This window comes from Gordionus sp. m RMFG-2023, chromosome 1 (assembly GCF_954871325.1).
Source record: "Gordionus sp. m RMFG-2023 chromosome 1, tfGorSpeb1-WG-v2, whole genome shotgun sequence".
NCBI classification, from domain to species: domain Eukaryota; kingdom Metazoa; phylum Nematomorpha; class Gordioida; order Chordodea; family Parachordodidae; genus Gordionus; species Gordionus sp. m RMFG-2023.
Window position 1 is genome coordinate 15529188 of NC_088775.1, and position 72089 is coordinate 15601276.

A 72089-nucleotide genomic window follows, 5' to 3' on the forward strand; every position below is an offset into this window, starting at 1 on the left:
TTGATATAATAAAGCTATATTTACACAAAGCTATGGGTAAAGAACGACTTATTCATTGGTTTGATTAATATTTGAGTTCAGTATTGCAAATAAAATACGTGATGTTGACAAAATTTTATTAAATGGCACAACAATATATTTTATATATGAATTTTAATAAAGTATCATTCACGACTATGTGAAGTGGGCTAGTGCCGTCATTGACTAGATAAGTAATTGCAACCAGTTTTTTTAAAATATATAATATTAATTTAAAAAGTAAGATGCAAGTTGTATTAAAGAAAATAACCTGGATAAAGGTCCAAACCTTTCTGCCCTATTTAAGCCAAATCTCCAGGCTTACATAATATTATTTTGGTTAAATCTTAATCGAACCGCTTTTAAAAATTGATCCAAATCGGGTTGTTTAACAACCCAGGGAGGGTGAATTGCGTCAAAACTTTTCAAAATATCCAAAAATTAACAATAAAAAGAGAAGGTAATCTAAATTTATTTAAAATGAACCAAAGAAAAGATTTCTTTTTAAATTTAGTGAAAATAAAAATTCAAGGAATTTGAACCTACCTGTGCCCTGCTCCCTACACGGCGTTACTATTACAATCGCAATTTCTTAATATACCATTAAACATTTTTTAAAAAATTTGTCTTGCTTATTATATTACAATGCTAGTTACTCCCAACTCAACATATAGCAATTTTCTAAACAAAAGCCTAATTTGCTAAATAACGACCAATTATTTTTTATGATACGATAAGATCCATTTTATATATATATCCTGCAGAGGTACCATTTGCATGACCCGGCCCGGATTTTTAAAAAATATATAATATATATTTTTTTAATTTTTATAGCTAATAATGGTGATTTAAAATATTTGGTTTTAAAATATACTAAAAATTGTCAGGCACAGCTACCAGCCCGAGTATTTAATAAAAAAAATTTAGGCCCGGCCCCTCTGATATCTATAATAACCCGGGCGCTCCCGATCTATCATACTATGTAAGATGGAATTCTCTAACTGGCTTTAGAAAAAACAATAGATCCTTACTGGATTCAAACCCACACCCATCGGATTAGTGATCTACGTACTTACCGACTAGGTAATAGAACCTTTTCAAAAACGACAATTTTTTTGAATATACATTATAACCATATGTGGAAGTAGATCCAAAAAATATATAAAATACCGATACTTTCAAGACTGCCTTCCGTATAACTAACAACAACCCTTTTTTATAAGAGTAAATACAAATTCTTAACTTAATAATTTGTTTTCATTTCTTCATTTATAAAAAATAATGAAATATCCAATTTATTTTCTTCTTTTATGATCATTACAACAATTATTTACCTGCATAAAATGAATTTTTATTATTTTTTTTGAAGGCCATTTATAAAAAATAAAAATATAAAGAAAAAATAAAAAAAAAATTTTTTTAATCGATCTATTCTCCTTTTTTCAAAATTTATAAATTTTGTAAATCATAATTTTTACAGGTAATAAATAACCCTTATATATATATTTATTTAAAAAAATTTCAAAAGTTTAAATTTAATTTCAAGATTATATTTTTTTACCCAAAAATCATCCGGTTTGGCCAAAGGAAGGAAGAAAGGAAGGAAAAGGAACTTGTCGTAATTAGGTATGAATTAGAAAATCAGGGCTGAATTCAATTATAATAATTAGCCAGTTATTAAATGAAGGGATGATTTAGCAAACATTATCTTCTCGAATCATGGATTTCCATGGAAACCATTTACAAAATACTGATTAGATTATAAATTACTATTTTGAAAACCCGGGCAAGGTCCAAAAAAATATTATAATATCTGGGCCCAGCTTGAAAGCCAGGCATGGCCTAAAAATACTGAGTGGGGGAAGAGCAATGGTGGAAAAAGCAAACCCCTCCCCCCCCCCCCTTTTCAAGAAAATATTATAGTAAAAAGTGTGTGTTTTTTTTATTAACACTTTTATATTGACATCCAAGACAAAAATTGATTTTTATTTTTAAATGGAAAAAAACTCCTTCAAATTATTTCTTTTTATTTTTATATAAAATGAACTTTAATTATATTATTTAGAAAAAATAATTCCACCTTTTTTTAAGAAATGAGACGCTTCCCAAATGCGCTATAATAGGGTGGAATGTCCCCGTAATTGCATGTATGAGATGGAGTTGACATTCTATAGAAACTATGTCACTGGGGGGAGCAGGGGCCCGAGTTCCCTGAAGATTTGAAAGGCCCCTTAAAATTTTAAAATTTTTTCCCCCAAAAAAAGATCATTAATTAAAAAAAATATTTTGAGCCCTCTGAGATTAAAGGCTTGTGACACCCCTTCTGTCAATTATTCGTTTTGCCTAACTAAACAATCCTCAGCCCTATAAGGTATTTTATAAAAAATATGTTATATTTACTTCTATTTAAATCATATATAATTAAATTGTTTTCAAAAAAAACGTTTTCATGTTTGAATATCACATTCACATCCATAGATAACGCGAGTTTAGTATTTAACTATATAGATACAAAAAGACGCGCTTCTATATCATTGGATCTCATATGTTAACATCCATAAAAATTTATTTATCCATTTAATGTTGCAAAATACAATGCCAATACATTTATTATGTTGTAAATAGTTACAAAAAACTATAATTAAATTTTAAGTAATTCAGATCAAAAAAATAAGAAATGTTTTCACTAAATTATTTATAATTGTTTTAATGCTTCTATGTTTTTTCCATTTTTCACGATACCAATTTCATTTTCTTATTTTGCTAAATTTTCTTCTTTATTCTATCAACCAGGATTGATTTACTAAACTAAAATGCATTAATTAATCAACTATTTATCGAGAGGATTATGGAAAAATATACTGGATTAAATGTAATAATGCTCGAATAAGTGCTTTTCATTCTATTTTTAATCATAAAGTTTGGCAAAAATTTTGTTTATTGCTCATAATTTTTTTTTGTATGGTGGCTAAACTGATAAAGCACTCATGGATACTAATAAAATCTAAATTTAGACTTAAATCTTAAAATTAGTGCGCCAAATTGTTGTCAATTTTAGAAAGCTGATAGACAAAGATCCATATAAATTTACACTATGAGTCAAACCAGGCCTAGGGCCGGACAAAAAAGGGAGATGGAGTAAAGCACCTCACAAAATATTGTACCCTGTAAAAAATTTTAAGTACGCCACTCACAGTATATGACTAAAAACTTCATAAACACATACATCCGCCTTATTTGTACGCCTAACCTTATCTAGTCATTATTTATTATACATACCAATTTAAAATAATAAATTATTTATGCTTTTTTTTACTCATCAAATTATCTCATATTATTTTTTTGATAATTTGTTACAACTGAAAAAAATATTATTTTTTTATTTTCTTTAAATTATTTATTATAAATGACCTTTATTAATATTATGACATTTAAATATTTTCTTTCTTTCTTTCTTTCTTTCTTTCTTTCTTTCTTTCTTTCTTTCTTTCTTTCTTTCTTTCTTTTAGACCAATAATTCAAAAAGAAAGAGTGAAAAAAAGATAAAAAGAAAAAGAAAGGAAAGAAAGGAAAAAAAGAAAGAAAGACCGCAAAGGAGTTTTATAAAGGAAAATAAATTAGTAAATTAAAATCAAATCAAAAAAAGAAGAATTTTTAGGGGGTGGGGTAACCTTTAATCTTTCCAAATAAGCCATTAGACTAAATATGAAAGATCTCCCAGCTGTTTCTAAAGCAGGGGGGGGGGATAAGATTTTAATATCCGGGACAGGTCTTCAAAAAATTTACTAACCTAGATCTGAACCGAATAAGATACCTATGAAGGTCCTTTTTTTTTAAAATGAAATTTTTTCAATAAATGTCCAGGCCCACCCCATAATTATAGGCGGCGATAAATTAATTTATTTTTCAAATCTCGGGCGTGTTTTCCTCAACTTTAAAGCATTTAATGTCTGCGTTTTTCAAAATATTACATATTTTTTTTTCTAAAATATTATCAGTGGTTAATATTAATCTAAACTCAAGGAATAAATGTTTATTTTCAAGTAAATGATATATACCAACCAGATCCGATTTTTCACTTTAAAAAAACGCGGCAATTAAAGATTATTTTTAAACAAAACCTTCTAAACGTTGCTGTAGAAAACAGGGTGATTGGTGCTAATATTACCCTCATGCTTTTTATTTTACCAAAAAAAAACAAGAATTTTATCTTATTCAATCATTTTTTATTATTATAAAATTCTATCAACTAATTAAATTAGTATATCCGATCTTGTTTCATTCAGGGTTCTTTATAAACATACTTTTAAAAATCGATAATTTTTTGGCAATAATACCTTTTCAACGATTTTGATTAAATGATATTATTAATAGGTCAATTTACTTTTCATATAAAATAAAAATTCAATTAATAATTTTTAATCGTAAAGGATGTTATATTTTTTATAGAAGGGGATCATGAAGGGTGAGGAGAATTGATAATGTTGATAATTAATAATACAAAATATTATACAGTATATAATATCTGCTCTTATCAAGTTATAATTGAATTCATTGATTATAATCTTTATTCAAATTTTGGTAAATATTTATCATGGGCTATTAAAGAAAAATATAAGGTGTAAAATTCATTATACATATTATATTTTTAAACTTGACATTGAAATATTTATCACAATATGTATAGTAGAAATATTAATAATGAATATAAAACAATACCAAGCATTTAATTAATTTTTATATAACGTTTTCTTAGTCATGGAAAGATCGTCAGCATCTATCATTGCCTCTCAAAATAAAAATAACGATCCCTCAAATTAGTTGGATGAAATGTCATGTGCAAATTTTTCGCGATAGAAATGAATGCCCATATTTAAATTGATAGATTTAAAAAAATAAATTGTTAATTTAAATAATTAATTAAATTTATATTTAAAATAAACTATGTGTTCTCTATCATGAATTCTATTACGTCGAATCAAAATTTTCTTATCGCCACTACGGAAAATAATATCTTCAATCATGACAATCCCTATACTATATACGCCCTAAATTGTGATAAAGCTGTTGAGAAAACTCACGAAATTGATGAGAACAAAGCTCAAAATGTCTCAAATAATATAATAATTGCCGCAGAAAATGGTTGTAAGAATATTCTGAAGCCAAATTGTGGTGAGGATACCTTATTTATCGAAAATACTAATATCAAGTCAGTTAACAACGAGAAGGGTCTTGACAACAATAATAACGTAACATATCAAAATGGTAACTCCTGCGGAAGTCACGATGAAGTAAATTGTCTAATAAATTGTGTATGCATGATAGAATAATTATATAAATTTTAAGAATATGGTGTATTCAACCCTATTAAAAAAGATTGAGAACCTATTAAATGTACAGTTTTCAAATCGAAATACCCAGTCACAGATTTAAATTATTTTCACAGAATTTTAAATCGATAAAATCTAACATAATTTAAAAAATAATTTTATTTGAAACTGTAAAAACACGAATTAAAAACTGAACAAATTGATTTAAAACCTGTGAAAATAATTATTATTAAACTGTAGTCTTGTCAAATGGCTAAATTTGAGCCAATTTTTAAAAACGGCTAAATTAATATTTTGTCCAGAAAATTATTACGCAAACCTGAAAATTTTGCTCATAAATGGCACAAAGGTTTGGACATCGATTAGCCAAATCCGTGTTTTAAAAATCGTCTCAAATCGAATCGTTTAACAACTAGTAAACTGTGAAAATATGAATTAACTGAACAAATTAATTTAAAATTGTGAAACTAATTATTTAAAACTGTGAATTACGTTTATTCCCTATTAAGTTAGCCTGATTAATATTTCTATTTTGGCACCTATTTTTTTTAGTTTTTAGGTTTCGTATATTTCTCGGAAAGGCGTAAATTTAATTTATTATATTAAATAAATTTTGCAATTTTGTTAGATTTTGTATTACTGGCTCGCGGGCCTGACTGGGCGAAAAATTATAACAGGCTGGACAATTTATACATTTTAATGGGTCGGGCAATTTATAGATAAAATTCAAATGGAAAACGTTAATAGGCCAGTAAGGGCATTAAAATATTTTTTTTAATTATTTTCAAGCTAATATTTTGATTTTAATTAATAATATTTAAAAATAAATTGAAATGTTCTTATTTTTTTCGTATTTTAAGAGCCACCTAATTAAAACACTCACTACATCTCTAAATAATATAGTAGATTCACAAAAAATTAAAAAGTTATTTGGATATGAACTAATTAAAAATGCACAATTCAGATATTAAACTCAATTATAGATGACCATGGAAGACATTGCGTAAAAATTTAGATATTAAAAATGTGTTAACAGGAAATTTCGCACAAAAATATTTACCGGGCCGAGGTGGACATAAATATTGATATGTCGGGTCGGACCTAATTTTGAAATTTTAACAGGCGGAGAGCAACTTATGCAAAAATTCTTAACAGGCCGCCGCTAACAAACCTCTGATATTTGAGCTCATATATTAAAAAATAATTGATTATTTAAATTTGTTAAATTCTTTGAATTTAAATATCTCATCTATATATTAAAAATTAATTTTAGACAATATTAATAGAGATTTATATACTAGATAAAATACATACAGTATAAAACTCCGACTTATCCAATATTCTTGATTTAAACGTTTCTCCACATTTAACGTTTAAATCTCTGATCCCCTGAGTAACTCTAAATCGGGGGTTTCCTGTAATTAAAATTTTATATTAATTTTCTATTTTTTTTTTTTAAAAAAACGCAAATTAGAAAAGCAAAATGCTAAAATAAAATAATTGATAAATTTTTATTTGATAATTAAGAATTATATGTATGATCAAGATCAAAATAACCGGTGTAAATATATTTAAAAAAAATAAAACTCCCCACTAATACGTGATATATTTATATAAATTGTAAGTATTATAAATTTAACCTGCATGAATAAAAGTATATAAATAGTTAAAACTAAGGTACTTTGGAGATTTATACTATAGCGGATATAAATTTACTAGTAAATTTTATTCACATTTAAATGTAAATTTAAAAATCTTTGCAATTATATTATTTCCTTATTACCATTTATTATTATTTTTTAATAATAAATTTTCTAAATTCTCAGTATAAATTATGAATAAATTAAGCTATGAACGAAATTGAGACGTTTTTAATATCTTTAAAAGAGAGTATATGATTTTTAATAATATTATGTCAATTGACAACATAATATAAATTTATTAAAATTTTGATTTTATATTTAAGGTTCGAACATTATTCGTTAGTGGCATACCAATGGACGCAAAACCCAGAGAATTATATTTGTTATTTAGGAATTTTAAAGTTAGATATATTGAATTATTTTGATAGATGATATATTTCAGTAGCGTCACTAGGGAGGGGGGCGCAAGGAATCGAGCATCCTGAAAAATTTGAAGAGCCCCTCAAAATATTTAAAAAAAGGTAATTTAGGATAGTATTAGCTACAAAAAGGTATTTTGGATAATGTTAGCTAAAAAAAATTTTTAAATTTGAGTCGAGATTGAAAAGGCTAGTGATGTCCCTGATATATTTCACAGTATATAATGTGGTAAGTTAATCTGAAATAAGGACTAATCCGAAATTCTTACTTGTAGAATCTCTAAAATATATATCTTTAAAATATTCTGATTTTACCCTAAATAAATTCCAGCATGCATAAATTTTTATAAAATTGTCCTAAAAACTTTTGATTTTATCATAATTTTTATATTACATACCTTTCATATGAATTAAAATACATAATATAAATATTATATGGTAAAATTATCTAAAATTAATAAGCATAGATAGAGGAGACTGGTGTAAAACAATAGGTAATTTGAATTTTTACCATAAAATTTTAAACATAATTGAACTAGAACATATTAGAAATCAAATGTAGCCCTATTCCTCAGCTACAAAATAAAAGAAGGTGTTCTACCTATAATACTTTAGAAGAGTAGCGTCACTGGGGGGGGGCGCAGGGCCTCGAGTCCCCTGAAAAATTTGAATAGCCCCTAGAAGCAAATTTTTTTTTTAGTGGCTCCCTAATATCCCCCCTAAACTTCAAAGAAATTTTTTGATAACCCCCTGAACGATTTGATTTTATTAAAATTAATAAGACTCTCTAAATTTTTACTAAATGAATTTATGTCAGCTTGCAATCTTTGTGTTATAAATGGAATATCAATATAACTCATAATGTCTAAATAAGTTGGAGCTTAATTGATTTCTATTATTTAAATTATTTTATAACCCTAATTAAATTAAAATAATCATCTATTAATTGAAAATTAACAAATTTAATATTGTAATTAACCGAGTTCAAAACCACTAATCAACTTTATTATTCATTTTTAAATTTAATTACCATCCCTCTTCCCAAAAATATTTCCAAGGTCCAAACAAGTATAAAAAATTTGTTTATAAAAAGTGAGTAGACATGTTTATAATACTCTATTATATAGAATTGATTATAAAATATCAGATAAAATGCCACTTTTATAGACATATGTGACAGTAATAGAATATATTATACGCTTAATATTTTGATCTTTACTAATCAATACTTTTGATAATAAATATAAGTAACAATTTGCTTTCAATTTTTTAATGCCATCTAACATCTTATTATTCATCTTAAAATGAATGTAATCCTTATTAAAGATCTGTTTTTCCTTCTCTTTTTATACGTGTTTTTAGGGAAATTTTTTCTTCATTGAAAAACAGTTTTGAGTTAAATTTTTAATACATTATATTTTTGATATTATTACAAACTACTATTATTTTAAGACATAGTATTCCAACTAGCAGTGGTGCGACAATAAAATCTTAATTGCTTTCATCATATCACTCTGGTCCTTATTTTCTAGTTACAAATGGATTCATTTCTAATATGGCATCCTTACTGTGTAAATAACTCAAGGCTTCAATATATTTGTATAATTATTTCTTCTAAAGATTTTTACTGTTTTGGTACTATCAATTTATTTAACATAATAAATTCTGATATGAGTTTACTTTGTGTGTCATGGCTATGACTGCAAATTAATCATCATCCATTATTTGTGTGGCTATGTAATTTAAGATTATTACTCATGCTGTCGAGAGCATTTGATTGAATAATTTAGATATGCAATAATGATCAACTGTCTAGTCGTTTATATATCATTAAAAATGGAAGATAATCTTTTAGAAATTTAATATCTCATAATAATTTTCTCTATTACTTATCTAGCTTGCATCATTTCATCTAAGAGGAAGCTCTAGTCATCTAAGAGGAAGCTCTAACCACCATATAGTTTTATGATTTGTAGTCGTTTATATTCTCTTCTTCAAGAATTATTGATTTAGTTAGGCCTACAAATTTTTCCTTATTATTCAATTCTATAAAACATTGTCTAAAATGTTAATACAATGTTATATTAGTTTAATGATCTTTTGTCAATGTAGATTGATAAGAATTATATTGCTTTGTGTGGTTTTTAAAAACCATTATCAATTGAGGTTAACTTTTTTAATCACTTGTAATTCTTTAGACAAATATTTTTTTATATCCGTAATCGAAAATTTAATATTGTAATAAATGGATAAATATTGAATTAATAAATTATCTTTAGAAATGTCTTGTATTGTTTTACTTACATTTTTGTAAGCATAATAAATGACAAAATATGAAAATCAGAATAATTGTTCAGAGTTTGCAAATTTCAATTAAAAAAGTATAATATATTAATATAAAACCCGGCATAAGGCCTAACAAAAGATTCCCCGAAGGCCTGAAAAGTAGGGAGTATAGGGGTTTAGCCCCCCATAAATTTTTTTAGTTGCGCCCCCAGAAATTGTAAAGGCTATTGACACCCCTGCTTTAAGAGCTATAGTTAATTATGTGAAATATACCATTTTCATCATTTTACCCCGTACCCAGGGTAAAATAGCTGAGCACCAAGGTAAAGCGGAGATTGAACACAACTTTATATCTTTATTGAACAAAATGTTAGTAATTTTGACATATATTTGTTATTTTTAATTATAAATTAATCAATATAATAAATGAATGTAAAGAAATTTTCAAAATTAGCACATTTTGAGTGTGCCCATTTTAGGCATATGGTAGATTTCAATTATTCCTGATCTTTGCGACTATTTTTAAAATTTTTATTCTAATAAACATTCAAACTATTTTTTAATGTTCCCTATTGCCCAAATTTTATATATATTTTAGGTAAGAAATTATATTTTAAAATATAATCTCACACCAAATTAGGCCTTTCTTTGTGTTTAAGGGTTTTATCATACTAGCATTGTTTCCCCGTCAATCGCTTTACGATCGTCATCTTAAATTTTTGATTGACCTGTCCGCCCAAACATGCTGATGCTGGACTGCATCTCTGTTCAATCAGAATTTTTTCTAATTTAAAAATCGCCCTGAAAATTCCGAATTATATGTATAAAATAGTAAATTTCGCAACAAAAATTTTTAAATTTTAATCTTATATTATTAGGGATACGAGAATTCATTGCTCAAAGTCACCAATAAATTAGGCAAAAATCTTTCGGTATATTGATTTGATTTATATTTTATTTTTATATAAAAATATTAATCAAGAAATTAATTTAACATAAACTTGGATAAAATATAGTCTTAAATTCCAGTTTACTTCCAATTAAAATTTTTTTTTTGTCGGTCACCTTAAATGATGAATGCACCATATTATTTATTATGTGGTTAAAAGTCAATACCGGGAAACTTTTATAGCGAATAGAATTATCACCAATGCGCTAAGCGTAAAATTAATACCACGTATGCATTTTCATAATTAGAGCAAAAATATTATCGTGAATGCATGACTACTAATGTATATCCGTAAATCATTACTCCAAATATATTACAACCAATATATTAGCGCGAATACCTTGAAAGTATTAATTACATTTTGGCAAATGCAATGCCGCGAAAACATTATCGTAAATGCATTTTTGGGAATGCGTTCTGGGGAAAATATTATGGCAAATGCATCATCTCAATATATTACCGCGAATACATTATCGTAAATTTGGGTTGGTTAGACTTTTAGCGGATCTGTCCTAATCCAAAGTTCTTTAAAGATGTTTGAGCTTGCTTGATGAGAATATAACAATAGACTATTTAAAGAAGAAAGGCAGGTTAGGTAGTAAGATATGGGACCGGCAATCCCAACAATTAAATAATATTTTTAATCTACGAAATATCTCAAAAATAAAAATATATAAATTGACTAACTGCATATACTGTAAAATCGAAATTTACAAGTAGCAAAGAATATTAGTACCAATTTGTCAAATATAAATAAATTTCTAAATAGATCACAATATTCCAGTAGCAACATTATTTACACGTTATTGCATTCGCTGTAATGCATCCGCGATAATGTTCATACGGTAATGCATTCATAGTAAAATTTTAGCGGCAATACATCCACAATAAGGTTTTTGCTATAGTACATTGGCTATAATGTTAGCGGTTTTGTTTTTACGATTGTGAAGTTTTTTACTATATTGAATTCGCTGTAATGTCCGAGGTAATACATTCGATGTAATTGTTTCTGATATAATATATTTACTGTAATGCATTCGCGATAATACTTTTTCGCTGTGTTGAATTGACATGATACTATTTAATGTAAACAAAATTATCATTATTTTACATAATATATTTGATTTAGTACAAAGTATAACCTTAATTTAAAAAAATTTAATGTTGGAAAAATGTTTTGTAATACAATATAAAAATGCCCAAAACGATATCTATTTAATATTATATTTTAATAATTCCCTAATACATCATTTCATTTTATATATTTTTCATTAAATATTTATAAATTATAAATTTTTCATATGCGTGTGCGTGTAAATACGCCACTTCTTTTTTTTATTATTGAATTTTTAAAAAATTGATGAGAGTTTTAAGTCAATATAGCTTGTAATTTTAGGAAATTTTCTTTTTAAGCGATTTAGAATATTACCCAAATATTTCACAACTTTATAAATTTTATTCAAAAATGTGTACACCCTATTTCATATGCATGGCCTGGATTTTACTAAGGGCGAAAGAGGGTGGGAAGCAATATTTGGTGGAATTTTCCCCATAAGTTTCATTGAAGGTTTTTAGGTCCACTTATTGTATGTATTTGGCTATATTATATCTTTTTAAAAATATATTTTTTTCTAAAAATTTTGAATTATAGATTTTAAAAAGTTATTAACTTTTATTAATTTTTCTTTGAAATTCTTCTTTATAATGATATATTGTATAAATTTTTAGGAAAGAGATAATGGGGGGAGGGGGTGTAGGGGGAAATATTTTATTGGCTTAAAATGATATTTACGAGAAGACGTAATTTTGAAGCAATTGAGAATTGCTATCAATAATCCTCATTATCTCCATCTAATCATTCAAATATTTATAATTTAAGGAACAATTTAAAAAATAAATGATGAAACAGTAAATTAAACATGAATCGTTAAAAACAACACTTGATTAATAAATCTATTTATTCTTTTTTACAAAAGCCCGTTGGTTTTATAACTTTTAAAACAAGAATAGATGCCGAAAACGCCAAAATGCAACTACAGGTTTAAAATAAATAATCCAATTTTGCATAATATAGTAGAGGCGTTTTGTTATTTGATAAATTTATTATAATATCTTATAAGATTATGATAGATAAAAAATTTTAAATTTGTTTTAAAATATTTTTCAAAAAATATATATTTAACTTAGAATATCAACTGATTTAAAATAATGTATTTAAAAAAAATACTCATATAATAGGGAATCAAGTTTGATCCCGAATCATGTCAAACATTGAGACTTGAATTTGCCAAAACAAACACGAAAGTAGCCAAACCTAAATCCAATAACAATATCATAAATATGAATAATGGCATTTCAAATTTAATCAATGGCAATTACAATAATTTACATATTGATAACACCTTAAGCAAATTACCGAACAATATAGTGCAAACTAATAACGCTTACCCCAAAATATATTTGAATCCAAACACTAACTCCTTATTGCGTCAACTGAATAACGATATAAATATAAACAATATTCATCAAATTAAACCTTCAAACCTACAGTTAAATATGCCTCAGGTACTTAATTGTCAACCAGGCTATCTACGATCTATTAACTCAAGTATAATGCCTTTTTAAATATTAGTTTTCTTTAATTCATCAAATTATTCTCAAAAAAATTACAACATTTTTTCAATTTTACACAAATAGATTATTTAATAATAAATGACATCTCTTATAAACCAAATAGTTTAAAGCAAATTTATTCTTATAGGTAGGATTTTGTCTCATAATTGATTATAGGTCTTATTACAAGTTCTGTTATTTAAATTCTCAATAATTATTTAATAATTATACTTATTATTGTATTATCCTATTTGAGCATATATCTTATTCTTTCAATTAATATTAACTCTTTGTGAATACTAGAACATCTGTTTCAGATTTTAATTAAAATTCGCATAGGATATACGTATCTTTTTCCTTAACATATGAGCAGTAAAGTGATACTTTTGTTATATATACTTTTTAAATGTTTTGGAACCTTTTGGACAATTTTTCCCAGGTTATATTTTGTGACTCCGTCTTCAAGTTCGGGTCTTTCCCAAAATATGGGTCATTTTTTTAACACGACCTAAAGGTTTAGATCGCTTTTTTTCACCCTAACCCAAGGTCTAAAATATAATAATAAATAATATTAATTTTTTTAGACGTAAAATTAAAATTTTAATTATAGATATCGTCTGCTGAATATTATAATGTTCTATATCTATTTTTTAACTTTTCAGGAGGGCATTTGAAGAAAAATGCTTCTTGATTTTAAATAGGAGATAATAACTAATGTTGTTAAACGGCTCGATTTGAGGCGATTTTTAAAAGGCTATATTATTATTTTAGCCAGATATAGAAATTTCTCTAATATATGTTCAAACCTTTCGCCATTTGCAAAATCTTCAAGCTTTGCTTGATATTTTCCTGGATAAAATTTTGAGTTTGTCGTTTTTAAAAATCGACTAAAATAGAGCAGTTTAACAGTATTAACGGTAACAATGCAAATAAAGGATTATTCTAAATTATATTTTAATATTTTTACTGTTGATTTGTAAGAATATACTAGTTGAAGAAATTGATTAATCGAGAAAAGAATGTATTTTGCAAAAATGAGGATAACACTATAATACTCCGCCGATGATATGTATGTGTGGTAAATTTATCCAGAATATGGAATAATCCGGGAGAATCCTATTGCGAGGATTTGAAATATTTCATTTTAAATTATTAACTGTTGATTTTGAACCCTGATTTTACCGGAAATTAATTCCAGAATGTATAAAGTAAATCACGAATCCGATAGACCTTGTTTCAAATCCAGCAAGGGTCATATATTTTTTCTGAAGCTAACTTAGTGGTTCAATACTTGGGGAAATGATATATAGTAGATCGGATACCACCATGTGATGTTAATATATATTAAAAAATTAATGTCTTATTACATTTTGACAAAATTCGATCTTTGTTTAGCAAATGTTTTGACTTTTATTATGATTAGCTTTCATAGAGTCTAATTTTTCAAGATCGGCTTGAACAAAACTTCTTTAATTTTCAAAAAGCCCAACTTAAAATAAAATTATTTGACCCCTTCCCGGCCTGGCCCGAATTAAATATTTATTTTTTCAATATATTTTTAAATTGAGCAAAATCAAGTTTTAATGATATGCTTGGTTCATTTCCGGAAGGAGTATTTCTTACTAAATTTAAAAACAGATGTTGAAAATTGTTATTTTTAATCAGTGTGGGAGGATTCCGGAAGTCTTTATCCTAGATAAACTTACCCTATATGATGTACTGAGAAAGTTTCTGTATTTCTGATCTATTATATTATATCAAAAAAATTGACTATTGTAACATCTTTAATAATGAAATGAAGATGAGCTGAGTTCAACATTGGTAGCAACTCCTAACGAAGGACTCATACATCACTTTTATGCTGACTTTGGTTCTAATAACGCTTCTCCGCAATGTTCAATGCAACATTCGCCATCTCTTCCCGTATTTAAAATGAATTCATATTTAAATTATATTACAATGACTTCTATCTTAAAATCGATATTTTAGACAATTTATTATTTTCATTGACTTGTTTTTTTATTTGACATGATAGACATACATACCTCTCATATCGGGAGACTATTTATTAACTCATCCTAAGTCCATCATCCAAGTTCCTCTTGGGTCAAGTATGATGGACTATAAAAACCAGACATATTTTGCCAGTATCAATGGGATGGAAAATAACACTATTCATTATTTAAACGGCGATGATAATGTTTCTAATAATAATCACGAATGCAACAACATTAACTCGAATCTGTATTACGATATTGTTAACAACAATCAATTATCTTTGTTCAAAAACAGAGCTTATTCCCAAGAAGAAAGCGATTCAATTAACGAGACAGATCAGACAAATGATTGTGATTTGCCACAAAATATGCGTATTACAGATGTTTTAGATGTTGATCAAAAAGAAAATCTCAACCCTCAATATAAAAGTATTAAACATGTTATGACTACGAACTCTACAAATAATCAAAATGAATCCATGTCTAAAACTGAATCAGAAAATGCAACATCCCAACCAAATATTATCGGTACAAACACGACTAATGTATTAAATAAGAACGATAACTCCGACTTAATTCTAGAAAATGTTAATAATAATAACTTGCCAAATAATGAGATCATTGTCACAGATATTTCTAAAGACAAAACAAAACAAGAATTAGAAAAATATTTTGAAATGTAATTAATCTATATACTAATAATTACTATACAATTTAAAAAAATATATATATTATAAGAATAAAACTCTAATGTAAAATTAATTTCCATTGTAAGATTCATAATAATTATAATATATATTTATAATTTAATTTAAGATTTCCAGGGTTCGCTACTCTAAACTTCAAAGCAGAACGAAATGAAACGCAAACGGCGTTTATAAATTTTGAGGATTACGATAAAGCTACGCAGGCCTTGAACTATTTAAATAATTTTAACGAAGAAAAGTCTAATAACAATATTAACTTACTTATAGGTAATAAAATTTCCTTTAATGTCATAAAGAAAGACTTGTTCAATGAAATACCTAATTATACCATAAACAACAAGATTGGAAAAGTAATGTATTTTACGTTTGATTACACATGTTATTTGAGTATAATATTTTTTGATAATTTAGTATGGGCTGTTAGTTACACTACACTTAGCTTTCATCATAAATAAATAAAGGATATGTTATAGTTAATTCGTATCGTTTGTAAATATCTCAATACTTAAGATTCGTCGCTACTTAATGACTGCCTCACTTCGTAAAGCGATTGTCTATTATCACAAAAAGATATTTTCGCAAATGCATTACCATCAAAATATTACTAAAAAAATTACAAGTGAATGCAATTTCCTATTCTTTGTAGGCATAGTCAGGTAAGGTGGGTGGGAACATTCCCCTCAGAAATTTGCCTGTTTTAGTAAATATAATTAAGTGAATAAAAAATTAGACTACTCTTTCCTTCCCCACCCCTCTCGTCAAAAATTGTCTATTCCCCTCACCCCTAACAAAGCCATGGATTAAAAGGCCTAATATAAACTAAGGTTAATGGCATATATAATGTGATGGCTAGAGTTGAAAATAACTATTAATATGTGAATGATATCACGGAGCTATCTTCATACTTATAAAAAAAAATTTAATTAAAAAACTTTCAATATATTCATTAACATAATTAAATAAAAATTTGAAAAATAACTCTTTTTAAATTAAATTCATGTTAATTTTACAAATACAAATCAGTTATGTTGGGATTAATTTGAAACCAATAATTTTATTGAATAATTAAGTTAATTTAATGAATTTAAACATTTCAATATTGATAAAATAAGCAATTTTATATAAAAAATACTAAAGTCAAAAGGGTTATATATATTTTTAGATGTTTATTTTCCCGAATTGGGTGCTAACTCAATTTATTTTCTGGGATATATATTAATATAGATATGAATATTATTTTTTTGCTTGATTTTACTTAAGCTAAAATGTTAAGGCTAGTGTTATTAAACGGCTTGTTTTGAGCCGATTTTTAAAAATGGCTAACTCAATTTTTTAGCAAGAATCGAGATTTTGCTAATAGATGTCCAAACCTTTGTTCCTTCTATAAGCAAAATCTTCAGGCTTGCGTAATATTATTCTGGATGAAATATTGAGTTAGTCGTTTTTAAAAATAGGCTCAAAACGAGCGGTTTAATAACACTATTAAGGCTATAAAGATTGATGGCCTAGTGTTAAGATTTATATATAATTCGATGGCTACCGCAAGTTAGCTTGTAGGCAATACATAAATAAATATTTTAAAAAAATTAATTGAAAAAATATGATTAGAAATTTTTTTTTTCATGGTAATGCATGCGGTAATTGACGTTCGTTTTAATGCACTCACAGAAGTTTTGCGGTAATGACATGTAAATCCTAAAGTTATGTTTTATTTTCCATTTATCAAAGGTAAAGTAGCGAATGAGAAAAATGAATATCTATTCCAAATGACTTATAATATTTTAAAATGGTTATTAACGTATTTCCTAAAATATTGCGATTCGCAACTCTTTTCCTTTGATAAAAGAAGGGACCCAATCAACATTTAAGATTTAGGATAATGTCAAAGCAAGCTTAATTATTTTAAAGTTTTTATATAATTTAAACTGTTTAATATTTATCTTTCTTTCATATATGTGCACCAAATGCTTTGTCCGTTATTCGTATTTCACGCAATCCTGATATTCTTATAACCAATATTAACATGATTGTTGGCTGAAAAATGTTTACACAAAAAATTATCAATCATTTTAAAAAAAAGGATCTATTTTACATTAGGAATAAGAGAAAATATGGATCTACTAATGAATATTTATAAAGAACAACATTTTTAGTATTCTTGTTTTGTATCATATAACTTTTATTTAATAAACTCTCAAAGATTAAACAAAATATCAAGATAATTATGTATTATAATAATTTTTTTTTTTTATATGGAACTCTCCTAAGGTGATATCTTAATTATACTAATTATATACCATACATAAAATGCAACAATAATTATAACTTATTTATGTTTTATATTTTTAACATTATAATTGTAAGTATTGCCAAAAAATTATTTTATAGAAAATACTTTATGGTGTTGACCACCATCATTGTTTAATACTTAAATATTCAACAAATCTTATATTCTGTGATATGATCGAAAAACTATTTATATCCTATTATGAAGAAATATATATATGTATAAGAATAAAAAATAATAATTAGAATATATTATTATTTTAAAAGCGATTTTTATACATTAAGCCCTTTTTTTTATACTGGTCTAATGAAAGATAAGAAGCAGCTTTTGGCCGAATGATTCACATCCATAAAGTATATCGATTTCTTAAATATAAGATGGTTTCCTGGGGAACACAGATGTAATACCATCAAACTCTAAAATAGATAAATGCTAAGTTTATATAGAGGAGTATATTCTTTTTTTATTTTAACAAGAGTTATAATACCTGTTATAAGAAGATAACCAATTATAAAATATAATAAATAGAATCAACTAATTCATATAAAATTCTTATCATATATAAGTGCTTGTTTATATATTTGGGACAATAATTATGGATAGTTTTATAATAAAAATTATGAATGTAAGAAATCCATTTTCTAAACAATCGTTTCTTTCTTTCCTAAAGAAATTATTACGCTATTTTTAACAGTTTCAACAGAATCCTCTCCTTTAGGAGTATCTGTATCTATGATTAATAAGGTAACATCCCGTAATCGGGGTTCTATGTTAGAAGATGTCAAAGAAGCACGAGGATTGGTTTGAACAAGTTCCTCATTACGTAATGAGGGGTCAATTTTTTCTCCAAAATTAATTGATTTATTTTGGTTAACCAGGGTGTTCCTTCTTTTAATACTTTTGCGTTTTTGAATTTTTGCGTTATTACCATTCAATTCAGAATGACATTCACAATAGTGAGGGTTTTTTGCTATCGGGTTAATTTTGTTTGTATGATCTAAGACTTTGAAATTAAAAAGGGGATCAATAAAATGTAAAGAATTAACCAACTCGTGATTTGCAACTTGATAAGTGTTAGTACTATTTTGAGGCTGAATTCGGTCATGATCATCGTAGAAAGAGGTTAATTTAGTCACATTTTTAGATTTTTGCCAATTTTTGGTTAGCGGCTTGAAAGTTAAGGGATTTAAGGGTCTGCTAAGACAATCGAACAATTTTCCACTTATATAGTTGCAACTATTTTCACTCGGATGGTTAGTTTTAGATGATAAACTTAAGGATGATTCCTTCATCTTATGAGCGTCTTGGGGATCAGTGATAGGTAATGAAATAAATATTTTAGGTATCGATTCCGTGTGACTGATTGGTTGAAAACTTTTGTATTTTAAACGAAGGTCCGTAGTTATATAATTGTATTGCGTGGATGAGAAATTCAATCTGTGTTTATTAGCTTTATGCAAAGTTTTATCATCAATTTGCCCTTGAGCTAAATTGGATTTGGTATTCAAAGATTGAGTAAGATCTGTATTAATCTTATTTTGTATACGCTTACCTTTGTTAAATATTTCCCTGCCGGAGGAGCTTAAGCCTCCCGATTCGTAGCCCTGCGATAAACAAGTAGACGAAGACATGTTAGATGAGGGCGATCTTGAGGGTGACAAATATATTGGTGGTTTTAAATATCTATAATCTTTGGATGTGGTATTATTTAGGCTTGCATTAGGCGACGAATATCTTCGAGCCATTTTTTTGGTCGTAAAAGTCAATAAATTATGAGAAGGTGAAGGCGGTTTATACAATTTAGAATCAGAAATATTTTTCTGCTTATTTATATAATTTTGGTTATCGTATCCTACTATTTTTTTATTCTTGGATTTGTCGTTAAATGTTATCGCAGGGTTTTTGTTCTGAAGATGAAATGATGATGACGATGAGTGATTTGAAGAGTTTCTACGTGTTAGTGCATTTTGATTGGTTAACCCGCTCGTAGAAATTGTACATGTACGGGATAAGCCTTGATTAATAGTGTAATTGTTAAACAAGGTTTTACTCCTTTGGGGAATATTAAGGTGTGGAAGGTAATAATGTGTTGTGGAATCGTATAAATGCGTTTTTGTAAATGCTAAATTCGAATATTGATTTTTAAATATTGTTTTGTTATTACTAGAGATGTTGGGGATAATCATTCCGCCACAAGAATCGCATTTTGCTGGGCTATATTTATTGTTGCTAATCAGGTTATCGTTTTCGAAAGTATATTTATTACATTTTAGACCATTTTCATTTTCTACTTCTTTAATGATTCTCAACGATTGAAATTTACTTCCGGAGTGGTAATTAGCAAATTTATCGCTCCTCATATTTCTTTGATTTTTTTTAACAATATCGACAGAATTTTGTGAATTTTTTTTATAATGTTTAAGCTCGGGCATTATCAAATCCCTGTTTTGGTAACGAAGTAAATTTTCATTTTCCGATGGAGATATTCGACTTTCAAGTAATTTTTCATTTTTTTCAGACAATATATTATCATATGATGAATAGGCACTTTCACCATCTTCCTTGTGGATATCACGGAGCTTCTCGTTGCAAGATATAAATTTGTCATATAAAGTTTTTGGCATAATAGGAGGTGAGTGAAGACGGTTTTGTTGTCTTAGAGGATTTTTGATGCAATTTATTTCATCCTCAGTGTGGTAGGTAGTCGTGGTGCTAGTGTCAGTGTTAAATGAAAATTCTGTGAAAGATGATGGAGATTCTCGGGGAGAAACAACTAACCTTGGATCATTATATCTAAGATGCGATGCAATCGAGTTTGTATTATCATGGGATGCAAATTTATCGTTTTGATTTTTGTCATTGTCGTAGCTGGAGTTGGACGAATGACGCAGTTTATCAGGTTTAAAATACTCTTTTATTTGTTTTCTCATGGAAGAGCTTCTTGATCTACATTTTTGCCTGCGAGGAGTAGTGTATTGATAAGATAAAAAGTCTGGACGTTTTCGATCGATATAATCGCTATATTTTGATGGGAGTGTGTTCCTATTTAGATCGTATAGATCTTTCTCTTCCTCGTCTTCCCCATCCAACAATCTGTCTTCTTCAGCTTTACTATTTTATATTTAAATATAATAAATAATTTATAAGGTAAATTTTTCATTTCGGGAAGTAGTGAAAATGTGAACTTAATGTGAGTGTGCAAGCCTAAAAAAATTTATATTGCTGATGCCACTGATGCAAATTATTATTCTATTTAGATATTCTAATTAGACTACAGTTATAACTATTATAAATATCAGTATCAAAGGTGCTCCGTCAATATGTTAAGTTTTTAAAATTTAAATCATTTGCGTTTTATAAATTGAAAATCGTATTTTACCGGAAATGTATTCCTCCAGTTAGAATACCTACCTACCCTATTGAATTTCAGACAATTTTACTATTAACTTATGAGTTTTATAATTTATACAAAAAAATCTATGTAAAATCATTATAAATTAGAGTTTTATAGTCTGATCTTGTAATAATCAGAGAGTAGGTATTTCTCTACACATGCTAGAATATATTTCAAGTAAAATCAGCTATCAAATTTCAGAAAATAGCATATTTCCATAAAAAAAAAGATATTGAAGTTACTATAATACAATATATACAACAATTTAAGAATATATAAAATTTACATTAATGATTTATATCTCTGATCGAAGCTATAATCTAAAAGCCGTGGATTACAATTGTACAGATTTAGGTACATCTCGTTCAACAAGTCAATCTCAATCTAATTAAAAAATATATATTATTGAAGTCAATCAACCATCCATATAAGAATAAAATATAATATGTCACAAAATTAGTCCACCTTAAATAATAGTTCTACATTTTCAATCATGAATTGGACAACTTTAATAGCAAGCTTTCTGTCTTCCATCAATTCATCATTATATTCACCTACATCCACTTTTTGTAATCTATATGAATGTAAAATATTTGGTCCAAAAATCAATGCCAAATTTCTGGCATCCATTTTGTTGCCATAAATCTATTTAAAAGATCAAATTTCAATTTAAAAAAAGCTAAAATATATAACTATGTGCCCATCATCTCTGACAACGTCATCGGAATGCAATGTAATTTTATGAAGGAATAACATAAGTGCTTCTAAGGTATTTCTATTAGTAGGAGGTAACAAACACAAAAGATAATTCAAAATTTTAATTTGAGCTCTATCATTTTCAATACCTGATGATTTGATATGCAAAATAATAAAATGGTTAAAATTTATGTCCTCCATAAAGTGAGTTAGTTAAAAACATTATTGGGTATTTCCAAGGCCATACTTTTATTCAGGTTTTAAACAATGGTCAAGAACTATATGATGCTTTATAAATTAACCTCTCTTGGATAGTCATTTCATTGAAATTTAGGGCATTCCTTTAATTAGGTTTTTGGTGGAAAGAGTGGGGGGGGGGGAGATTGGATAATAAACTATTGAAATATACACATTCGGAAGAGGAGCTCAGTGGCGTCACTAGAGAAGGGGGGGGGAAGCGCGCAGGGGCTCGAAAATTTGAATAGCCCACTGAAGCAAAAAAATTTTTTTTTTAATGGCTCTTTAATATCCCCTTGAACTAAGAATAATTTTTTTTGATTGCCCCCTAAACGATTTCTTTTATAATTCTATTAAGATATATAGATTTAATTTTAATATTAAAAAATTAATGAGCCTAAATTTTTATCATATAAATACTATTTTAATTATTAGATTAGATTAATACATATAAATTATATTTTCATTATGTCAGTTGCAATCAAATTCTGTGTTAAAAATAATATCACTCACTAAATATTAATTTATCATTAACAGTTGTAGCTTAATTGACTTTTATTATTTAAATTATTATATAACCCTAATTAAATAAATATAATCATTTATTAATTGTAAATTAACAAATTTAATATTGTAAAATTAGCTGAGTTTAAATTTTCAAAATAACTAATTAACTATATTATTCATTTTTAAATTTAAGTTGCCTCTTCCTAAAAATATTTTGAAGGTCCAAATAAGTATAAGAGATTTCTTTATAAAAAATAAGTAGACATATAGTTTATAATTCTCTATTATATATAATTGATTAAAAAATATTAGGTAAAATGCCACTTCAGACGTATTTGACAGTTATATAATATCTTACAGTTAATATTTTAATAAATTTTACTAATAAATGCTTTTGATAATTAATATAAGCAACAATTTGCATTCAATTCTTTAACACCATCTACTTATTTAATTAAAAATTAAACATCTTATTATTCATCCCACAATGGATGTAATAAATTAGATTAGATATCTTTTCTTATCTTTTTTTACGAGTTTTTAGGAAAGAGATTTTTTTCTTCTGAAAAACAATTTTGAGTTAAATTTTTACGAGTATATTTTTGATATTATTAGAAACTACTATTATTTTAAGATATAATATACCAACTAGAGGTGGTGCGACAATAATATATAAAATCTTAATTGCTTTCATCATATCACTCTGATTCTTAGTTTATAGTTACAAAATGTTTTATTTCTAATATGGCATCCTTGCCATGTAAATAACTCAAGGCTTCAATGCATAATTTCTTCTAATTATTTTCAGTGATTTTGTTTTATAAATTTATCTAATATAATAAATTCTGATATGAGTTAACATCGTGGGTGTCATGGCTATGACTGCAAATTAACCAGGTGGCTATGTAATTTAAGATTATTACTATAGCTGCTGATAGCATATTTTAGATAAGCAATAATGGTCAAGTCGTTTATATTATATCGTTAAAAATGATAATCTTTTAGAAATATAATATCTCACAATAATTTTCTCGATTACTTATCTAGCTTCCATCATGTCATCTAAAAGGAAGCTCTAACCACTATATAGTTTTATGATTTGGATTGGTCGTTTATATTCTCTTCTTCAAGAATTGTTAATTTGGTTGGGCCTATAAATTTTTCCTTATTGGTACATTCTATAAAACATTGTGGAAAATGGTAACAAAGAGTTATATTAGTTTCATGACCTTTTGTCAATGTAAGTTGCTAAGAATTATATTGCCTTATGTGGTTTTTAAAAATCAATATCAATTGAGGCATATGTATGAATTAACCTTTTTTTATCACTTGTATTTCTTTAAACGCAAAATCTTTTTATATCAGCGAAAATATTTTATACTGTAATAAATAGATTTTGTATTAAAACTTATTATATTTAGAAATGTTTTGTATTGTTTTAATTATTTATATGCAGTTTATTTTGTATGCATAATATGATACATGACAAAATATGAAATTCAGAATAATTGTTCCAAATTAGCAAATCTTAAAAATGTATTATATATAATAAATATAACGCCCCCCCCCCCCATAAATTTTTTTAAGTTGAGCCCCCTAAGATTGTAAAGGCTAGCGACGCCCCTGGAGGAGTTCTTATGTATTCAAATACATTATATATATATATATTCAGTTTATTAAATATTATAATTATATTTTTTTAGAAAATAACTTCTCGTTGCTAAAAAGGATTGATGCAATTCATCTGTCATCAATGGTTCAGGTAATTCTCTAAAATACTCCTTCAAGAGCCCGGCAATATCGTGAGGACTTGGGTTGTCGTTTAAATAAACCTTTTTACCACAATTTATGTCTTCTTTTAGCTATTCAAATTTAAACATTATAATTTTTTTTACCAACATTTTTAGGGACATTTTTTATAATTAAAAAAATTTGATTTTATCGTTGTTGTCCAGAATGTATAAATACTTATTCCAAGTTTTTTAAATTTGAAATTGTCTAGAATTAATAGGTAGGTATTTTAACACATGCTGAAAAACATTTTCGGTAAAATCAGATTTTTAGAATTTATTTTAAAAAACGCGTTCAATAAATAATCTAAAGTTGAAAAATAAGATTTCATGTCAATTCAACAAAATTTTTTTTTTTCGAAATTTATTATAGCCAATGAATTTTATAGCGAAACTTTTGCCGCGAATCTATAATCGTGAATAATATTCTGCAAAAATATAACGTGAATTAAATATAGGTAATTTTTATATCGAAACCCTTACTATACACTCTTTAACGCGAATACATAACAGCGAAACATTTGTCACGAATTAATACTCTCGGAAATCTTGTAGCGGAGCATCATCGTGAACCCCAAATTAGAAAAAATAAAGCAAAAGTAATTTTGCGAATCATATAGCGAATTTATACCGCGAATGCAATAGCACGAAGATAATACCGCGATAATTGCTAATTGTGACTATTTTATTTTGAAAAAATAACATTAAAAAAAAAGCATGATTTTTAATTTTTTTAACCTTAATAAATGTACATAAAGATGCATTAGCAGTGATGCATTCACGATAATACTTTTATGAGATATCATTTTTGCTCTATTCGTACGTAACCCATATTGCAAATATAATTCGTGAAGGTTATTGCGAATACGTTTCCGCGAAAATATCCTTGTGTATGTATCAATACGAATGAATGATAGCGAATATATTATCGCGAATGAATTACCACGAATACATTATTACTAGTGTTGTTAAAAGTTACTTTTGAAACGTAACTAGTTACCGTTACTAGTGTTATATTTCATAAGCAACTCATTATAAGTTATTTTATAAGTTATTTATTAAACGAATTTTTTTATTTAATATAAAAATATATACGATTTACAAATCCTAATCAAAGGTTAAAATATCAGAATATCATATATAGCACTGATATTTTTATATCCGGGCTTTTAAAAATTTCTGACTTAAGGACGAGCTTGTTTCACTTCAAAAATAAACCTCCCTAGACTGAGAAAACGTTCTATGGAAACTCTTGGTGTAAGGACAATATTATATTTAATAAAAAGTAATTATTTAATCTCTTTTAAATTAGTTCAGATGATGACCCAGATTTATTTTGTAATTTCCACAAAGGTTGGCATGGCAATTTTATATGCTTTCTTATAATAATCATTCTCTAAAAGAATCTTTTTGCCATCTTGTGTTTCTACCAAGTTTAATGTATGATAAGAACTTATTCAGTGCCTAAGAAGATAGTCAAAGTCATTTTAATATTAGGGTTAGTTTATTTAGTTGATAATTATTATAATATTTAGTAAACAAAAATATTAAATTATTTAAGACAAGTTATGTGAAAACAATCTTACAGAGATGTATTCTCATAGCTTGGCGGTGGATGACTTAGATGCTGAAATACACTTTTTTTGGAAGATATTGGTTATATTATTACTTAATAAAATCGTAAAAATAATCATCTAAGATTTTATTTAATATTATGTAAATAAACATAAAAAAAGAATCCTTCAATGTATCCAAGTTATAACCTATAGGCAAAAATTATTAAGATTTAAAAAGAGACTATAAATAATTTATGATTATCATGAGATAAATAAACATTTATGCATACTTATGTCAGTAGCGTCAGTAAGGGTAGGTGGGGGGGGGCGCAGGGCTAGAGCTACCTGAAAAAACCCACTGAAAATTTTAATTTTTTTTATAACATGTTGGCAAAAAAAAAGATTATTTTAAAAATGTTATCTAAAAAAAAGTTATTTTAAAAATTGTTAGCTAAAAAAAAGGTCTTTTGAAATTGTTAGTTGAAAAAAAGGTTATTTTTAAAATAATTTTAAAAATATGAACCCTCTGAGATTGTAACGGTTAATGATGCTCATGACTTATATATTTAACTCGTAAGTTGTGGGAAAAATATCAAGACAAATGCAATTTCATTTTTTTACCACATAACTAATGAGCCTTTTCTTTTTCACCTATATAATTACGCATCGATACATTGAAGGATTCTTTCTTGATGTTTATCTAATGTTAAATAAATATCTAATTTTTTAGATGATATTTTAACGGTTTCAATAACAATTAGAGACCTGCAGCCGCCCTAAGTTCTGCCTGAGTAAATGGACAGGGCCGTATTTTAATTTTTTAAATATATTTGTGTCGGGCCGGGCTTAAAAAATTTAAAAGAAAGATACCCGGGCCATGCCGTATATTTAAAAACCGAATATTTTAAAACGCCATTAATAGCTATAAAACTAAAAATATATTTTTAAAAAATCCGGGCCATTTTTTAAAGGTAGGGCTGGGTCTTAGTATTTGATATCATTACAATAAATCAAGAAAGATAAATAAATATAATTGCATCTATTAGGTAGCGCCTAACTTTATTTTAAAATTAAGTTATATTTTAATGCTAAAAATTCCCAAATGTGATAGTGAGGTAAATCATTTTAAAATTAAAACTTCAAATTATAAATCTTTATCTAAAAAAAATGTTTACATTAAATGCTAGATATTGTTGGACCTAATTAGCCAATCTCAACATACTTGTGATAATAATTTCTTTATTTAAATAATTGTTTCTTATATAATTTTATAATTATATCACTGGATTAATTCATTAAATATAAATACAAAATATAATTAAATCCAGGAAAAATATATATATGCTGAATTCCATATCAAATCAACAAAAAAAATTCGATTACCCGACCCCCTTCAATTTTTTTTAAATTTTGTATACTGGTAGTATATACTATAACTAAGAACAAAAATGAAATTTTACCTTTCAACACTGTTTACCCGCTAAAATATGGCCGTTTAAAGCGCGGAAAAATGGTACATTTTTGACAAAATGCTCGAGAAATAATTATGTTAGAAAAATAATTTAAATTTTATTTTGTAGCTTAATAAAAGTTCTTTAAAATGATATAAAAATAAATATGATGGACATTTTATTAATATTGAAAACCAGATGTGTAAAACCGAAAATGGCCATAGAAAAAAAAGGTATTTTTTTCCAAAATTTCTTTTCTGTAGACACTGCTTTATATTTGTACAAAATCCTAGACTGGGATGAACATGGGTTTAGGAGTTATCACTTTTTATGGGTAAAATTGAACAAATTTAACATTAATATCATCATATTTTAATTTAATGAATAGTTATGAAATAATATTAATTTAAAAATTATGTCTAAATAATAGGCCCTTACCTTTTTTATCTTTATAAAAAAAAAATTGAGAGGTGGCTAGGATAATGAGCTGTTTAAAACTTTAGTTAAATTTTATCTCGAAATTAAAATTACTTGACAAAATTATTTTAAAAATTTTATTTAGCATAAAATAATCTACCAAAATTGAAATTCAACAATAAATTTTCCCCCATATATTCAAAATTAAAAGAAAGGCTTAATATTATTTGACGAGAATTCTATAGATTATAAAACATTCAAACAATGGATAGCAGTTGATCAAACTACCCTCGAAACACTGACAAAATCCGTTGACGAATTTGTAGATTATTTAATTGAATAATTAAACAATTTAATTCCTCATTTGTTTATAGCTTCACGATAATCATTAATTCGAAACTTTTTAAAATTTAATTTAAATGTTGGCGAATTCTTAGTTATTGCAGACTTTTCATAAAACTATGCATTTGTAGTGCAGAACTATGCACAAGGATTTAATCAGACCAATAATCAAGCCACTATCAACTCTTTTATAATTTATTACCGTGAGAACAACATAATAAAACATGTAAATTTAGTGGTTATATCAGATTGTTTAAAGCACAACGCATGTGCATTTTATTTATTTTAAAAATTAATCGTATTCTTGAAGGAAAGATTTAATAGAGTGGCTAAAATTTATTATTTTTCTGATGGAGCAGTAACCAATATAAAAATAAAAGATTTCATTAATCTCTACAATCATGAAAATGACTTTGGGATAAAAGCTAAGTGACATTTTTTGAAACTGCACAAGGTAAAAGTCCATGCGACATTTTGGGGACCGATGGTTAGCAGCTTGAGCAAGCTTGCAACGTCCATATGAATATCACATATCGACAATAATAGATTTATTTAACTATGCAAGAAATAATATTTATGGGGTAAATTATATATTTATGAGCAATAACGAATATATTAACATATAAAGTCATCCTGAAAGCAGATTTTTGAGAGCAAAGAGAATTTCTGGAACACAAAGTTCTAACCTTTTATTCCCCTAGACGAAAACAAAAGTCATAATTTATTAAAATTCCTTGGATGATTATAATATATGATATATTTTAATTATAAATTTTTGATTGTATTATATGTAATGCAATTTGAGGCAATTAAAGTTATAAATATGTTTAGAATTATTTTGACAAGTAACTTCGTGACAAAATTGCCACTTCTCAAAAATTTTGATAAATATAAAAAAAAAGTAAGGGCCTATCATTTAGACATAATTTTTAAATTAACATTATTTCATAACTATTCATTAAGTTAAAATATGATAATATTAATGTTAAATTTGTTCAATTTTATCCATATAAAGAGTGATAACTCCTAAACCCATGTTCATCCCAGTCTAGGATTTTGTACAAATATAAAGCAGTGTGATATCTATCTAGAGAAAAAAAATTTTGGAAAAAAACCTTTTTTTCTCTATGGCCATTTCCGGTTTTACACATCCGGTTTTCAATATTAATAAAATGTCCATCATATTTATTTTTATCTCATTTTAAAGAACTTTTATTAAGCTACAAAATAAAATTTAAATTATTTTTCTAACATAATTATTTCTCGAGATATTTAAAATAAATGCATTTTTTCGCGCTTTAAACGGCCATATCTTAGCGGGTAAACAATGTTGGAAGGTAAAATTTCATTTTTTTCTTAGTTATAGTATATACTACCAGTATACAAAATTTTAGAAAAATTGAAGGGGGTCGGGTTGAAACCTTGGTTGATTTGATATGGAATTCACCTTTTTTTAAAAAAATTAAAGAGGGAAATGGATAGGTAAGAAGCTGGAAGAAATACGATATTTAAAGTGAATAATTGGCATAGCAAGCCTTGGCCATAATAAAGAAACATCGGCTGATCGGTCCTTTCAACGGATCTACTTATCCTAAAAAAAGTTTGGCCTTTTCTAAATAGGTTAGAATATAGCTAGTGTTTAAAGATTTTTTTAGAAAAAAACAGACCCGCTGGATTTTTTATGTAATTCGCACTACTTGAAGGTAACAAAATCAGAGTTTCCGAAATATGTCAAAAATAAATCGATAAACTCCATTTAATAAAATAGAAAAAGATGCACAGGTAAAAAAGGATTTTACTACATTACATTAATAATATCAACCATAATCAAATATAAATATATAATAAAAAACAGATATTGCATTCGTGGCAATATTTAAGCGATATGCATTCGCGGTAATATTTAGACGATATTGTATTAGCTATAATTGCATTCGCGATAATATTTTCGCGGTAATATATTTGCTGCAATATATTTGTGATAATGCTTTCGCGGTAACACATACGTGAAAATTCATTAGCGGTAATACCATACTACCTTTTGCGGAAAAAGTTTCGCATATATATTACTAAAGTCAAAATGATAAGTTATACTTGTTTCATGCGTTTTTTGGAACAGCTAACACGAAAAATACCTTGCACATATAAGCCTATAAATAGTTTCAATAAAATTTGTACGTGTATTAATATAATGTTATTTACATCTGCTTTCCAAATATTTCAGACAGTTTTCCACAAAAACTGGAATTAAAAGAGGAAGCTCGTGATTGGATAGATCATTGTGTATATTGATATTATCATTGTATTCTATAAATCCACGAGTAACACCAAATTGCTTCTTTTCGGTTGGATCTCTTCTAAGTTCCAAGGATAATTGTCGCTTAACATAAATTATTTATATATGTAAAATAGTTTTTAATCGCAACATATTACATTCGGCGCATTTTATTCAAAGCATATTATATAAAAAAACTCTAAAAAATTTAAAATATAAAAACTTAAAATAAAAGGTTAATTTAAACCTAACCTGTATCTAGTTTCGGTGATAGTCTTTCTTTCTTTTTTTTCTTATTAAAGATAAAATTAATAATGATAAAGAAAAATAGATCCCATTAATTTTTTTATATAACTCCAGCTGTTAAAACGTGCGCGTTAACTGTCAACGCGACCTTATAATGGAAATTTTTTAAATATTCTAAATTACTATAGGGGATTGAGATTTATTCCGAGCTTTTGATCTTGAATCATAGAAAAATCGTTGATCATGTTGTATAGCCTTATAAATCGGTATACCGAATACCAAATTTCTATCTAAAATAATTTTGAATGCCATAAAATACAATCAATATATAAAAGTGGCATACTCTTTTTCTTGAAACCTAGTAGATCCGGGAGGCTGAAATTACTAGCATGGAATATTTTAGGAAAGTGATTTTGCCCAATTTTATGCAATTTTAATACTGTTGGTGCTTTTTCGGTATTTTTTTTTAAATAAATAATATTATTATAACAAAAATATTGAGCAAAAAAGATATTATGCAATGCTAATTCTAAGAACTCAAAGAATATTGAAGAAAACCACTTTTGGGAAGCCTACATATATTATCAGTGGCATAACACAAGGATCTCTGTAGACCCAGTGGTGTAAAGGGTTGGAGGCTTCAATGTTGATTTTTTCAAAAAAAAATTATTACAAAAATTAATATGGAGTAAATAATGTATACAATAATGTAATTTCGAAATAGCTTAAAGATAAAATTAATAATTCTTTTAGGCTCAGGGTTTTAACACTATTCTTTTAAAAATTTCCCCATAAATGATTGATCCTATTCATCTACTTTATCTGAATGTATAACACAGAGCATCATCTAGTTGGAAAATAAAATTCCCTTGTGGAACATTCGTCAAATTAATGAGCTCTTTCGATATAATATATTGATATTTGTAAGAATTTACAATTCCTTACTTTAATCTAGACCCTCCATCATACAACCCCATAACGCAAGATAAGATTGTCAGATTTAAAGGCCTCATCTGGCTTTCGTAATATAAAATTCTTTACATTTTGGTATATTTGCCTTAAAAATGACAGAAATAAGATTTTTTAAGATAATTGCTACTTATAAAGTGAAAAACCAGTAATGAATCTTTCTATTACAAGTATAAATAGAATGATTTTTTTTGAATTGTAACACTTCTTTTTACCGCCTTTTATAAAAATCTTAAGTTAAGAGTTTTTGAATCTATATATGAATTCAAAAGGAATTTTCGCGATTAATCAAAAATATTTCCGAAATTTTCGTAACCGCGCAGATAACTTCATGTTATTTAATCAAAATATAACTTTAAAAATTGCAGACAATAACACTATAAGGCATGCAAACTTCTGTATGATTTATAAATTATGACTTTATCATATAATTCTCCTTGCATAAAATTTTATGTTGGAATTCAATAGTTATGAATAAGGTATAATACTTTGTAATAATTTTGATATAATAATTGCGCGTTTTTTTACAAAAAAATCCATATGAAAAACAATTACTTTATAAAAATTTTGAATAATGGGGGCTAGAGGTCTGCAACGAGGCGGGCGGGCTAAATACTTTAAACATTGGGCGGGTGAGCAAATTTTTAGATTAATAAAGGGGGCAGGTATATTTAAAAAGACATGGATTGGCGTGCGGGCTGGTTAAAAACCTTAAAACAACGAGTGGACAAGCAATTTATCTAAAACCTGCCCATTGTAAACCTTTAGTAGGCGCATAGGGGTTGTTAAACACTGCATTTTTATCGCATTAAAATATTTTAAAATCCGGACTTGTCCTTACATATAAAAACCTCGTTATTATAAAAATATTAATTCATCAATCATAAAGTCATATGTAAAACAATAAAATTAAGTATCTATTTAATTGGGAGGGTCTCCTTTGATCGTAAGATTTTGATTGTATTTTGGTCCAATCAATATTTATAAAAATTTATCAAGCAATTATTCAATTTCTGTATTTACACTACCGGCCATAAATGACTGCTCACCCTGCATTTTTACATAAAAAAATTAATAACTTAAATTTTTTTAACTTATTTGGGTAAAAGCGAATTGATTATTTAATTTAAGATGTCTAGACATGTTTAGAAATAAAAAACTCGGAATTTCTATAAATCTTTCTATGAAATTTTAGCCTTTGAAAATAACATGTCAAAAATGACCAATTTGGTAAAATAAGGTTCATTAGTTTTTTTCACAATAATTTTAAGTTGCCCATTGTTTTATGGAAGAAAGTTATTAATCACATTCTAATCTGCTTATTAATACCTATTTTTAATTATTTTAAAAAAAAATCCTATATTTTTTTTTGTTTTAAATCATTGTTTAAAGAATTGTATAATTAAAGGATTAAGCAACAATAATACAATATCGAATCCAAAGAGGCCCGGAAGACCCCGCAAAACGACTTTAAGCGATGATAAATATATAGCAAGGATCAGTAAACGCAATCGACGCCTTGTCGCCTCAGAGATGACTGCGGAGATTAATCTGACTAGGGAAAACCCGATAAGTGTCACAACTGTGAAAAGGCGCCTTAGGAGCTTTGAACTTTATGGTAGGGTAGCGGTCAAAAAACCACTCTTGAGCAAAAAAAAATAAACTCAAGCGATTAGACTGGGCACGAAAACATCAATTTTGGACATCTGCCAACTGGTACCACGTCTTATGGAGTGATGAGTCAAAATTCGAAATCTTCGGTTCTAAAAGAAGGCAATATATCCGTCGCTCAGCTGGAGAGCGAATGAGCGATCACTGCATAATTCCTACAGTCAAACTCGGGGATGGGTCTGTTTTGGTATGGGGATGCTTTGGTGCCGGAGTAACCACCGACATTGTCAAAATTAAAGGAATTCTTAACAAGGAGGGATACCAGAAAATCCTTGAGGACCATGTGATTTCATCAGGAAAGTGTTTGATCGGGAATAACTTTTTATTTCATAAGATAAAGACCCAAAGCATACATCCAGGCTATGCAAAGATTATTTACAAAATCTACAACAAGATATTCTCAAGTTGATGACTTGGCCATCCCAGTCTCCCGATCTCAACCCAATCAAACTTTTATGGGATCACCTTGATCGACAAGGGCGAAAAAGCCCACTAACCTCTCATTCGCACCTTTGGGAAGTATTGCAGAGAGAATGGAACAATATCACTTCCAAATATTTAAAAAATCTCATCGAAAGATTACCAAAAATTTTTGCAGCAATTATTAAGAATAAAGGTGGTCATATTGATGAGACCAAAATTTGATCTTAAATAAATGCTATGTCTTTTATTTTTTGTAATTTTATGCAATAATATGTAAACTTATAAATAAATTCGATAAACCTCATATTGTGTGTTATTTGTCTTATTTTAAGAAAAATGTTAAGAAAATGCAGGGTGGGCAATCATTTATGGCCGGTAGTGTATACAATATATTAGATAATTCCATGTATGTAATTTTTTAACAATATTTAAGATATAATCTTTTAGAGATTTTAAATAAGGCGATTAGAAAAGTTAACGAGTTTACGATCAAAGTTAGGTAAATCATTTACTTTTAGATGAGATAGAATAATATAAATTTTGGATATATATTTTACTTTTAACGTTATATTGGAATGATAGATCACGACACAAATCCCACTCATGCAGTCTTTTTAAAGCTACGCTCTGTAATATAGGAAATTCATATTCGAAGACTTGACACTGATAAATTTCCGTCAAATTAATACACATTCCCGTTATATATTTCCAAGTCGAATGACCCTATCCAATTATTTTTTTTTTCAATTAATAACTATTATATCGCCTCTATTAAAGTCTTTTTAATAATTAATAATAAAAACACTAAGGCCCAGTGGAGTATTTAACAAAACGGGTATTAGGGCACCTCCCCCCCTTCTCCCAGATTATTTATAACTGGGATTAAATAATGTTAAAAAGAATATGTTCAATTCAGAATAAAGAATAACTAAGCCGCATCATTTATGATAAATTTTTTGGAGGAAATAGCAAGTTAATAGAATCGCTCACCCATTATGGCACATTTACCGAGTAAATTAAATAATTTCCAAATCTAGAAAAACTCCTTGAAAATTTTGGAGGAAATAGCAAGTTAATAGAATCGCTCACCCATTATGGCACATTTACCGAGTAAATTAAATAATTTCCAAATCTAGAAAAACTCCTTGAAAATAATTTATAAAATAATTTTTTTTTTATTAGGATAAGTTTATGATTCAATAGATTTCATATTACATAATATAAGTATCTAAATAAATAACACAAAATATTGATGGTTTTATATTTTTTTAAAAAAATGCACTAAATAAGATTTGATATCGGCTATATTAACTTTGAATACATATTATTTTTTAAAGAATATATATGTGATGAATTAATCTTAAATTATATAAATTAAACTTATATTAATTGCGATATTTAGCGATTAAATTACATTATTAAGTACTATAATTAATTTTGTAAGATTTGTTGAACCCTATGATTTTACATTTATACGCGTACTCATAAAAAAAAAAATTGTATTTTAAAAAAAAAAAAATTTAAAGTTAAAATTACTTTTGAATAGTGGGGTATATCCAATTTCTTATGGAATGCATCAATATTTTAATTAACATTTTCAAAGTGTAATGTCCGATCCTATACTTAGAAGCAAAGCATTAAATATTATTAAATTTTATTTAAAAATAATTTATAAGAATGAAAATAACTTTTTATAATTAAAATCTTTTAAAAAATAAAAGGATCAAAACGGATCTCCACATCTGTTTTCTATTTCTCAGAAGAAAGTGAAATTATTTAAATTCGATGGTCTTTTTTTTTAAATAAACATTTAAAATAGGTATATATATGACTATAATTTATAAATGTTTGAAATTTGATTTATTTGGTGCCACATTAAACAATTAATAAATTGTTAAATAAAATCGATGATATTTTGAAATAAAATAAGGGCTCAGCATATAATAATAATATATCTTATCTACAAAAGTAAATCAATTAAAAGATTAAGATAAAAGATTCTTTTAAAAATTTAATAATAAATCTATCTCATTCATATCATATCTTCGTAAGAAGAATATCTCAATCGAAAGATTATATTAAAAGTATATAATATGTGTCAATGCCACTCCTATAAAACTGTTACAAAATAATATAATATAAGTTACTAAAATTTATTTCATAAGATAACATTGTTGCACGTGCAGGTAGGGGTTAAATCAAATTAAATAAAGGATGAATTAGCTATAATTAAAAAAATCCTAACCCTGCCACAGTTAGCACCGAAAAGTTAACAAAAATGAATGAAAAATTATTAATTTATATCATATTTTGTATGCTTCGCCGCGAATTCGCACTAACCATGAATGCATGATAACAAATCTTATACGGTAACCTCTTTTTAATATATAAAACTTTTAATACATTTGAATATCGGTTGGCACTTTGAAGTTAAAAATAGAAGAAAAAAAGAAGTATATAGAGAATAAGAACTTCGTTTATAAGTAAGCGCAAATACCGCTATGTCGCTCAAAGAGATTGCAAATGTTAAATTATATATCTATGCTAGGGTTTAGCAATGAATTAGGCAGCGCGAGCTATGTTGTGCTTATTATAATCGAGGAGATTTTTAAAAAAATTAATATATTTAAAAAGACTTATAAAAATTTGGTAATCCTAAATTAATAAGTTTGAAAATTCTATTTTATTAAAGTATTCCATCTAAATTTTAGTAAAATAAAATGATAAAAAGAAAAATTTGCATCATAATAGTGAGAAATTTATGGATTGTGACGTGAGTAGTGTTGGATATTTTATTTCCTAATTGTTATCGGGCGGTTCGTGGATTTTTTTTTAAAAATCATACCTTTTTTTCTCCATAAAATTCACAAAATGCATTTTTATTCAAAAAAGTGGTAAATTTGCGATTTTTTTTTGTAAAATTAAAGAAATATTTGTGATTTAATGATGACATTAATATTAGGTCAGAATAAGACATTGCCAGTTTATGAGAAATTATTCTCATTGATTATTAATATTTTTCTAATCTTATTTAATTAATATATGAATGAAAACAAAATAAAGCTATTGTGTAGAAAATGCAGAGAGGAACTTAAAAGGTATATAAATCAAAGACCTACAGAGGTACCATTTGCACGGTCAGGCCTGGATATACTATCTAAAATAAAATTTTTCCTTATATATTATATGTATAATATTGAGAGTGTATTAGTGTTATTTTATTGAATATAATATAAAATAATGATCAATTGAATAATTAATTTGAATAATATACTAGAAATATTTTCTAAGAATCGAAAAGTGATAAATGAATGAATGTGAAATATTGTTTCATGATACACAATTTTAAAATATATTTTATTTATTTTTAATTTTTATAGATAATAATGTCGATTTAAAATATTCGGTTCTAAATTCGGCTCAGCTCAACTATTATTTTTATTTTAAATTTAAGCCTGATCTGAGTATAATTTACAAATTAAAAATACGGCCTGGCCCATGCACCCGGGCTGAATTTAGGGTTGGGCCAGCAGATCTCTGTTATTAATAAATGCAAATTAATGTTTTAATATTTCTTAGCTGATATAATAGTTGGAAATAAGACTAAGATTATTCAAAAATTTTAATCTTTTAGTCGTAATTAGCGTAATGGAATTGATTTTAGGGCCCGGGCAGGGTCAAAATTTTGAAAACATTTTTAAAGCTGATGATTAGAGAAGTCTGCGTGATTTAAAAAAATAATTAAATTTTTTAATCTATATGAGTGGGAGGTTCGAGAATGAAAAATATTATATGCACACCTCTAACAAAGAGTAAAAATTTTCTTGAATTTTGATTTCTATGTAATTAATGAATCGCCAATCTAATAGTAGGTATACATCATTAATTATATTTTTGTGCATTGTCGCTTACGAAAAAGTAAATCAGCTGATCCCAAAAAATGATACTCGATAAGTTTGAAACGATACATTATAAGGTAAAATGGTATATAATATGATGAAGTTTTCATAAAAAAAAATAACTCTTCTAGTCTTTTTTTTAAAATTATTACATGGCGAAATAAAATATTTTCTAGGGGGTAGGATTTCCTGACTTTTCCTCTCTTAAATCTTATTGCAGGGTTTTAGTCCCGTTTTTAAAGGTCTATGACCGGATTACTTTTTTTCTTAAAAAATAATAATAGGATTTTATGCTATACCAGGGCCTTCTGAGCGTTTATTGTTAAAAGATAAAAAAAAAAGCGTTGCTTGTTTTAATTCGGAATAATTTCCATATTTTAAAGTGATAGTTGAATATATAATATATTTTATCAACCCTTCAGTGTAAAATATCTCTAATGAATAAAGGTGGGGCCAATTTTTAAATCTCTATATCTCAGAATATTATAAAGTGAGGTTCAAAATTTTATCTATCAAAATTGATGATATTAAATTTCTAAATTTTATGTGATTAGTAAAAAAAAAAAAAATTATATTATTTTATTCTAGATTTGATGAAAAATTCGGTATTTTGCCTTAAATCATTATTTTGTAACCATAATAATAATAAAGAGGCATTACCCTGCATTTACAGTTAAGGCTAATTCGTGGCGATAGGCATTTTAGCCAATATTTTCCCTTATCCCCGAAAGAAGCAGCAGCAACCAAAATTTCAATTGTATGAAAAACAATAAATCTCTCAACTCTCGTTCAACAATGGATTGGAAATAAATAAGTGTAATTTAAATATGTTTTATTTTCATTTATCTTTACTAAAAATTTTATTCCCGTCCCACAATAAATGAAGTTTATCTATGGAAACATTAGTAAAATTTTGTCAACCTTGAAGGTAATACAATAATAACCCTAAAAACAGGACAACATATCTTTTAAAGGAAAGATTTATTAAGCAGCTACACCATAAGGTAGATTTAATTTTGCTCCGAATTTCAAATGTCTTAAGTTTTTAATAAATGAAGAAAAGGAAGGTATATATATAAAACAACCTTAGAAATGTCAAATGATATAAAATTAGATGATATGCATAAGTCAATTCCAACTATAATTTTTCTAATTCATCCTATAGATATAAAAAACGTACATTCTAAATGAAACATTGAGAATTTCTAGATGATTCTGATGAAGCATCAACATCTAATAAAAGTTGTGAGGACAAACTTAAAAGATTCATCGCTCATAAAACAAATAACAATGACAATATTTTGAAGTTTTGGAAGAAGGAAAATTCTTGTGAAAATTAGGTTGTAAAATTTTGTCAGCCCTAGAAAGTTCGGCTTATAGTTAAAGGTTATTTTCTATAGCCAATCGCTTATTAGAAAGGCGAATTGAAATAAAAAAACATGGACATTCTTATTTTTTTAAATAAAAATTTTGATTTATAAATTGTAATTATTTTGTGTTATTAATATGGAATTAGAGAAATAAAAACTATTATAGAATAAATTAAACCGTAAAAGTATAGCAATAAGTTTTGGGAAATTTAAAAATGCCGTGAATTTACGGGATCAAATATTGTCTTTCGAGAGCGGGGAAATTTTTTTTAGTGGAAAGTGTAAAAGGGTGTAAACTTTTTTAATTGTTATCGTGAGCGGGCGGGCCGTGAATAAATAATTAATCCCGGGCCCGCCTCTAATCAGAACCATGATCACTGAATCTGATCGATAAAATGCCTTCCTTATTATTTGATTCAAAATTGAATTTATCTAAAAAAAATGTTATATATACAATAAATATCATACAAATGATTATTCATAACATTTAAAAATACATTCTGAACTTGATGCATAAATTTGTTAAAGAAAGTTTATTAAACCTGAATTTATGAATTTTTAACTCCAAATAAAATAAATCTAAATTTTTAACCTTGTTGTCAGTTAAAAATATCGATTTAATCTTTTTCATTAGGTTTCAACTAGTCATGCATAAATATTATAAACGTAATGATTTAAAAGCGTGGGGCATTTGTCTCAAGGTTCAACAAATTTATATCTTAAAAAACTTATCATTCAAATATAATAAAATTTGGTAAACACATATGATACTTTAAAAAAATATTCTACTGAAAAAAAAACTATATAACATTCGTTTTTGCTTAATAACAGTTTCAAAAACTCTTAATATATACCCCTTTTTTACTCTAAAGGATTTTTTTAATTTATCAAGAGTTAAAAAGTTATGATACATCTTTATGCTTACACTTTTTTTTCTGAAATCAAATTAATTTGGCCATTATTTTAAAAAATAGTTTCTTTAAATTCTATTAATTTTATTTATTATATCTTAAAGTGAAAATGATATTTACCATAACGTGTAAACGAGAGATGTGATTATCATAAAGGTGTTTATAATTATTTGATGCGTCGCGTCATTATAAAGAGATAGTGGCTCTTAAGGTTTCAGTAGTACCTCACCCTTCCTCTCCTCGCGCCTTCCCCATTTTTCTCCGAAAAAAATTCTTTATGACCCGATAGATTTCCATTTTACCCAGGAAGACAATGAGATATTTAATAATTAACATTATAAAGGATCATTGAAATAAGGCTTGAAATAGAATTTTCAATATATATATTTTTTTATCAGTATCATTTTAAATAAAATACAATATGAGTAAATATTGATTAAATTACTAATGGGGTCCATAGCCATGATGAAACGTTATGCGAGGACGCCTTATTTGTTGCCATTTTGTGGTAGCGATCCTTTTCCTTGTCCATCTTTTTAAAAACTGATAAAGGATTGGCCTGAGACACTAAAAATGCCCACGATTTTCGAAAAGTCGGCAAATGTCCACAGCTCTTAGATAAATTTGGCGACGGATATATGTTGATTCTATCTCCTTCTCCCCCATGCCTTGATCTTTTCCTGAAGCTTTCACATTTGTACTTCACCATTCTAAATTAAGTCGTTTACCGAAAAGCTTCATAGTCAGGGGATTGTGGGGAGTATCCTTTTCTAGCGACTAGACAACGATTGAGTTTAAAGGACGTCTTAAAATTGATTAAGAATGGTTTTGTAAAAATTAAAAACCGATAAAACTTTTAAATGAATTTATAGATTAGCGCATCTGTTACCCCACATTTTAAAGTTGTTTTTTATTATTAAAGTTCCATAATTGCGAATTACGATATCGCTTTCTTTCTATTTTGCAAGGGGAAAAAAAGAAGTTATAATTTGAAATGATTGATTAGAGCCAAATTCTATAAAAAAAACCTTAAATTTAAAGGTCCATAATATAAATATGAACTCACTGACTAGGCTACAAATGCTATACTTCGAAAACAACAAATTTTTATTTGTAAAAATAAGAATAAATTACGAAAGCTATCTAATATTTTAATAAAAATTCGATAACGTTTCAAACGCTATACATCATTCCACTTATAAAATTATTCTAATCCTAAATACTACTATATAAAAAAAATAAAATAATGCTAGACAATCAATACAATTTAAAATTATGAAAGAGTTTTTGAAATTACATCTGTTTTTTTTTCTCGTTACTAATTGGTTCCCGTAAATCTGCAATTTTTGTTTTTATTTCAAATAAATTATATTGCCCAATTATCTAAAAAAATATACATTATACAATACAAAATACAATATATTTTGATTTTTGTTTTGTATTTAACCAGTTTCTTCAAAAAAAAACAAGACATGGGATAAGAGTGGCATTTTTTTAAATATCCTAGAGTTGACGACAAGAGGACAAAAATATCGTCTAAAATAGTTTCTATTTGAGACAAAAGCATTTAATATTTTTTTGAGCTTTTATATAAAAAAGCTCTCTACTAATGAATTTTTCATATCTTATCTTTTGCCCGATAATATATTTTAATCACTCTGTTAATATACTCTTGGTTTTTTGGGGTGGTAAAAAGAAATCTGAAGTGGTATTGTGTCATACCACTTTACAAAAAGTAACTGAATTTATTATACGTAAATATTTTTTTGAGTAAACTAAATCATTGCAAAATTATCTCGGATTATATTATATTCTATTATTGACCATTTTATTGTCACTTATTTTGTTTATATACCTGATTTACCCATTTCTAGTACACATTTTATCATTAACCTATCATAACAAAATTGTCAGACCTTTATACTCATCTCATTCAAGAACATTATGGCTGAGCATAGGTTAAAATAAATCTTTATAAATGTATCTTATATTAATTGGACGCTGATGCTTCGCTATTTCTATATCTTTCCATTTATATTAGTTTCAATTGACTTGAAGAGTCCTAAAGATTTACTTGAAGAATAATATACTTAATTCAATTCAATATTTTTTTCTCATCCTTAAGTTTAATCTTAGTTAATCGCGATTTTATTAAAGAATTGTTTTTGTAAATTTTTAAACTTAATTCTATAAACTATAAGCTAAAAAAAGCAATGGTTTTATTTGGGTATATGAAATTTGAATGTATAGATTAGATATAAATAAGCGCAGGAAATAGGAAAAAAATATATATTATTTTTATAATTTTAAAATATGCAGATTTACTTGGATAAAAGGAATACTTTCTGTGTAGTGAACTATATCTTTAATTTAAATCAAATTCATTTTTTTAGATTTATCAACTTTAAATAATATATATACTTTTTAACAAAAATTTTCTAATAATTTGTAATTCAAAATATGATTTTAAAATATGTTTTTGTAATTATTGATTTTTGAATTCTTTCTTCAATCAATTTTGAGGTTACAATCGAATTTATAAATAGAATTCTAATAAATTTCAAAATTATATTTCTTGAAAGTTTTTATTTATAATAAATAATTTATAAATTAAATTGTAACATGTATTTCAAACAAATGTGTTACTATTTTATTTTCACATTGTTGTTTTTAAAATATTTATTGTTAACTTTCAATCAAATTTAAATTCTTTATTTATTAAAAAAGAAAATTGGAATTTATTAATAAGTAAATTAAATACTTATTTTATAATATAATTTATAACGTAAAAATTTACTATAGAGCGCAACAAATGGCAATATATTTTTATAGTTGATATTATTTTTGTATATTTTTTTTAACTATAATTTACCTTGATTTTATAATGATATATTATTGAGAATTTTATATTTATAATTTTTATTAATATGGGAGGCAAAGGCGTGAAATGTTAGCCTAATTTAATTTGAGTTCGCATCATTTTGAGTTAACGTTAAATAACATCAATGTCTTTTTTAGATTGCCTTTTTGGGCTTGCTTTAATATCATGTGCGAAGTCAAGGATTTTCTCTGGGGAATAATTTTTTTTAAGAAGGGGGGGGGGGGGTTAGAGGATTCAGGGCTCTGCTTTATTTCTCCTTAACAATTTTTATTAAATTTTGAATCAAATTTAGCATGTATAGAAGAGTTGTTAAAGACAAAATAAAATCAAGCCTTTCTGAATATAATATAAGGGGAGAGGGTTATTTATTATGTTTTTTGCTAATTGCCATCATCGACGTTAGACTTGATGGCTATAGATTCTGGTAAAATGGCAAATATGGAATTTAAACCATAAAACACAAATATTTTATTTTTATGAAATCAATAAAAAATATAAGTATTAATCTTATAAAAAATTACTCCTCTCTATATGACACATATACCTAGAAAATTGGGGCTATTCCTAGAGCAACTAGAATGTGTAAGGACGAGTTCTAATATTTTTGATATGTATGTAAATTAAATAAAAAATCTTTATAAAATACAATATACTGTTGTTTTATCTTCAAGCACTCCTGTAGAAATGCTTATTTAGTTTACCAAAACACTTTATTAATCAAAGACGTAGGTGTTTTATTGATATTAATTTAGAAGTTTTTTTAATATTAAGTGGCTAATTTAGACAATTATCAATAAATTTATCATTATTTATATCAACATTTTTAGGACCAAAAATTTTGATTGAAGCAGAAAAGCTTTATATAATGAGGATGTTATATTAAGCTCTAGATGCGAAAGAATTGTTGTAGCGTAGTAACGTTGAACCTTTGCAGGTTTCTATAGTTTGAAGTTTAATTCACAAATTGATCTTCCATTCTTTTATCAAGCTACAAAAAAATTGAATGGAAAAATTTTTAAAATATGGCCAAGCCAAAAATATAAAATATTGTTATTTTGGGCAAATTTCATAATAAACATGATAATTTTATGTGATTATGAGCCTAATATTATTCTCAATAAAAAAGATGGGTGTGACAAAATACCTTGAAGGGTAAAGCTATGTCTTGATATGAGTTTCAGATTAAAATCAAATTTATGAAGATATAACTCGATTTAAAAATTATAAAATTTTAATTATTTTGCTAAAAACAAGGAAAAAATAAAAAATATATATAAAGATCGTAAAATCGTGGGAAGCGAGATTTTTTTAATCTAGGAAAGAGACATCTTGATATATTTAGATGTCATTTATTTTTGCGCAATTCAAAATCCTATATTAAAATTCTAAAGTATCATTTTATAAATGTATAGAGATTTTAAAAAAAGATGTTCATGAGCAGCATAATTCTTAAACAAAAATGTGTTTATATATTTGTAAGAATATATCTGTATCTAGATCTAATTTTAGACTATGTATCAATATCTAAATACGTTTGAAAAGAATCTCTTAACAACTCTGATAAATAGTAAATGGGCTTCAATTGGGAATCTCAAAGTGATAGATCTTAAATTTTTCCTTAGGGTTTCCATTTTTTATTTTTTAAATGATTAAATTCAAATGGATATTGAGAAATACTTTTTTAAAATTTTTTAAGGATCTTTGAAGGCGAATAATGATGTTTATAATATGAATGAAAATAAATTATCAGAGAGGTTAGCGAATTTAGTGCATTTATCAATTTTTTGAAAAATATATTAGGTTTGTTTTAACAAGAGAAGAAATTATATTCATGCAGGGAAAATTCTTATGCGATTCAAAAATGTCTACTTTTAAATTGTTTGAGTCCTCAGTTAAGGCGAGTTCTTTGACTATAATAATATCATTATAATCACTAATAGAAGCAGCCTTGATTTTTTTTATCTGGCTTAATGCATGCTTACATTTTAAATCAATTGATATTAAAATCCAACACACTAGTTCTAAACTATCAATTTAAAGTCAACTCTATTATTTAACATCAAATTCTTTATCGCTCAATAACAAGTTCATCTTACTATCAGCAAGAATATCATGCAGTTAGCAAATTTTGGACTATTATTGATGCAATCAAGCTAAATGTATGTATGTTAGCGTCATTGTGTTGTTTCGGCAATGTGTTATTTTTTTAACTATGAATCAATTTTTGAGCACGTTTTCTTTAATTTAAAAATCTGATTTTGTGGAAATTCATTCCATGTTTGATATACTTATCTTATGAATTGTAGGCAATTTTGCTGCTAACCTGAGTCAGGGATTTGAACCGAACCCGGAGAAGAAAAAACTGAACCCTGAGAAGAAAACCCGGGGTTTTGAAAAAAAAATCTGAACCCGAATCGAACCTGAACACCGTTTATAAAATTTTCAAAACCTCGAACAGAACTCGGGAATTTTATTTGAACCTTGGTTCAAACGGGTTCATGTTTAAAATCATATATTAAGATATTTGCATAATTGTAAATGCAAATATTAATAATTTACTTGACATTTTATAATATTTTCAAATTTCCTTAAGTGAAGTGTTAATAAATTTTAAACAACTTAATTCATTTACTCCATTTTTAAATTTTTTTAAATTTATTCTCAAAGATTCCTATTGGATTGTTAATAAATTTTAAACAATTAAATTCATTTAGGCCATTTATTTTTAATTTTTAACTTATTCTCAAAGTTAATTTGAGGAAAATGAAAGTGAACAAGTCAAAGTAAAAATTATAATATTGGATATTTAAAGAATTTTCAAAATCTAAATTAAAAATTGTTAAACAAAGATGTAGAGCAGTTTTTGTAAACTTTTGTATTTTTAACTATATTTTGCCTATAAATAAAATAAAAAATGTATTTTTTATACCAAATTTATGTCTAGTTTTATAATTATGATTTAAATATAATTTTTTTTTATCAATTCAAAAATTCTTAAACCCGAGCTCAACCTGGAACCAAACCCAGGTAATATTTTCCTGACTGAACCCGAATCGAACCCACCTATTTATTTTTTTACTTTAACCCGAACCTGAACCGAACCCGGGCTAAAATTTTGCCGGGTTCGCATCCCTGCTTTGAGTCATTTATAATTTATATAAAAATATATGGAAATTTAATATAAATTAAGGTAAAAGTTCATGGAAAGATTGTCTGAAATTTATGGGGTAGGTATTCCAAACATGACGGCAATATAAGATATTAAATTTTTAAAAATAACATATTGCCGGGAAAAACACATTGACGTTAACATATACATTTTAAATTAATCGATATTGACATCCAGCACACTAGCCCTAAACATTTAATTTACAGTCTACTTTATTATTTAACATTAAATTCTCCATCACGTAATAACAAGACCATCCCAATAGCAAGAATATCGAGCAGTTCTTTGGATTAATATATGCTTTAGTAATTCTAGGTCTGAAATATTAACGATCAGTCTAAATGCATCCAAACATTTTAAATCAATTGATATTAACATCCAACACACTAACCCTAAACAGACAATTTGCAGTCCACTCTATTATTTAAAGTTAATTTATCACACAATAACAATTCCATCTTAAAGAATATCGAGTAGGCAGACATTTTGTTATTATTATGCTTATTTAACTAATTCTAGGTCTGAAATATTAGCCATCAGGCTAAATGCATGCATACATTTTTAATCAATCGTATTAACATCCAACTCATAACCCTAAACAGTCATTTGCAGTCCACTCTATTATTTAACATTAAATTCCTTATCACTCAATAATAAGCCCATCTTACTATTAATAAGAATATCTGCAGGTAGATATTTTTATGATTATTATATGCCTAAGTAATTCTAGGTCCAGTAGCGCAGCCAGGAGTTATCCATGGTGGTGGTGGTGGGGAGTTTAAAAATTTTCGAAAAAAAGCTGTCTCTTCTTGGGTGGTGTGAAAAAGTCACAAACCGACTATATTGTTTCTAAATTTTGAAAAATATATTAGAATTATAAAAAGATATCTATAATACATAATAAAATCTAATAAATTCCAGTTAAATTAAAATATACGTAAACTGTTCCGGATGTCTCGAATTCCGCATGCCTCAGATATCATCAAATTTAGGCAATGTGTACTACAGTGAACATATAGAGCTGTGCTATAAAGTTCTCTAATTCTTGACTGCACCCCTTTAACGTGACCACTCATCGAGTGAGCTCCATCATATCTTTGGCCTCTCATTAGATTTAAATTTAAATCTAAGTCTTGAAGGGATGCTAAAATTTCTTTGGCTATCGTCTCTGATTTAGTGTCATGTAAGTCAATAAATTGAACAAAGAGTTCCTTTTTGAAATCACCTGATTCCATATCAATAAACCTTACTGCTATGGATAATTGCTCTATGTTACCAACATCCGAAGTCACATCCGCCAAAACACTAAAAAATGGTAATGCTTTCACTTTTGTAGAAATTTCTTTCAATATGAATCTATTGCATATGGCTAATATTTCATTTTTAATACTTGGACTATGGTAGGTGACATTTTTAGCAGAGCTTTCAAAAAGATTTATATAGTTATCATTATTATTGCATAAAAGTTTCAACAATTCCTTAAAATTCCCTTCATTATGAGAAGAGTATGTCAATGTTAAGGGGCCAGCAGATATTCTATGAGCTTTTATTACTAGACCCTGCCTTCCTAGCCAAATGATTGCATCAATTATTATAATTATTCTGGCTCTGTTGGTTGTAACAATAGCAAATATTTTTTTATTCAATACATTAGATATTGATATCTTTTGATTCATAGAGATGGCTTTTAAAGCATCCGATACCTCACAATAATTGAAATCATATTTATTTTGTTGATGATAATTAAAATTTTCAAGAGCATCTTTCCATCTTGTATATACTTGACTTACCAATGTTCTGAGTTTTTGTAACCCGTTTCCAACATATCTTGGTGAAAAAATGACTCACACTTTACAAAAAGCTCTCTATTCATTAGCTGAGTAAGCAAGCCACTTATATTTGTTCAGCCACGATGCTTGAAATGTTAAATTTCTTTTATCCAAGGATAATGGAAATTTATAGAATTTGTTAGGTGTCCAAATATTTTCAATAGCTCAATTTTTAAATATCATTTTTAAAATGAAATTTTAAGTATAATGAAACATCTTTTAGAGGACAATGTTTTTCTATACATTTTTTAGATTTTAAATTATATAATATGAATTTTAGAGTTCAGACCTGAGCAGCATAACAAGAAAAGAAAATAGTTTATAAAAATGTATCTTAGATAAAGATTCACGTTTATTATTAAAATTTTAAAGGACAGGGTACAAGACATAGAAGGAAATTACTTATTTGTATCTAAGATACAAGTTTTCACAATACTGCTCAACTCTGCTTGTGATTATAATGTTGTACTATCTAAAGATTATTTGGGAAATAACACTAATCAAGACGATGGGCTTTATCATATAAAAAAGGGTTATAACTAAATAAGGCACATTGCAAAATTTAAATAACTCAAAATGAAAATAATATAATTTATAAATATAAAAATGTAACTTAATTATTATAAAATACCATACCATAATTTGATGATTATTCTACCAAATCAACTCACATGCTTTTATAACATATAATGTTTCTAATTATAAAATATTATGAGAAATTATAAATAATTTAGAATATAACATCATCTTTTGATGAATTTATAGCTAACTCATTTGTTTTCCCAGGGTATAGTATTACTTTTATTTCTTATTGCAAGATTTAAATAAAAGATATTATAAGTGAATACCATTACTATCGTAATTTAAGGATTTTTATAACCAAATCAACTGATGGCTGATTTTCACTAGCAACATTCGTATATATTTCTAATTCAAATTACATAAATTTTATAAATAAATTAAAATATACCTTGATTACGATGTGAAAATTTTTTATATATATCCATGCTGTAGTTAAACGATTTTTCTTTTATTTAAAATTAATTATAAAAAATAAACTAAAATTTTAAAAACTATCTAATTAGTTTAACACAGTGGCGTAACTACGGGGGTGGTTTTCGGGTTCGGACCCCTCCCAGAGCAAATTTTTTTTAGATTATTCGTTCAAAAGACTTAAAAGTGACTTTATATCAAATAAATACCATTAATATTTATATTTTTCTGGTTTTGATGATTGTGGAAGGATATTATATTACTATTGAAATTATTTTGGATAGTATTATTATAAAGTCATTGAGAATAATCTATTAAATTATAATAAAATATTATTGATGCATTTAAAAAATATATTTATTATATATTATCGAAGATATGGTTATGATTTTTATGATAAACCCGGCCGAAGGCCGGGCAAAATGGCCGAAGTCCCGTTAAATGGGGTCTGGGGGGCGAGGTCCCCCAGGTTTCTATATGTATGGACCCCCTCTAAGGAAAATTCCTAGCTACGCCACTGGTTTAACAGTATAAATTTTATTATTAAATTTATAAATATCTAATTTAACTATGCCAGAACTTTATTGTTATTTAATATTTTAGTTCATATATAATTTATATATTTTTATACCATAGGATCATTTAAAATTGAAAATTCTTTTTGTATTTTTAAAATATATTTCATTTTGATATCGTATATATTATTTTATTTCTAAATTGAAACCTTTTTTTAAATTAAATTATTCACAATAGAAAAAAAATTTATTTTTCAGAGGTTATGGGGGGTTTAACCTAAGCCACTTCTAGGTCTGAAATATTAGCGATCAAGCTAAATATATACATACTTTTAAATCAATTGATATTAACATTCAGCACATTAGTTTAAAGAATCAATTTGTAGTCCATTTTTTATTACATTAAATTCTCTATCACAATAACACGTCTTACTAAGCAAGAATATCGTATAGTTAGACATTTTGCGATTATTATATGCTTAAGTAATTATAGGTCTGAAATATTAGTGGATGAGACAAGCACAGCTTAGTCCGAAGCATTAGCATAAAATCTTTGGGCAAACACTTTTCAAAAATTGTTAATCTGAATAATATGGAAATAGAAAATGTCTAACAACTTTTCGATTTTAAATTATTTGGTAGCAGAAAAATTAGTAACCTAATTAATAAATTAATGCAATGAATTGTGATGGTTAACAAAAACTTTAATATTAATAATATGCTTTGCATCATTCTTTTAGTTTCATCATTAAAATAACTATAGAAAGAGTCTTATAATAAAGAATGGTATCCTAAAATTGCTAACTGATAAAAAAAAATTCATGTTGTATACTTATATTCGGTTCCACTATCTTTTTCTTGACTAAATTAATAATGAAAATAAATTCGATAGAAGATATTATTAATTAAGACTAATTTTATTATGGATACGAAAATTAGGTTTTTAATTTTTACGATATTGTTTAATAAAATTAATTAGTGTATAATCTATTTAAAAATTTATCCAGTTATTTCGTGTTATAACTGTAACTAAGAATAAAATATTTCGCCAAAGTAAAGTGATAAAAAGGAAAATATTATGAATTTTAATTGTATTTATTGAATTTCAATTGAACAATTAGTGTTCAAATTTCATTTATTGTTTAATAATTAAAAGTTTCGTTCCAACTGATTATGGTAATCATATTTTGGTTGTTGAGGCTGAGACCAGATAGTTCTAATGTGAAAAAAATATTCGTATCAGCATATCTACTAACAATCAAATTGATAGCATAGTTGAAAAGAGGAAATGAGGAGAGTGGTAGCTTAGGTTGCCGATATGAATGTTACAAAAAAGTGAGGTGCTATAATTTGGCAGTCCAATTGAAGACCACTAGCGATTCCAACTTCTTTGTAGTTTGTAATCTGAGATTAGAGCGAGGTATGGCTTGAATCCTTTATACTCTAGTTGGGGTATATACGAATTCTCGTCTGTATTATTTGTTATTTGAAACTTTCATAATTTTGGCGTACCGGATAAGGTGCAGTCACTTTTATCTTGATATATATATTTTTAGATCACAATTATATTTAATTTTGCCTATGACATGTCGCATGCCTTGACAAAATAATACAGGGCCGAATGGCTTGCCCTGTTGTATGCCTTTAACTTTTAAGCGTATGGAATCCATTTTTAAAGTTAATTTAATCAAATGTCCCGGGTTTAGTGGAGGTTGTAACAAGTTGCATAACAAAATAATCTAATAGTGAGTCAAAATGATTTGGAAAATTATAAATAAATAGGATGTATATTAAACTTGATTTAAATTATATAAGGAGTTTTAAAAATAATGATATAAATGATTTTATTATATAACAAATTTTTGAGATCATCTATATCAGATACAATATTTAAAGAGTTCCCTCTTTTAAAATCACTATTCATAAAATACAATACCTCTATCATATCCAGTTCTACACTTGAGGGATTATTTAGTCCAACAAATTATATTTTTAGTGAAATAGATAGACTTCGAGAGATATTTTCTCTAAAAAATATAATATTTTATTACGGAAATCTTTAATTATATGTCATCATAGATTATTTCCTTTGCGATTTAAAAAAAATATATATATAATTAGAGCTGCAATATAGCTCTTACTTCCGGAAAAAAATTGTAGGCATAATTTAAAGTAGCCATTAAAATAGTTGCATTATGTTTAAATTAGCTATAGTGTTAGCACGCTATTTTTTGAGAAAGTATTTAATCATTAACGAAGCTATTTTTTTGGAAAGAAGTTGTAGCTACGGGCTACTTTTTCTAAAGTCACATTTGCAACATTGTTATTTTATATATTTTCATCAATAATATTATAGGAAAAAAAATTAAAAATACAAAAAAAGTATAATTTTAACACAGCGAGTATTTAAATAAATGAGATCTATTGTTAAAAAATATGATACTAAAAAAACTGATAACTTAAATCAATTCCTGGTGTATACAGAAAAAACACATTGCAACTTGAATTGCTAGTTGTATTTAATTCATAATTTGGAAAATAACATAAATGATATTTAAACAAATAAAATTATGTATACCACATACCATTAAATAAACAGAGCCATAATTAGAAAATTATACTAAAGAGTACCTTGAAGAAGCAGATATTTTCTTTTCGAAAATCTTCATATTTACTTAGTGTTAATTCTATATATTTCTTTTTTGCATAAATAGCTTTATTTTATCTTTAGTTAATAAGAATTATTAATATTTTTTTATTTTTTCTAAAAAATAACTGAAATATATAATTAATATGTCAATGTTGATTAATTTTATAAAAATGAATGTTTAAAAAGGAGGAAAAAAATCCTATAAGAAGCAAATTAATATAATTATTTATCTTAAGGGAGGGGGAATGCTCAAGAAATTAAAAGATATCTAAAGAGAACTTTAAACAGATATAAATCTCCTTAAAATCTACGATAGCGAGCCTAAAAATTAAAACAAATACTAAATGGGCCGAGTGTGAAAAATTTTAAAATCGGGTCAAGTCGAGTTTAGACTTAAAATATTTTTTAAAAAATAAATAAATAATAATGTTTTCTCTAATAATAAATAAATAAATGAAAATAAGGAATCGGAATTTTAAAAATAAATTGGATCGAGTCCTGGTAAATTTAATTCTAATTTGCCGAATATTAGTTCGGTGTCTGCAAGATATAATTTGGTTATTTGTTATTTGGAAAGCTCGTCTAGAAATTTCCTTAGGTGTCAGTGACCAAGTTTCAATTAGCATAATTTGCATAGAAATAGATGCATGCAAAATCTCTCAGGATAGGCTAAGAAAAGGCGGTTAGGCGAAGGGTCTAAGATTACTGTTATATCATCTGTCCTTTTCAAATTCTAATTAGAGAGACCTATTTGGGGAGTCGAGGTAATGTTGGTCTTTTATAGAATGTAAAGTAAAGTAATTGATAGATTTATGAGTGGTTGGGGTCGATGGCAGTTTTTATAATATGATATTGTTGTTAATAGTTTTGCTGCAGTCGATACAGTTATATGGTGATACGACATTACTTCTAGGTCGCGGAAGGTGATAAAGATGTGAAGTTTTTAATCAGAGAGAAAAGGCTCTAGATTTAATCGAACATTTGTATCCTCTTTTAATAAAAAATAGTTAGGGTTGATCTCGAGTTGGTCATTCGAAAGTAGTTAATATATGAAAGGGCAACAATTATAAGAAATTTAAGAGTTTTGTGGGAAGAAAAGTTAGATGAAATTAAAATACAGAGAGTGATAAAGTTTAATGCAAATGCAATGGTAAAGCACAGAATGAATGGTAAAATCAGTAAATATTTCTTATGGCAATGGTTCCTGTTTCAAACTTTAATAAAGCAATGAAAAAATTGAACTTTTATTAAACCCGGTCCCGGAAATCAAATCTGCTAGAAAATTTTAAGGGAAGGGGTTTAGTTCTTATTTTGATTTCTAGATTTGTCTTTGTTCTTAGAATTCAAAGGTTCCTGTTTTAAACTCTAAAAATAACTACCATCCACAGAATCCCAGGAAGATCTAGGAACCTGTCAACTTATACCTTATTTTAAAAAAATATGGTTTACAAGGACACATTGTATAAAATAGTTTGGCGAGAGAAGACCGGGAAAAATATTGGAGAATTTAACTTAAAACGAATTTACAAAAATTGACAAATTTGAGAGAGGGTAGTTTCCCATTCCCATGCCTAGTTACGCCATCTGTTCTATCATGTACGAGGAATTTCAAACCCGAGAGTAATGCACAATTATGCCATTATAAGCTTTTATTTGAAATTTTTTTAAACTTTTTTAAAAAGCTCATTTTTGATGGTAAAGACAATTTGACTTAAATTGATACTAATATGATACTCATTCATCAGATTTAATTTTTTATTATTAAATATATTCTTTAAATAGTTTTAATATATTTTCAACAGAGATAAACAAATTTGATCAAGCACGAAAACATATTAACTTTTTTAATTATAGACATCCTTAACCTATTAGCTAATCTAGTATTGTTAAACGGTTCGATTTGAGATGATTTCTAAAAGCGGCTAACTTAATATTTTTCTCAGAAAAATATTATTAGTCTAAATATTTGCTCACAGATTGCACATAGGTTTGGACGATCTATTAACGAAAGCTCGAGGATTAAGCAATATTTTTCTGGCTAAAATAATGAGCTAGCCATTTTTAAATCGGCTCAAATCGAGCCGTTTAACAATAATAAGCTAAGCAAATCTAATATAAATTTTTTTCAAAAAATATCACGCTATTGTATTAACTTATGACATTTATTATCTTGCGGTTTAATATTTTAATGTCTCTATATTGATAAATTAAGTTTAAAAAAAGATGGTATGTGAGTTATAATTTGTCATAATATTCATTTTAATTTTTTTAAATAAAAATATTAATTTAATTTTGCCCTCTATAAATATGTTTTATATTCTTATATATTTAATTTAATGGTTTAACGAATATTGAATCTATCGTATATATACAAGTAAAAGTTAAAAAATATTTATAATCCACAAATTTATTTTTGTAAATGAGATTTTTTTCCCCTTTTCCTATTCTTCAATATTAGGGAGGGGAAAAGCTGAGCCTCTAGCGCATATATATTGAGATGGACATTTGGATGGATTGATACTTCCAGTATTGCAATAGAAACCTTCTGGACAGGGCTTGCATTTCCATCTACCTTTCTCGTCAGAATAAGTTCCTGATTCGCAATAAAAATATATTTATAATTTTTTAATTATAATTTATAAAAATTTGCCTGATTTTAGCTATTTATATGAAGGAGGTCATTACTTAATTATAAATATTAATTGCTTTATTAAATATAATATATATTAACCATGTGGACATTGTTCTGGATAAGAAGAAGCGGGAGGACATAAATGCCCCAATGGACATTCGTCAGTTGGAGAAGATTTTGAAAATCCTCTGCAATAACTGCCAGGTGGGCATTGCGTTGGGAACCAAGATCCAGTGGGACAGTAATAACCTAAAGACAATATTTTATTGTGTATTATGCAATTAGGCATACCTGGAGGACATACCCTTTCAACTCTTATTTGAGCAGGACGGGGACAATAGGTACCAGGCGGGCAGGGTGTACAATCCGAGAAGTCTTCTAAATTAGTTCTGTTGGAGAAGTGTCCTATGGTAATTTAATGAACGAATTTAATATAGTTTTATGAATGAATAATTTAATTTGAATGAAACGACTGAAATTATAATTTAACCGGATGGGCAAGGATACGGTTTGGAAGAACCTTCCGGGCAATAAAATCCTTGCTCACAGCCTCGAGGAGTGCTTGAACCAGTTGGACAATAATAGCCTGGCAAACACCATTTTGGTAGCCTATTACCTTCTGGACAAAAATAACCTGGAGGACATGGAATCTGAAAATCTATTGATGCTGGGTCTGGGCAATAATAACCAGCTATACACATTTTACCATCAACTGCATTGGACGCAACTGAGATTTAAAAAAATAAATAGATTTATATTATAACTTGAAATCAAAAATGGAAATACTGAAGTATATTTGTAAATTTTATTATGTATTATGTGTAGAGATGGAAAAAAAAATAAAAACAAGGCTGTAAAATTTATTTTAATTAATTAAGTAAATTTAATTTTTAAATTACCTTTCAAATTGATTAATAATTATCTAGATAGATTAAAAATATTTTATTTTTTAAAGTACACTGTTAATCGAGATTGACTTTTTAAATTTGTTTAACTTAAATTGCTTTTATTTTAAATATGTTAGCCTTTAACCATGTATTTCGTTTAAATTGTTTTTTATAATACATATAATATATACCTTATTTTATATTTATTTTGAGTATCATTTTTAGTTTTAGATATATTTATAATAAATAAAACATTTTTTCTAGTCCATACAACACCACCGTTATTGATATATAACATACTGCCCCGCTCTGTATGGTAACTTACGCACAATGATATATAAAAATATATCATATATATTGTGCATATGCCGATAAATATAAAAAATAAAAAATTTTTTGGAATTATGTAATAAATTATAAATATTATTCGATATAAAGGACACACACAAAGTGTTGCATTTTTGCGTTACAAAAAAATGCATTATTCAAATTGTAAACAAAAATAATGTTTTATTAAAATTATATAAAATTATTCGATATAAAGGACACACACAAAGTGTTGCATTTTTGCGTTACAAAAAAATGCCTTATTCAAATTGTAAACAAAAATAATGTTTTATTAAAATTATTAAGTTATTATTTAGAACCCCGTCTATGTAAATGAGAAAAAAACGCGTGATAATTGTAGATTTTTTCATACTTTAAGAGTTTTAACAAGTGGGATGATGAACTTATTATTTTTCGCTTGGAAGACTTTTTAATTTTTACTTTTAAAAATATAATTTTGAATTTTTATTTTTATATATTAATTTTATTCTTTTATTTGATTATGTTTTTCACTTTGTGATTGATTATAGTTATTTATTTAATAAAGATTAAGAATCATATTTAGTATATATTTTTATTTTTATTTTATATTTACGTTCTTAAGTTCACAATCCAAAAACACCCAATTGTGACAATGATGTTGGAGAGTGTAGGTGCCAGGGCAATTACAACTTTTCAGTCTAATGCAAATCAATATATACGGTGGGACAAGGAGACGTGTCAAACTGTATTTTAATAAAAAAAAAATCCAGAAGAACGTAAGAAAAATATGTAAATAAAAGTAGGAAAAATTAGAGAAGTATTCTAAAAAGAAGAAAATTTATCTTTTAAAATAAAAATTGGATAAAAAAGAGATTTCGATTTATTTTTAAAGATATAGGTTGAAAAAGAAAAATTATTTTGATAAGATTATGTTACAAAATCATGTAGGAATATAATATCTAAAATTAAAAACAAAGAATTATAAAGGTAGCATTCATAGTAGATAAGATATAAAGAAGTTTATGTTTAGTTATTTAAAGGTGATAATTAGGAATTTTATATTTAGAAGTTACTGGTAAACTAAAACCATTTGAATTTTGAAACTAATAGAGACTATGATATTTTAGATTTTAAAATTATCATAAATTGATCACTAGAAATAACTATGATAAAGAAAAAGAAAAAGAAATTGCGAAGATTAAAATTAAACTAATAGTTTGCTAAGATATAATAATTTAAAAATTCGGCGAATAAGATTAGAATATAAATTTATTGTTAGAAAATAGTTGATGTTTAATTAAATTCTTATTGAAGATTTACGTTTAACTTTTATTTTAAGGGCTGCGAGAGATAAAACAGCCTCAAGGATTTGTGAATGTAGTATAATATTAGGTTGTAGATTAAAATCTTCATAAAGAGAAACGGCTTTCGTCATTAGAAAATTTATGCCGCAATCGAGCTCAATTAGAGATCGGTTTTTATTTTTTTGAATCAAATAAGATTTTAAGGCAATTAGGCAACGCTATTCTAATAATAGTAAAAAGATAGAGAAATACTAAAAAAGAAATGATAAGATTTATTTAAAATTTTTTTAATAGGTTTTAGATATAAGAAAATATCGTGCAGAATGAAGAAATAATTTTTTTAATACTTCGGAAGAGAAAAAGATATTTTTTTGATTAAAATAAGACTAGTTACAGGAGTGTAAAATGTAAAAAAAAAAAGTAGGAGAATTCAAAATTTTTTTTAAAAGAAGAATTTTAGTATAATATAGTGATATTGAAATAAAAAGTACGTTTTTTTTAAACAAGTTGTGCTAGAATTAGAGAATCATAATTTTGTGTTTTAAAATTGATGATAGACATAATTGTGAGAATCATAATTTATAAAGCAACAAATTGATGATAGACACAATTATGAGAATCATATTTTCAGATAGAATAAAATTGATGAAAGAGACATAATTGTGAGAATCATAATTTATAAAGGAACAAATTGATGATAGACACAATTATGAGAATCATAATTTCTGATGGAATGAAATTGATGATAGACATAATTATAAGAATCATATTTTCAGATAGAATGAAATTGATGATAGACATAATTATGAGAATCATTTTTCAGATAGAATAAAATTGATAATAGACATAATCGATTTGTTTTTTAACAAGTCTGCGAGAGTTATGAGAATCATAATTTTGGTGTGTTGAGAAACAACGAGACTTACGAGAAGATAAGTCAGTTGGTGAAAAAGAATAAAAAAGATATTTATTCCAGTTGTTTTTGAACAATGGACGTGAACATCATAAAGAAGAAAAGAAACAGATATTTTAGTTTTCTTTAAAGAACAGGCGTGTACCACAAGATTACAAGAAATTTTTTAAAACTTTAGAACTAAAATTTTTTTTAGATTCAAGATATTCAAGAGAATTTTAGATATAGATTCAACGGTAGATAGATATGTTTGACAAAGGGTGTGGATTGATAGCTAAAAGACGATTACCTACAAATGGCTCAAGGAAGATATGGATTTGGGCTAGATTGAGGGTAGAGGGATGATAGAATTTGACATAATGGTATAATTAATTTAGCATATTTTGACGATGTATTATAATTTTAAAATTTAATTTGGAGAAAAAAGTGAGCAAATATTTCGAAGTTAAGAAATTTAATAGATAAGGCAAGGAAGAATTAGATTAGAGGCGATAACCTTAAGAAGAAGTGGACATATGATATATTCGGTGTAGTTCAAATTTGAGAATAAATGTAAGAAAAAGGGATAAAATATTTCAGAAGTTGTAAAGATTTAAATAGATTATTTTAGGTGGAAGTAGATTAGATGATCTGAAACGGTGAGACCAAGATCAAGTGAGAATAAAGACAAAGACGATATCTAGGAACTTTCGTAAGATCTATACGGTTACAAGAATTAGATGCCTAGAACTTCAAAGATAAGCGACTAGATAAAACAAAGGGTCAAGACGTTCGAGCTGCAATCGTTAATCGCTGACTATTATAGCCAAGTTTTAACTGAAACTCTAGTCTAAGATACGAAAGTCGACGATATAGAGACAAGAATTCGTGGAAACAATAGTAATCTCAGACAAATTATCGCCAATCATTTACCGAGAAAAAGCGTTAATCAATTACATGAGAACATTTTAAAAAAGAAACTAGACAGAACAAATGTTCTTAACATTCATGCTGCAATCGTTAATAACTTACTAAATTGTTGACGGAAACTTTAGTCTAAGATACGAAAGTTGATGATCATAGAGACCAGAATTCTTGGTAACAATCGTTAATAACAGACAAATTATCGTCAAACGTTTATAGAGTTAAAGAGCCACGGTTAATACAGAAGAAGGTTAGAAATTGGCGACTAACAAGAACAACTGGTCAATGCTGTCAAGCTACAATCGTTACCAGATAATATGCTAATCATTAATTACAGCAACTGTTAGAAACAAACAAAGACTAGGATAATTTACCAAAGGAATTAAAACTAAATATAATTAAAAAGAGACTACAAGAATTCATCATGAATCGTGATAACAGGATTGAATCGAGTTCCTCAATTGCCTATAGAGATCAGAGATAAAGAGCTATACCAAGAGTTGACAAGAAACAGAAGATAGAAATCAAGAAGCTGTAATTGGATACGAACGGTCTTAGAAACTAAGAATACTAGACAAGGAACAGCCGTCGTTAGAAATTAGAAGACATTAAAGATTAAGAAGAATAGATTTGATGGAGATACAAGATCTGTAAAGTCGAAATCGAATGAAGTTGGTCATTCGCTGATTGGTGGGTCTAACTTAAGTGGAAGGGGATGCATTTTTGCGTTACAAAAAAATGCATTATTTAAATTGTAAATAAAAATAATGTTTTATTAAAATTATGTTATTATTCAGATCCCCGTCTATGTAAATGAGAAAAATACGCGTGATAATTGTAGATTTTTTCATACTTTAAGAGTTTTAACAAGTGGGATGATGAACTTTTTATTTTTCGCTTGGAAGACTTTTTAATTTTTACTTTTAAAAATATAATTTTGAATTTTTATTTTTATATATTAATTTTATTTTTCTTTTATTTTGATTATGTTTTTCACTTTGTGATTGATTATAGTTATTTATTTAATAAAGATTAAGAATCATATTTAGTATATATTTTTATTTTTATTTTATATTTAGGTTCTTAAGTACATAATCCAAAAAATCAATTGTGACAGTAAAAAATTTTTTAAGATGACTTCACAACGGCAATATATATCTTTATGCTAATTTAAATAAAGTTTTAAAATAAAAATTTGCAATTTGGATAAAAAAAAATGTGACAATATTTATCTTTGCTAATTTAAATAAAGTTTTAAAATAAAAATCTGCATTATGGATGATAAAATTAGCATATCGTCCAATAGGGAACTTAAGTTCCCAAAATTGGAGGGGTGCTTGACGGACACTTATTTGGAGAGACTTGACGATTATTTCTCTCAAACAATTTTATCCGACTCAGTAAAAATTGAAACATTGATGAGCAATTTATCTGATGACCTATACGATAAAATTAAGTCATTATGTACTAAGGTAGATAACAAAGATTATAAAATTATTATTAAAAAATTAAAATTTTTATTACCCAGTCAAGATGTTTGAATATTGACTGGGAAGTTTAACCTTGCTTCACAAGGTGTTAAGGAATCTTTTTTGGATTGGTTTTTTAGACTGTCTAAGTTAAGTAGACAATGTAATTTTATTAATGATGATCGCATAAAAGAAAAATTGAGAACATCTAGTTTAAATGACAATATAAAAAATAAATTAAATAAAAATATTAACTACACATTAGACGAAATGATTGAAATAGGAAGAAAATAAGATAGTATTAACATTAAATCAGAAAGTGACAATGTTAATTATGTTCTTAGGGGATAAAAAATTTAATAAAAATAATGACAATAATAGAAATAATGATAAGAATTTAGACATCCAAAGTACTTCTAATAGGAATGAGATTAATAATAACTATAATAGACCTAAGTATTACTCGAGGCAAAATTTTTACAGTAGGAATAGAAATTATGGTGATAGCAATTTTAGTAATGTTAACGATAACAGGAACAGGAATTTTAATATTAGAAACAATAACAATTATAATAATAATAACTATAGAAATAATCAGTATAATGATGGTAACTATCAAAATTACAATTATCGGTATAACAATATCAACAGAAACTTTCATAATAATAATTATCAATCTTATAACAACAACTATGGTAGGAACAACGGAGACAAATTCAATGTGACGATCAAAATCATAATAATTACCGATCTTATAACAACAATTCAAATAATTATGAAGGAAACAACAGGTGGCATAATAATGATAACCAAAAAAACAAATCGAATATGACGATCGTAATCTGTGGAAGGATTTTAATCAAAAAAAACAAATCCAGTATGATAATCAAAACTTCTACGATAGCAATAATTGTAATATGAACATTGAAGAAGTTGGAGAAAATAAAGTTGGCACTACCAAAGACAATAATGAGAATGATTTCAATGTCAACAACCTGGCTGAAAATACAGACAAAAATGATGACAATGCTTTTATGACTACTTTGAAATTAAATAATGTTACTACAACTATGCAGGTTGACACTGGATCAAAGTATACCATCATACTTCATGATATGGCTAAAAAAATTGGCATAAGTGAAATGAAGAAATCCAGTTTGCGGCTTACAGCCTACGACGGAAACTTGATTAAAATCATCGGGAAAACTCAAGTTAAAGTAAGTTGTGAAGGAATCACTAAATATTTACTAGCAGTAGTTGTGGAGTCGAGAAAGAACGCGTTATTAGGAAGAATCTGAATCAATGCCTTTAAAAATATTATAAATAAATTCATAGGAAATGTCGACACCAATTATGAAGACGAAATCAATAAAATTATTAAAGATTGTGAATCCAAATTGACTAGCGAATCAATTAACAAAGTAAATGTCAAATTACATTTAAGATGTGACGTCCAACCTAAAATAACCGTATTCAAAGATTGATCTTGTGGGCGAAGAACTGAATAGATGGAAAAACACGAAAAAATTATTGAGCCTGTAAGTAATGTGCGATGGACGAGTCCTATAACCTCCGTATACAAAGATGATGGGAGCATCAGGCTTTGCGCAGATTTTAAAGACACTATAAACCCAGCTCTCGAAGACTTTAGATACCCACTTCCACGTATAAATGATCTTATAGTTAAACTTTCAGAAGGAAAAAAATTTACCAAAATCGATTTCAAAAAGGCTTTTCTACAAGTTCCGATCGATAAAAATAGCAGAAATTTTTTAACTATATCCACATATAAGGGATACTACCAATTTACCAGACTTCCTTTTGGGTTGAAAACTTCATCTGCTATATTCCAACAAATCATGGATCAAATTTTCGATGATATGTAAGATGTTATATTTTATATTGATGACTTATTAATAACTGGAAATAACGATGAAGAACATTTAAACAACATCAAAAAGTGTTTGAGAGAATATTATCGTACGGGTTAGTACCTAACTTCGCCAAAAGTTTATTTTTTAAAAATAAAGTGAGGTTCCTGGGTCATGATATTGACGCCAAGGGGATTCATGCTAATCACGGCAAAATTGAAGCAATAATTAATATGCCAGAACCAAAATCAGCTACTGAATTATCAACATTTCTGGGAATGGCTGGCTACTATAGAAACAATTTTGCAGAAATAGCCGATCCTCTATATAAAATCGTCAACAAAGAAAAATGGGCTTGGAACTTAGAATACTCTTAAAGTTTTAATGATCTTAAGAAGTTGATTAGTCTTCCTCCTGCTTTGACATATTTTAACCCTGAATTACCTATAGGGATAGCCACTGACGCATCTAAATGTGGTTTAGGAGCCGTATTATTTCATACTGAAAAAGACGGTAAAGGAAAACCTATAGCTTACGCGTCGAACTTTATTAAAATCCGAATTGAATTATACCAATATTGAGCGTGAGGCTCTCGCTATTATGTTCGCTATAAAGAGGTTGGAATACTTAATCGGCACAAAATTTACAACTATTACTGACCATAAACCTCTTGTTCACATCTTTACCAAGGGTCTTAAGGATAATAGTACCATGTCCTTAAGACTGCAGAAGTGGAATATAACATTAGGAGGATATGATTTTAATATAAAGTATAAAGCAGGTAAATACAATGTTGTTCTTGGCTGCCTTTCAAGATTACCACAAGAAATTAATGATGATGTTATTGAAAATATTGAAATTGAAACATTTGCATACCATTACTCTCCTAAGAAGGACGGAAGTGTGGACAAAAATGTTAAAACTAATGATAAAAATATTGTAACACCGATTCCTAGACCGATACGAAGTAGACAAAAACCTGTTTATCTAAAAGATTATATAACTTAAAATATTAAAATATGTAAAAATAAATTAAATACTAAAACACGAAAAATTAAATTAAATACTAAAACGCGAAAAAAAAAATAAATTGGAAAACGCAAAATAAAAATAAAAATGCTAAAAATATCATATAAAAAATAAAAACGCTAAAAATATTATCTAACAATCTTGTTGATTTATCATCCTTTTATTATTCTAACATCCAAATTTGATCAATTCTCTGATTATTCATATATCCCAACATCCTATACGATAATAATAATGATAATAGAAATTTTGAAAAATTGATAATAATGACCACTGAGTACTATAAGCAAGCTACATGACAAAATCATGATTTATAACTTACGATAAGGACATCAAGCTTACGATTTAAACAAGCCAATGATTAAGACGACTTACGCAACAACTTGACAATCAAAATGATAAATCATTTGGACAACAAGCTTTCTATGACAGCTCAGATGGATTATGGGAAGGTTTTTCAGAAGAAGTGGAATGTTAATCGAGATTGACTTTTTAAATTTGTTTAACTTAAATTGCTTTTATTTTAAACATGTTAGCCTTTAACCATGTATTTCGTTTACATTGTTTTTTTTATAATACATATATATATATATACCTTATTTTATATTTATTCTAGTTTTAGATATATTTATAGTAAATAAAACATTTATTCTTGTCCATATAACACCACCGTTATTGATATATAACATACACACATAATATTAATATCTAATTTATAACTATAGACCGGTTTCGATCTTGTTAGGTTTCATAGCGTAATCACTTTTGATATCATTTTATGTACAATGATATATATATATAACCACCAGAATTTAATTATTTAGGGCTATGGTCAGGTTTGGGCAGGTTACTCTAGAAAAATAACGGTTACCGTTACTCAAGAAAAAAATATAACGGTCAGGTTACTCTCTTGCCTCAAAAAAGTTAACGGTTACGTTACAAGTATTCAGAACATGTAATGGATACAAAAGCTTTTCGTTACATTAAAAAAATTCTTAATCATTCATTTTTGCAAGTCATCTATTATAATAATCATCAAAAAACCTCAATATTTAACCAATGGTGTTATTTTATAAAGTATTTAGCCAATAGTATTCTTTTAAAAAATATTTGTCTAATGATAATCATCATAGCAATTTTAACCCAATAGTAATTCCCATGTGATTTATAATATGGCGAATATACTCAACACAATATCCATATCAAATTTGCCATTGCAGGTAAAATATTCTTTTTTCAAGAAATTTTATTTAGATAATATTTTTAAAATATTTGTTGCTGAACACCAAAGTAAACACTATTTATTTCAGTATATCCGAAGAATAGGCAAGTTTAAATTCTTCAATTATTTTATTTTTGATGTGTAAACTATCAATAGAGTCTATGACATCTGGGCTGAATCAAGGAAAGTTGGCTTCAAAGTTAAACTTCAATTATTTTATTGATGAGATCACAAATACCAAGGTAAAAATTCATATATTTTGATGGAATGGATAAAAATTATGGTAAAATAATTTGTTTTTTGAACCAGTAATATCAGGATCTTTATATAAAACCATACAATCAAAATAACTCTTAATTCCATTTATAATCTTGAAAACGTTTTAAAGGATCATGTTGGATGAATTGATTAATTTTGTTAATGGAATAATATATTTTTATCAATAAGTAATTAGGGAGATAGAATAATCTAATATTAACTATAATTTATTTTTAGGTTAAAATTCTAAATTTTTTTATATAAATAGATTAGTATATTCTTAAATAATCAATCTATCAAAAAAATTATTTGTGACAAAAATGGAGATAGAATAACCTCTAACTCAGGTGATAAAATATTTTAATGATTGAAAATGGTTTAACATTTCAATAAGAGATCTTCATGGGGAGGCTTGCGGCCCACGGGGTGCCAGGTATAATTTATTTACTAATGTGCCTGGGCCAGGATTGGGTTTTTGATAAAAAGCCTAAAAAATTTTCATTTAAATTTAGCCTATTAAACTGTGACAAACTTTAAAATATATTTCATTTTTTTTCTTCTAATGATAATAAATTTCAGTATTGCAAACAAAGTGATTGCCAAAATACACTTAAATATTGTTATGTTCATTTGAAGCAATAAATTAAATTTTTGGATAAGAGCTTGAGCAAAATTGTTCAAACTTATGATGGGCTAAGGCTTGAATTTTTTATTAAATATGGAATGGGCTTGCAAATTATTTTTACTGATGACCTGGGCTGGAGGCTGATGAATAAATCAAGGCCCGTGAAAGTCACTAATTTCAATAACTGAATTTTTTCATTTCCCATCTAACTTTATTTGAAATTAAAGGAATGGGCAAACCATAGATATGCCTTATTTAAATCATTTGCAAAAGAATTTTTGATAATTGCTGGATTCAAGAAATTGTTGGACACAAAATAAAGAAAGCCATTGTGAAGTGTATATATGGAGGAAATATTAATCCATTTTTTTTAGCATAAATAACAATTGCCTTAAGTTTGCATAAATTTTAGGGATTTTTTAAGAATCTGTTATCAAAAATATAAGTTACTAGCTGATAGCCCGTCAAGAATGACGGGGAATCAGAATTTTCTTCTTTATTCAATGAAGGATTAAAAATAGATTTTACCTTTATCTGATGATAATCAGAAATTTTTCTATCTTATGAGATGTGATTCAAAAACTTATATTTATTTAGATGAGGGGTTATTCTGAAATTCTCCATTATTTTTTATAAAATATGTTTATGAAGTATATGGTTAGTAATTTTAATTTATGTGCACAATAAAAAATCTTTTAAACTAAATTTTTATTCATTTGTATTTGTAATTTGTAATATAAAAAATATATTCTTGCTAGAACTTTATAAGACACGAAAACTTCTGATTTATTCATCATCAAATAAAGGTAAAATTTATTATTCATCCACCATTGAATAAAGAAGTCTTAAAAATCTGTAAAAATTATATTTATGTGCTCAATCTATCTATTAAATTATCATCAAATACCCATGTGAAAGCAATTCTTGAATCTGCCATCTGAGGGTTTTTCCAAAAAAAATCATTGAGTAAAGAAGAAAATTCTGATTCCCCATCATTCTAGACGGGTTATCATCTAGTTAAAATAATAAAAGGCAATACAAACTATAAACACACATATTGTTTATATTTTTTATCGAAATTAATATAATTAATATCATTCAAATATTATAATTTTAAACATTAGATAAAGGAACTCTTTTTTCAAATAGAACATCATTTAATCTAATCTATTTGGTCTATTAATTAAATTAGGAGTGGAGACTGGTAAATAATATAACGAATAAAAATATCTTTGATAATCAGATATTTAGTATATTATAGAGTCCAACCCATACTCTGGAGATAAAAAAAAACTATTTGTAGAGATGGTTGCATCTCGGGGACTGGGCTTAGAAATAAGTTTAGGGGATTTTATCTATAAGGATATTGCAGTTGCCACTAAAGTTCCTCTAGTTTTTTATTTATATAATGGATGAGAATTTGCGGCTAATAATGCTTGACTAGCTTCTAATAAGTCGATGTATTAATTTCGTCTTTAAAAAAATCAAGATTCATGTTCCGAACTTTTATCATTTGTAATGAATGAATAAAGAAATTATAAAAATAACAAAAGACAAGTTACGTTTTGTTTCTTAAAGATATATAAAGGCTACGGAGCTCTTTGTTACATTTTCAAATTGATGGAATTACAGGAGCGTTATAGTAACTCTATTTGTAACTTTTGGTTCAACCCTTGTTATGGTCTTATAATTGAAGAAACTTTAATTAAACATTAAATCAAAAAGATATAAAATAGCTCTTTTAGATTTGTGATTCTCTCATTTAGACCTTTTAGATTTTATTTCTTCTTTTACACTATTTACCAATTGAACGATGTTCTTTTCGTTTAGCAATAAATTTGTAAATTCTGAAAATAGTTTAATAAAATTTTAGAAATTGGGAGAGGGATAAATTATCTATGTTTTCTATAAATTCTGTCAATATAGTCCAAATTTGACACATTCAAAGCTGAGCAAACAAAATTCAAACTTCCCACAACATGTTAAAATTCATTTTTTTATTTATTTTTTACTAAACTTTACATTTAAGAAGATGGCAAATAAAAAATGATTTTCAGATGACTCGAGTTTAATTAAAATTTTAAGGCAAGAAAAACATTAGGTTTTTGAAAAAATTTCCTAAGAGAAACGGGTATATAGCAGTCTTGAATCCATTGATTACAAAAATTGATTCTTGAATCAAGTAGAAAACGTGGATTCTCATGAAATTGCTGTATTGAGCCAAGAAGACCGATTGTATTTTGCAAGCCTTAGTATATCAGATTAGCTGTAGTGCTAAAATGTTTAAAAACGAAACAAGCTCAGGACCTAATAAGTTCCCGCCCTCGTACATATTAAGCAATTTCTACAAAAATACCTCAGTAGTTTGTTCATTTCATATGGTTCACGGATGAAAAGCTGTTTACAGTGACTCCGTGGATAAATCTAAAATCATAGGGTGTGCGTTGCAGTTTCAATGATTAAGTTGGAGCCAATCGATTGCGAGTACAATATTTGACTCAAATTAATTTTAAATGTTGATATTTTTGTCGAATTGTAAAGTTTAATAAAAATATATTTTTACATATTGGAAACTTTGATGCGCAAACCTTTGAATTTATATAAAATTTTATTGAATTATTTTAGATAGATTTATTGGTAGAACCTAAAGAATATCAGTTCAAATTGGAACACAGTGTATATCCTACCCGACGCCTATAAAATTGAATTTAAGTGTTTATCATCAAATAACTCTCGACAAATAAGGATATTCCATTATTTTTATCAAAAATATTGTATAACTGGATAATAAAACTTTTTTTAAAATATTTTACATAACAAATATAATTTATCATTAAAATTTATTATTATATAATAAAAGCTTCCATTCATATTAAAAAAAATTTTAAATAATTTAAATTGCATTTTTAAAAAAATGTATATATCACAATTACTTTAATCTTTGTTATAAATAAATGCAAATTATAATAAAATCAAATTATAATAAAATCAAATTATAATAAAATCAAAAGGAAATTCGATTGAAATCTGCTAACAAGTTAATATAGGCTAAAATTATAATTGAATAATGTAACAACTAGGCTACGTTACTTAATGAATGCTCTATTGAAAAAACTTGGAAAAAGAAGTTTCTTCTAAGTTTCAAGAGTTTGTCAGGCATGTGACCTGTTTTTTTTACTTAGGGAACATCTAAAAGAAGGGAGTGGGGTATTTATTTTGAAATTTGTGTATTTAATATATTACGTTAAAATAACTTGCAAAGGGATATAAATTCAGATAAATTGTTGTATATGCCTAAATATAATCCTGACTCATTTTTTAATTATGATCAACATTTAAGTTATGGTAAACTACATTTTGTGAAAATTTTTAGTTGGGGCAAAAATTTATATAAATAGTTACCTTCCTCCTTATAATTTCCCTCTGCTATCCTTACTACCGATGTATATACTATGTCATTTATAAGGGGAATAAAACCTAGAAAGTGTATTATTACCTATAAGGAAATAAAGGAATTATTATGTTTTTGTTATTCAAACTTTCTTGTCTAAGCTTATATTATTGAACTAATACAATGATTAATAAAATTTGCAACATTGTAAGAAGCGGCACCATATCTTTATTAAATATGCTTATAAAAAAATTCAGAATAATTGGCCTAGAGTTCATTATATCATCTAAATTAATATAAAATAAACTTGTTAGCAATTTTATATATAATTAATTTTGTAATTTTTAGCCTATAAATAAGATATAATATTTTATATATACAGAAAAACACCAAAAAATTTTGGCTTTGAAGTTAAAACTAAATATAAAAAATATGATGCATGTTATTCAAAGCTCAATCTTGATAAACATTTAATCTCCTCTAAGGTTAAGTAAAGAGCTAATAGTTAAATTACTAGAACCTACCAGCGTCTTCATGAGAATAAATAAATGAAGACAACACGTTCAGATTGATTCATTTTCTATTCTCAAAATATTTTTGATTCTACCCCTTATGAGCCTACAACATATCCCCTGAAAGTATGGTGACAAACTCTCCATAATGTAAGCACCCTGTAAAAGAACAGAGAAATATGTTAAGAATTATGGATAAATTACATGTATATTTCAATGAGGTTCCAGAGTACTAAAATCTAACATTTCTGCAAAATTTTGTATATTATAATAGTAATATTTAAAATTATTTTAACTTTACGATATAAAATGAAAGTGTTTTATGTTGCATTTGATTTAGTGATTGTCCAACTAACAGAAAGTTTTAGTTATGTGTTGTTTCAAACATTTTTATTTTAATGATATTAAAGAGGTTTGTTTTTTTTATAAGTTAAAATTTGGTGAAATTCTTTAAATCCCGAACAATTTAAAAGATGGATAAATTCAATGATATCCATTTTACAATTATAGATTTATAACAATATATAACTTCTGGTGGTAATGGATGTAAAGACGGTGTCGCAAATGAAATTAACCATTCTTTTATCATATTTTACCATTCATGCAATTTATCAGCTTTTAGATTTTATAATTTTAAATAAATACCTATTAACCTTCTCATCGATGCAAAGCCGAAAAAGTGATTAAGAGACAGAGCTGTATAAGATACTTAAAAGTTGGCATAAATTTTTGTTTTTTATGAGGGGAGAGGGCTGCATCATAACCCCTCAGGGAAGTAGAAAATTGAACTATTTCCATTCCACTAACGAAATTTTGCAGAGATCTTGCTCAATTAAAGTTAAACATGTTTTAATCACAATAGAAAGCGACGGGGCCTCAGCAGAATCAGCATGATATAAGCTATGACGAGTGTGCATACCTTCAAAAGATTATAATATTTAATATTATTTTTAAAAAAAATTATTCTTAACAATAGGCCAACTATTATTGATATTTGACGGTGCCAACTACTCAATTTTGCGTAAAGAAATAAACAATAGAATTTATTAGAGGATCTTGAAAATATTTTATTTGTATATGGCTCAATATTATTGTTTAGAGAACAGTTATAAAATTTAAAAATGCATACGAAGATGTTCAAACTGGTTTTTAAAGGTTCAAACCGACCCGATATATTATTTTTCACAAACCAAACCTGCCACATTACAGTTATTTTTATCTGAACCTGAACCCAATCGATATTCGTTAGGGTTGCTTTTTCATTGATATAATAAATCAATTATATTACCTGAATTTTGAGCGAATACATCTAATATTAGATTAGCAGCTAATATGATAAAAACAGTCAGGCCGAAATTTTTTTGATATATATTATAAAAATGCTTAAATATTAAGCGTATTTTACTCAAATAACTCATTCTAAATCTTTGCGTATAATAAACAAAAAAGATTTACAATTAGAATTTTTTTTTCACTCACTTGAATTAATATTATTAGATTAACATAATTATTTGCTTAAGAATTATAATAATTTCTTTCTTTTTTTTTAAATTAAAAAGTTATGAGGGTTTAATATGTAATTTATTTTTTAAAATATTATTTTTCTGTTAGATTTATTTTTTATAATACATTAAAATATCTTTTTATTTTATTATTTTAAAAAAAAATTAACGTGAATTACTTTTATTACTTTAGCTGAGATATTTTTCATAGAGAATAAAGGTTAATAAGTAAACATTGAATATTTAATAATATATTAATTATAGTTGAGGTGCAATATAAAACATAATATAATGAAATAATTTTTTTAAATGAAATAAGATGTAATGTCGTGACTTTTTTAAAAAAATAATAATTTATATTGTAATTAATTTGAATCATGCTCAATAGCATCAAACCCAAGTTTGCTAAATTCCATATTAAAAAAACTTTTTGGCAGAGGAAGCCGGAAAGAAGGAAAACAACATCTTAATAAGAAAATGTGAAGTTCGTACGCATGTGTCAAATTCGCACGAGTAAAGAATAAAAAAGTAAAACTTTTCATAAAAGATCCTTGATCTCTTATGGAATTTTTATTTTATTTCCTGAAATTTAAAAAAAGTAAATTTTATTCAGATAAAAAGGAAGAAGTTAATCTAACAAGTCCTAATTTATTATGTAAGCACCAATATATTTTTTTAACATTATTATTTTAAAAATAACTATTTTAGAAATTTTTGTAAGGTTGATGAAAATATTATCAAAGATCAACATCTTTAATAAATACACAAAATTATGATTCATTTGTGTGGTTAAATGTACATTGCATTAATCGTAAAATATTA

At 26.6% G+C, this 72089-nt stretch overlaps 3 protein-coding genes across 4 annotated transcripts; 1 reads left to right on the forward strand and 2 right to left on the reverse strand.

Moving 5' to 3' along the window:
* The first annotated feature begins 1483 nt into the window (after nt 1–1483).
* Nucleotides 1484–18454, forward strand: LOC135930965 (putative uncharacterized protein DDB_G0277255). Its single transcript, XM_065467771.1, has 10 exons — nt 1484–1498; nt 5083–5309; nt 7315–7392; nt 10575–10628; nt 12622–12684; nt 12884–13253; nt 15060–15181; nt 15294–15934; nt 16072–16312; nt 18043–18454. Exons 3-10 carry the CDS (start codon nt 7345–7347, stop codon nt 18097–18099), a joined length of 1596 nt encoding a protein of 531 aa, XP_065323843.1. The 5' UTR covers nt 1484–1498; nt 5083–5309; nt 7315–7344; the 3' UTR covers nt 18100–18454.
* Nucleotides 18455–18743: 289 nt separating this feature from the next.
* On the reverse strand, nt 18744–42813 carry LOC135930964 (rho GTPase-activating protein gacF-like). 2 transcript variants are annotated; one of them, XM_065467770.1, is made up of 13 exons: nt 42729–42788; nt 41701–41740; nt 40849–41208; nt 34781–34946; nt 31504–31608; nt 31344–31450; nt 30842–31019; nt 30734–30789; nt 24795–24945; nt 22337–22488; nt 22109–22288; nt 21930–22027; nt 18744–21360 (listed from the first exon to the last, which is right to left on the reverse strand). In XM_065467770.1, exons 3-13 carry the CDS (start codon nt 41110–41112, stop codon nt 18891–18893), a joined length of 3927 nt encoding a protein of 1308 aa, XP_065323842.1. In that variant the 5' UTR covers nt 41113–41208; nt 41701–41740; nt 42729–42788; the 3' UTR covers nt 18744–18890. The 2 variants fall into 2 exon arrangements, with proteins under 2 accessions (XP_065323842.1, XP_065323841.1); XM_065467769.1 differs by lacking the exon at nt 41701–41740 and having other exon boundaries at nt 42729–42813.
* A 4566-nt stretch (nt 42814–47379) lies between these two features.
* On the reverse strand, nt 47380–48129 carry LOC135932061 (52 kDa repressor of the inhibitor of the protein kinase-like). The gene has a single exon (XM_065469407.1). The coding sequence runs from the start codon at nt 48127–48129 to the stop codon at nt 47380–47382; it is 750 nt and encodes a 249-aa protein (XP_065325479.1).
* Between the last annotated feature and the right edge of the window lie 23960 nt (nt 48130–72089).

Coding starts and splice junctions, on each gene's coding strand:
- LOC135930965 (XM_065467771.1), top strand. CDS start 7,345: ATGGACGCAAAACCCAGAGAATTATATTTGTTATTTAGGAATTTTAAA. Junction 12,685..12,883: donor ACGCCAAAATGCAACTACAG/GTTTAAAATAAA, acceptor CTCATATAATAG/GGAATCAAGTTTGATCCCGA. Junction 15,182..15,293: donor AACATTCGCCATCTCTTCCC/GTATTTAAAATG, acceptor TTGACATGATAG/ACATACATACCTCTCATATC.
- LOC135930964 (XM_065467769.1), bottom strand. CDS start 41,112: ATGGTGAAGTACAAATGTGAAAGCTTCAGGAAAAGATCAAGGCATGGG. Junction 31,451..31,503: donor ACTAGGTTTCAAGAAAAAGA/GTATGCCACTTT, acceptor AAATTATTTTAG/ATAGAAATTTGGTATTCGGT. Junction 22,289..22,336: donor TCAGAGATGATGGGCACATA/GTTATATATTTT, acceptor TCTTTTAAATAG/ATTTATGGCAACAAAATGGA.
- LOC135932061 (XM_065469407.1), bottom strand. CDS start 48,129: ATGAATCAAAAGATATCAATATCTAATGTATTGAATAAAAAAATATTT.